The 72,089-nt window shown below is 43.3% G+C and overlaps 1 protein-coding gene across 14 annotated transcripts; it reads left to right on the top strand.

Annotated features, from left to right (window-relative positions):
* Positions 1-16,976: 16,976 nt before the first annotated feature.
* NACA (nascent polypeptide associated complex subunit alpha) lies at positions 16,977-66,925 on the top strand. Of its 14 annotated transcripts, XM_075591424.1 has the most exons (26): positions 16,977-17,077; positions 19,979-20,050; positions 21,341-21,457; positions 23,437-23,496; positions 24,438-24,509; positions 25,303-25,377; positions 26,360-26,434; positions 27,553-27,627; positions 29,316-29,375; positions 30,319-30,390; positions 31,160-31,231; positions 32,565-32,639; positions 34,713-34,772; positions 35,736-35,810; positions 36,648-36,722; positions 38,202-38,276; positions 40,719-40,778; positions 41,531-41,599; positions 44,593-44,667; positions 49,633-49,995; positions 51,745-51,827; positions 59,989-60,066; positions 60,499-60,645; positions 61,185-61,313; positions 62,195-62,317; positions 66,803-66,925. In XM_075591424.1, exons 2-26 carry the CDS (start codon positions 19,981-19,983, stop codon positions 66,815-66,817), a joined length of 2,250 nt encoding a protein of 749 aa, XP_075447539.1. In that variant the 5' UTR covers positions 16,977-17,077; positions 19,979-19,980; the 3' UTR covers positions 66,818-66,925. The 14 variants fall into 14 exon arrangements, with proteins under 14 accessions (XP_075447539.1, XP_075447540.1, XP_075447543.1 ...); XM_075591425.1 differs by lacking the exon at positions 41,531-41,599; XM_075591428.1 differs by lacking the exon at positions 49,633-49,995.
* Positions 66,926-72,089: the final 5,164 nt, after the last annotated feature.

The following is a 72,089-nucleotide window of genomic DNA, read 5'->3' as shown; positions in this document are numbered from 1 at the left end:
GATCTTGGCTGTTGACGAGAGAGGAGTAAGCTGCTAAAGTGATTCCTGAAAACAAGGTCTGAGTAGCAAAGTAGTGAAACTGTGAACTGTCTGTCCCCTGCATAGAAAAAGGGAAGCTGCATATATATATATATATATATATATATATATATATAAACTGTCTACTAAAGAGAAACTGTTTTGTTTGGTTTGCTGAAGGAAAAGCCATTTTCGTTTGTTGCTGAAAAAGAGCTATTTTTGTTTTGTGTGCTGTATATTTTTCAAGGCAAAATAAAACAGCCTTGTCAAGAAACCCACGTGTGTAGTTGCATGTACCCTGCAACATATGGTTGTCAAGAAGTGAGATTTGATTTTTTTTAAAAGGCTCCTGCAGTTAAAGGGCCACACACACACACACAAGAATGGAAGAAATGTTGAAAGCGTTTCTGTGTGAGCAGGCCCGGCTGCAAGCGGAGAGAGATTAAAGACTACAGACAGCAAAGGATGAGCAGATTGCCAAGCTGCTGACCCAATTCCAAGGGTCTGCCGGTGCAGAACTGGCCAGCAGACCCCCGATACTCCTGAGGAAAATGGCTCCGAACGAGGATCCAGACGCTTTTTTACTGACTTTTGAAAGAGTTGCCGAAGCTCAGGGCTGGGCTACAGATCTCTGGGCAACTGCTTTGGCCCCGCTCCTCATAGGAGAAGCCCAGGCCTCATATCAGGGTCTCCCAGCAGATCAGGCAATGGACTACCGACAAGTAAAAGCCGCCATACTGGATCGCTTAGGTCTGACCCCAGAGACCTACCGGCAGCAGTTCCGGAACATGAAGTACACCGCTAAGATGAGACCCCCGGGTCATCGCTCAGCGATTATTGGACTTATGTACGTGCTGGATACATCCCGAGGAATGCACTAAGGAGGCAATTCTTGAGCAGGTGGTTTTGGAACAATTTCTACAAATAATACCCCCTTCCGCACGCTCGTGGGTAAAAAGCCACGCTGCTGAAACCCTAGCTTTGGCGGTCCGACTCGTGGAGAACTTCCTTGGGGCTGAGCAGCAGGCGAGTGTCCTGGACCCGACTCCACCGGCACTTGCGGACGCCCAAAGAGGGAGGTCGGATCAATGGGGAATCTACGGCCCGTCACGGAACCGCCAAGTCCAACGGAAGGAGCAGTCGTTCCAGCAAGGACGGAGTCCAAATGCTGGTCCCCGCAGAGACCCTCATCTCCTTCCGGATGTCGGCTCGTCGCAAAGTGAGAGGAACTTCCGAGGACGTCGCCCACAAGATGCCTGGTCTCCAGTATCCGGTCCAGCGGAGCGCTATCCACAGCCCCCTCCTGCGAGGGAACCCTCTCCATGTTCCGCCTGCAGAGAACAAGGCCACCGGTATGTGGACTGTCCACTGATGGAGTGTTCATTCAGCAGAACCGTCGCCTCGGCTTTTACTGAGGAAAATTACAAGCCCTGGCTACTTCCAGCCCTGATTGGGGGAAAAAACGTCCAGGCCCTTGTAGATTCGGGCTCTGGGAAAACTCTAGTCCTCCAGGAACTGTTACCGCCCAACGTGTGTTCTTTTAACTCCCCATGGAGCATAGAATGTATACACGGCGATGTAAAACGCTATCCGACGGCCAAAATCCGGCTACAGGTAAAAGGCCAGGAGGCTTACCTCGAAGTAGGAGTCGCTCCTTGGCTACCTGCCCCCGTTGTGCTCGGTCGAGACTGGCCTTTCTTTTCGGGCCTAATGGCCCCAGTCTTTCACGAGGAGCCTCCTTCTAGGGCTCAGGAGAAGCCTGGCAAACTGTTCCCCTTCTCGGCAGACCTTTTTCCCAGTAGACACCGGGTTCAAAAGACTCGGAAGCAAAGACGCTTGGACAAACATGACTGGTTGCAGAAATCTGGGTCTCAAAGTGACCATTCTAGTAGTCAGAGGTCACAAGTGATGGCTGGGGATGGCCAAAGGGAGGGGGATATGGGCCCTGGAGATTTACCAGACCTGTACCTCCCTGACTTTCGCCAGAAGCAAAGGGAAGACGCAGTCCTTGCTAGACAGTATGACAAGGTGGTTAAAATTGATGAACAGATTTTAGATGCACAGGGGGTGATAGTATTCCCCCATTTTGAGCTCTCAAAGGATATCCTATATAGGGTGAATAGGCAGACACAAACAGGGGAGGTCACCAGACAGATATTGGTTCCCAAGGCGTTTGTTAAATCTGTGTTCACTCTAGCCCATACTGTCCCTTGGGGTGGTCACCTGGGCAGGGATAAAACATTGGACAGTATTTCATTCCGATTCTATTGGCCAGGGATGCATAGTGATATTGCTAAGCTATGTGCAGCATGTCCGGAGTGCCAGCTAACTAGTCCAAAAGGACAAAAACCAGCCCCTTTGGTTCCTCTACCCTTGGTGTCAGTTCCCTTTGAGAGGATTGGGGTAGACTTGGTAGGACCTCTAGAACCTTCTGCGAAAGGACACAGGTTTATCCTTGTTATAGTGGACTATGCAACAAGGTATCCTGAGGCGTTCCCCCTGAGAACAGCAACGGCGAAGCAAGTAGCCAACAAGTTGTTGGAACTGTTCTCACGGGTCAGACTTCCCCAGGTTATGTTGACAGACCAAGGTACAAATTTCATGGCTAAACTGATGCAGGATGTGTTAAAGTTACTAGAGGTCAAGTCTGTTTGGACATCGGTCTACCATCCACAGACTGACGGATTGGTGGAAAGATTTAACCGAACTCTAAAAGGGATGCTGAGGAAATTTGTAGATTCAGAGAAGAGAGCCTGGGATGAACTTCTCCCTTTTCTGCTGTTTGCAGTGCGGGAAGTTCCCCAGGCCTCCACGGGATTCACTCCATTTGAATTGCTCTATGGCCGCCAACCCCGGGGTATCCTAGACCTTCTAAAGGAGTCCTGGGAGGAACAGCGGTCCCCTTCTAAGAATACCCTGCAATATGTACTAGACCTTAGGAAGCGCCTAGATGTGGTCGGCCACTTTGCCAGAGAGAATCTTAGATCAGCCCAGGACATTCAGGAGAGACATTACAATCAAAATGCTCGCATGAGAGTGTTTCACCCAGGAGACCAGGTGATGTTATTGTTACCCAGTTGCGAGAGTAAACTCCTGGCCAAATGGCAGGGCCCATTCGAAGTACTCCGCCGTACGGGTGATGTGGATTACGAGATCGCTCAACCAGGGTCCAGGAAGGGTAAACAAATTTACCATGTGAACTTGCTGAAACCCTGGAAGATGCAGCGGTCTCTATTCATCCACCCGGTGGAGGAGGAAACGGACTTGGGTCCTCAGCCTCCACGGGAGAACATCGTGAGTGACGATAAAATCCCAATGGGTAAACAGTTGTCCTCTGAACAAAAAGGGGACTTGTTAGCAATAATTACACAATTCCAGGATGTTTTTTCTGACTTACCAGGACAAACTAACTTAATTTCCCATGCAATCGAGACAGCACCTGGGGTAAAAGTACGTACCCGTCCTTATAGGTTGCCTGAAAGTCGTAGGGCTCTGGTAGAGAAGGAGGTACAAGAAATGTTGCACTTAGGAGTGATTGAGGAATCATGCAGTGAGTGGTGTAGTCCACTAATTATGGTCCCTAAACCCGATGGGAAGGTAAGATTTTGTGTGGACCTCCGAAAAGGTCAATGCGGAATCCAAGTTTGACGCATATCCGATGCCAAGGGTGGACGAATTAATTGACGCCCTTGGTAACGCGGAATATATATCCACGTTGGACTTGACAAAAGGATACTGGCAAATACCCTTAGAGGAAAAGTCCAAATGCAAAACAGCCTTTGCCACTCCCATGGGTTTATACCAGTTTGTGACAATGCCATTTGGACTGCATGGAGCCCCAGCCACATTCCAGAGACTCATGGATAAGGTACTGAGGCCCCATAGGACTTATGCCGCAGCCTACCTAGATGACATTGTCATTTATAGTAAACACTGGCGGGCCCATCTAAATAGGCTGAAAGCGGTCTTCAAACCTCTAAGAGAGGCAGGGCTCACAGCCAACCCTAAGAAATGTGCCTTGGGTAAAGCGGAAACCAAATATTTAGGGTATGCAGTGGGAGGTGGAAAAGTAAGGCCACTAGCTGACAAGGTAGTTGCCCTGAAAGAAGTTCCGACCCCCCAAACAAAAACGCAGGTACGCTCTCTACTGGGCTTAGCAGGGTACTACCGGCGGTTCATCCACAACTATGCGGAAGTGGCAGCCCCTTTAACGGACCTCACAAAAAAGTGTGCCCCTACACAAGTGGTGTGGTCAAGGGATTGTCAGAGAGCCTTTGGGGACATAAAAGGTGTCTATCAGAGGGTCCCATCCTTAGAAGCCCAGACTTCAACAGCCCTTTTATAGTGCAAACAGATGCATCAGAGATAGGGCTAGGGGCAGTGTTGTCACAACAGTTTGAGGGAGTTGAACATCCTATCCTTTTCCTGAGTAGGAAATTGTTCCCAAGGGAAAAAAACTACTCAGTGATTGAGAAAGAGTGCCTCGCAGTAAAGTGGGCAATCGAGGCTTTGAGGCATTACCTGGCAGGAGTACATTTTACTTTGGTGACGGATCATGCTCCACTGAAGTGGTTAAATAGCATGAAGGATTCCAATGCTAGATTGACTAGGTGGTATATGGCCCTCCAACCCTTCTCATTTGAGATTCAGCATAGGCCGGGAAAAGAGAACGTAAATGCTGACTTCTTTTCTAGAGAAGGGGTGGATGGTCGGGCTTCAGACGTGTGTAGCCCCAGCCACACACTAACAGGGGAGGAATGTGACAGGGTAAATAAAAGCCACCAGTTATATGCCTGGAAAACCTATGTCTAGTCTGCAGTGCAGCACTGACTAGGTTAACTTCAGCTGGGAACCTCAGGACAATTAGTTGGATCCCAGCTGCCTAATCAAGGTGTGTTAAAACCCAGGCTATAGACACATGGATCTTGGCTGTTGATGAGAGAGGAGTAAGCTGCTAAAGTGATTCCTGAAAACAAGGTCTGAGTAGCAAAGTAGTGAAACTGTGAACTGTCTGTCCCCTGCATAGAAAAAGGGAAGCTGCATATATATATAAACTGTCTACTAAAGAGAAACTGTTTTGTTCGGTTTGCTGAAGGAAAAGCCATTTTCGTTTGTTGCTGAAAAAGAGCTATTTTTGTTTTGTGTGCTGTATATTTTTCAAGGCAAAATAAAACAGCCTTGTCAAGAAACCCACGTGTGTAGTTGCATGTACACTGGCGACACACTTTATTCGAGCTCGGCTAGTCCCACGAATTCGAGTATACCCGGGTGTATTGAGGTTTGTGACTGTTTTCTGCCCGAGTGCATTGAGGTATTTTCCAGGCAGGGATTGAAGCATTTTATTCCTGCTGGCTGCAATACTGCACAGTATATATATATATATACTGCATTACAATTCATGAATTTATGCCATCTGGTAGACACGCGAAGCATTGCAGCCTATTAAATCCTAATCATTATCATTTAACAGATCAGCCGCCCGTCAGCCAGGCATGAACCCAGGCTGGGAATGCAAACGCAACGGGGCTTGTCAGAGGTGAGGAGCGGCGCATTCCAGGTATCTGCCAGGTACATACTGGGTATTTGCTCGAATAAAGTGTGTCGGTGCAGTACCCTGCAACAGTGTGTGTGTGTGGTGTTGGTCAGAGGCGCACGCGGTCACGGTGTGAGGAGAGTGTGCGTGTGTGTCTCTTCTCCCTGCCTGGCTCCTCCCTGCCTGGCCCGCAGGCCAATGAGCTGTCCAGCAGACATACACACACAAACATTATTTGAGACTTATATATATATAGATTAAAACAAGGGTTACTTCACCGATTCTGGACAGAGTATGAGAACCAAGGCTCCCAGACAGTTTCCAATTTCCCCCATAGTGTCACGCAAGTACAGTACTCAAGTAAGCAATCAACCTTTCCACAGCTACAAACACAATAAAGTGTTCCAGCACTCACTGACGATTAGAAAATTGTCAAACCAGGATTATGCCAAAATGAAAATGTAATAATGAAAACATAAAATATATTTGAACTTGGAGCAATGTCACACAAGTGGTTAATACAAAAATAGACCCTAAATAAAGTGATGCGGGGGAAGCACGGGGGAAAGGAAAATAGACAAGGAACAACCACAATGGGAAATTAAGTGGGGGGTGGGGGGAAAACAATGGAGAGGAGGGTAAATAAGGGGGCAACGTTTCGAAGTGAAGACCCCTTCCTCAGGCCCGTTCCCTCAGGTCCAGATGGACCAAAGGTACTTCCCTAGATCCTGTACAAAAACCAAAACAAAGAAGATACAGAAATTAATGAAAAAAGCACCGGCTCGGTAAGTAATGTCCAGATCCAGCAAGAGGATATTTTATTTCAGCATCAGGGGGAATTAATAGTCTATACACAGTGGAAGGTATTATTTATTTATAAAATATTTTACCAGGAAGTAATACATTGAGAGTTACCTCTCATTTTCAAGTATGTCCTGGGCATAGGAGTTAAAATGATAAATAATACATGGTTACAAATACAGTTACATAAGTGAACAGGGTATATACATTATATACAAGACATTGCATGTATACTTAAAGATAATATATATTATGGGCATATGTAACAGTTACAGACCAGATTAAAATGTGAGACAGCTTGGGTTTTGAAAGAATTTAAACTGGTAGTGGATGTGAGAATCTCCGGTAGGTTGTTCCAGTTTTGGGGTGCACGGTAAGAGAAGGAGGAACGGCCGGGTACTTTGTTGAGCCTTGGGACCATGAACAGTCTTTTGGAATCAAATCTCAGATAAGTGCTGCATGTGGTAGGGGTGAGGAGCTTGTTCAGATAGATAGGTATACTGTTAACCAATTTGCAAACAGCACAATGACTCAAAAGGTGTAAGTTGCTTCAGTAGTCGCCCACAAAGAACAGTGTCGCAATTGGAGATATCTCCAAAACGCAGAGGTAGGTACATTCAATTTTTCTTTGAGGTTATCAAAAGGAATAATTGTGTGATGTTGTATGCGATCTCTCAGATGAAGTATCCCAGTAGACATGCACCTCTTAAAATCTTTATAATCAGGGCCACCGACAGGGTGGGACAGCTGGTACTGCTGTCCTGGGCCCTGCTGGCAACCCTATACTCTCTGCAAGCAAGCCCGACCCTCCCCGTTCTTGGCTGCCGGGACCTCCACTTTCTTGGCTGCCAGGCCCTCCCCTCTCCTGACTGCCGCTTCCCTGCTCCAGGACAGAAGTGCCCTCTCCTTTGCTCAGCCCCGCTCATCTGTCCCTCCCTTCTCGAGCTTCTCCTGGGCCTCTGCGGGCCTGCCTTGTGCTGGCCATGCTGCTCCAGCAGGCCCATCCAAGGGCCCCAGATAAGCCCTCATGCCCCAGGCCCCCCTTATACAACCCTGCCAGGCCCCTTACTCTCCCCAAGGATGAGTGGGCTTATTTGTGTGTGTGTGTGGGTTAGGGGCTTGTGTGTGTGTGTGTGTGTGTGTGTGTGTGTGTGTGTATGTGTGTGTGTGTGTGTGTGTGTGTGTGTGTGTGTCTGTGGAGGGGGGCTTGTGTGTGTGTATGTGTGGTTGTGTGTGGAGGGGGGTTATTTGTGTGTAAGTGTGTGTAGGGGGGGCTTATTTGTGTGTGTGTATGTGTGTGGAGGGGGGCTTATTTGTGTGTGTGTATGTGTGTGTGTGTAGGGGGTGTGTGTGTCCTGGGGCATGTATGTGTGTGTAGAGGGCTTATTTGTGTGTGTGTGTGTGTGTGTGTGTGTATGTGTGTGTATTTGTGTGTGGCAGGGGGCTAATTTGTGTGTGTGTGTGTGTGTGTGTGTGTTTGTGGAGGGGGCTTATTTGTGTGTGTGTGTGTGTGTGTGTGTGTGTGTGTGTGTGTGTGTGTGTGTGTGTGTGTGTGTGTATGTGTGTGTGTTAGCTCCTTGTGACCTTGGGCAAGTCACTTTATCTCCCTGTGCCTCAGGTACCAAAAACATAGATTGTAAGCTCCACGGGGCAGGGACCTGTGCCTGCAAAATGTCTCTGTAAAGCGCTACGTATAACTAGCAGCGCTATACAAAAACATGCTATTATTATTATTATATAGCGCCATTAATGTACATAGTGCTTCACAGTAGTAATACACGTGACATCTATATATATAAGTCTCAAATAATGTTTGTGTGTGTATGTCTGCTGGACAGCTCATTGGCCTGCGGGCCAGGCAGGGAGGAGCCAGGCAGGGAGAAGAGACACACATGCACACTCTCCTCACACCGTGACCACGTGCGCCTCTGACCAACACCACACACACACACACACACACCCTCCCCCTCCCGGTGCCCGTCACTCTCCCCCATCAGCCGGACCGCAGCTCACCTTCCACACACTCACACACCCTCCTGGTGGCCTCACTCTCCCCCCTCAGCCGGACCGCAGCTCACCTTCCCCCCTCCTGGTGGCCGTCACTCTCCCCCCTCAGACGGACAGGCCCCGCACCTTCCCTGCTGCAAGCTTCCCGGTGGCTCCGCAATAAAATTTTCCAACTCACCATGTTGCAACATCCCCAGCCGCACCACCACACTCACGTGCACCGCCCTGCACCGGCTCCCGGACGGAGGGGAAGCGCGGATCTCCTGCCTCAGCCGCAAATTCCAGGCTCCTCCCCCCTCGCTCCCAACGAGGAACGGAGGGGAAGCGCGGCGCGGGCCTCCTGCCCCAGCCTGACACTCTTGCCCCCCCGCCAACTTCCCGAACCCACCTCCTGCCCCAGCCAGATGCCACGGGGATATCAATGCCAGGAGGGGAACCGTCTGCCACCAGGAACCACCACCCGCTCAAGGTAAGTCACCCACTGTCTCCCACCCACTGTCACCCAGTCAAAGTCAACCACCCACACACCCACCCAGTCACCCACACACGCACCCAGTCACCCACCCAGTCACTCACTCACCCACCCAGTCACTCATTCACCCACCCAGTCACTCACTCACCCAGTCACTTACCACCCAGTCACTCACTCACCCACCCAGTCACTCACCAACCCAGTCACTCACTCACCCACCCAGTCACTCACCCACCCAGTCACTCACCCACCCAGTCACTCACCCAGCCAGTCACTCACCCACCGACTTTCACCCACCTTCACACACTCACTCAGTCACCCACTCACTCAGTCACCCACTCACTCAGTCACCACTCACTCAGTCACCACTCACTCAGTCAACCCACCCACTCAGTCAACCTACTCACCCACAGTCAGTCACCCAACCACCCAGTCACCCATCCACCCAGTCACCCACACACCCAGTCAGTCACCCACCCATTCAGTCACCCACTCACCCACCCATTCAGTCACCCACCCAGTCACTCACCCAAAACCACCCACCCATTCAGTCAGTCACCGACCCCACCCACCGACTTCACCCACCCACTCACCGACCCCACCCACCCACTCACCGACTGACCCACTCACTCACCCACCCAGTCACCGACCCAGAAAAAGTCACTGACCCAGTCACCGACCCAAAAAAGTCACCCAGTCACCGACCCAAAGTCACCCACCCAGTCACCGACCCACCCAGTCAAGTGTCACCCACCCACTCAGTCACCCATCCACCCACACACCCACTCAGTCACCCACCTAGCTGTCAAGGGGGTGGAAGCCCAACCCTGTCGCCCGCCCCCCCCAAAATTACATCCCGGGCAACACCAGGTATATCAGCTAGTAATCATATAAATAACAAATAATACAAATAACAGATTATGGGAATAAGTCCTTCAGACATAAAAGTAACATTTCAGAAGAGGAGTCCCTGCTACGAAGAGCTTACAATCTAATTGGTAGGTAGGAACAACATACAGAGACAGTAGGAGGGCATTCTGGTATGTGCGTCTGCAAGGGGCCAAACTTTATGTAGCCACTGAGCTACTCATATGTTTCGTTAAGCAGGTGTGCGTGGAAGGGGGCTTATTTATGTATGTGTGTGTGCGTGTGCGTGTGTGTGATGGGGGGTTTATTTGTGTGTGTGTGGAGGGGGCTTATTTGTGTGTGTGTGGAGAGGGACTTATTTGTGTGTGTGTGTGGTGGGGGGCTTATTTGTGTGTGTGTGGAGGGGGACTTATTTGTGTGTGTGTGTGTGGAGGGGGGCTTATTTGTCTGTTTGTGGAGGGGGGCTTATTTGTCTATGTGTGGAGGGGGGCTTATTGTCTGTGTGTGGAGGGGGGCTTATTTGTGTTTGTGGAGGGAGGGGGGCTTATTTGTGCATGTGTATTGGGGAGGGGGGTTGTGTGTGAGATGGGGGGGAGAAATACATGGGGAGGGACAGGTTGGGAGAGGTGGGAGTTTTAGAGGAGGGGGAAAGGGTGATGTGAGGGTATAAGTGCGGGGTTTGAGCGAGGAGGTATGTGAGAAAGGGGGGGGGGGTTCTCGCAAGGCCACCGACACATAAGTGGGGGGCCCCGGGGGCCCCTCAAAGAAAAATTTCAATGTAACTACCTCTGCGTTTTGGAGAAATCTCCAATTGCGACACTCTTCTTTGTGGGCCACCACTAAGCATCGTACACCTTTTGAGTAAGTGTGGTGTTCGCAAATTGGTTACCAGTATAACTTCCACTGTGTACAGACTATTAATTCCCCCTCGTGCTGAAATAAAATATAAATACATGGTACAGTCGGAGCAAGAGTTAGGAAAGGAATTAGAATAAGAGGATTGGGAGGACATATGGGAGGCTGCAGCACATTCCTCGATATGTGTCACTACAAAAGAGAATTCTTACAAGATATTGTATAGTCGATACCTTGACTGGCGGGACCCGGGACAGCAGTACCAGCTGTCTCCCCCTGTCGGCGGCCCTGGCATGAATTACAAAAATATCACAATAAAAATGGCACCCGTGGAATGCTATCAGATAATAGGCAGACAAATTACAACATAGCAGTGTGATAAAATGGATTACAAGAACCATGATCATGGACATCCCCTAGAGACCCCTGTACCTGAAAAAGATGATTTTGTTACACTAGCTGACAGCCAACAGATAAGATGCAGCCACAGAGAGGAGTAAGGCTTCGGGCATGGTGGATCAATTCGTTCTGACCCGCGCTGCTGCTTGCTACTGCTCGCTCAACCAGGAGCTTTTTGCTGGCCTGGCAGAGGAGACAGCAAGCGCGCTTGGGGGGAGAGAGAGAGAGAGAGAGAGAGAGAGAGAGTCACTCCGCCTCAGGCCAATGAGAGGTGCGGGGGCGGGCGGCCCAAGGGACCAATGAGATTTCCCCTAGGGACACAGGAGATGCAGACAGGCATACAGTGCTTTCACAAATAAATAATAAGATATATATACATATATACACACATGATTAACCAATATACAAAGAAATGTTTAAGGGTTAACAAAAACATGCACCAATAAAAATACCAGTTCTCCAAATCAATACATCACCTTGCATATGAAAAGTACAATATTATATAGCCACAGTAAAACAAAATCCTATTTCATAATAAAATAATTCTTATCTTCCAATCAATATAATCAAATGATAATTAAAACATTGAATTTACATTGTATACATGATGCATAAAATCTGTGCACCATGTACACTCTGCCAATCAATGTTAACAATAAAATATTCCAAAAAAAATACAATTAAATTCAAACAAGTGTACTATTTAAACCAAGCAAGTCAACAGAAATAAATGACCATAAATTAATCAAATCCCAAAACAATTAAAATACCATACAAATCAATTACACAATTAACTATTTTAATCGTTCACCAAAACCATTCACAAAAAAAGTTACCATCAGACAAAATATAAGTACCAAAAATAATCCACTATAAAAAAGCAAGCCTCACCCTGACCTAAAGTCCTGCAAACAACACCAAAATTTACATCTATCTACTTAAACATTACATTACACACACATTTAAGCATAGCAAAATACATTTTAATTAGTGTAAAACAAGCATTTCCAAAAATAATAATTTCTTACCCTGTATGTATATATCGATCGAGACATACATACATACATACAGTGGCAAGAAATGATATTGCCCCAAAAAATACAATCACATTAAAAAAATTAAAAAAAACCTGTAAAAGTTACAACAATAACATTTTTGGGTTTTCTTACCATTAGTTGACCCACTCCCCGACTCCCGTCGATCGCTTACTCTCGAACCAATCCACGCACAGGAACCCATAAAATAAAAAAACATAAAATAAAAAATCATAATATAATAAACCATTACAATCCAGGGGTCTGTGTCTTCTATTTGTAATCCATTTCGTCTGTGGGGTCTTCATCTGTATTCTTCTTCCGCTCTCTTCCGGGGTCTTCTTCTCTTCTTCGGCCACGCCCTGGCCTTTTTTCTTCTGTAGGAGGTCCTTCCTCCTCGGCATCTGCCTTCAAAATGAGACGACATAGGCTTTTATAGACCTCTGACGTCACATTTTGGTCAAATGGTTCCCACAGCCCTGATTGGGCCGTGAAAACCATGTGATTTGGCCGGAAAAAAAATGATGACGTCATTTAAAGGCAATGACGCCAGCCAATCAGAATGGCTGTGCTTCATTTGCCTTTCAGATGACGTCATGAAAAGAAACATGGCTGCCCTCACATGGTACGGTAGCCAATCAGAGCGTGGGAACACCATCCCAACTCTGATTGGCTCTAGTACCATGTGACAGGCTTTGAATGACGTTACATCCGTTCTCCCCAAACCCTCTGTCACATGGTCTACTAGAGCAGTTAAGATAAGACAGAGAGAGTGTGGGTGAGAGAGAGAGAGACTGAGAGAGAGACAGAGAGAGAGAGAGTAAGAGAAAGAGAGTGGGGGTGATGGGGTGGGTGACGGGTGGGTGACTGACTGACACTTGGGTGGGTGGGTGGGTGACTGACACTTGGGTGGGTGACTGACTGACTGACACTTGAGTGGGTGGGTGGGTGGGTGGGTGACTGACACTTGGGTGGATGGGTGAGTCACTGACATGGGTGGGTGAGTGGGTGACACTTGGGTGGGTGACTGACTGACACTTGAGTGGGTGACTGACTGACACTTGGGTGTCGCTAAAAAGGAAGAGAGTGAAGAGGTGTCCATTTGTCAAGGGGCCAACCTGACCCTGTGCTATGAGGCCAAGATGGCTGATGCCCGCAAATTTCTTGACCAAGAATTGTGTGTCTTATCTTCAATACATTTTTTGGATCATTTCTGAAGTGCTGCCTTTTGATTTCGTCTTCAAAAACGGTATCGTATTGCTATATATATATATAGTATATACAGTATATATGCAGTATATATACTGTGGGCTCTCCATTCATTTTTATTCACACTGATACACATACACACTCTTTCTTCACTTGCTTTCAGTTACCTTTTGACACCTCTAGCCATAAAACACATCCACACCGGGGGAAGGAACAGCACAGATAACATTCCAAGAGACACTGTTTTTAAGTATACCTTTTGCTTCATTCATTGTAACATCGCCGGAAGAAGAGATCAGTGTATCTCGAAAGCTCGCACAAATAAAAGCATTTTGTTAGCCACAGAACGGTATCATCTATTTATTTTTTGATTATTGAAGCTCGGCTAACACGGTACTGATACCTCTACATGTACATAACTTAACTCAGTATGGTAAACCCCATCCTTTAGCTTCTTTGCATAGCCAGTTAATCAACCCCACACTGATGAGACCCATTAAGGTCGAAACAGCTGTCTGTGGGTGGGTTTTCTGGCTATGCACCTTAACCCTGGCTGTGCTCAAAGCTGTGACCATGCAGCAAGCTTAAGCCTATAGGGAACCATGTTAAAAATGGTTTTTGAAGCAAAAAGTGGCACTGTGTGCTCATTTGCATGTCATTTCCCAGAATCCCTTGCTGCAGTGGAAGTGCTGTGTGCTGGGTGATAATGGTGAAAGGCAGGGTTGCAGACCTGCCTAAGACATGCAGATGAGCATATAGTTGTATGTACATTTATATATATATATATATATATATATATATATATATATGTGTGTAACGGTGTTTCTGGACCTTCCTGACCCACCCAATCTCACATTGGCCCCTGTGGTCTAACCGGTCCCCATTACATGGTCGTGTCTGGTGGTGCACCTGTTGGCAACAGGACTCCTGAGTCTCCCGCATGATGGTGTTATGGGGAATGTCAGTCCAGACAGGCAGCTGAGGTAGTGTGTGTGAGTCCTACCTACATACAGTGCAGCGCCTCCACCTCATCAGGATCTCTGCGTCCGCAAGGAGATGGTTCTGATGAGGAACTCCTCTGTGGTGCCTTCCTCTGTGGAGTAACTTCACACTCACACATGGGGGTTCTTGTGAACAAGGGCATCTTTATTGATGGTATAGGCAGACTGCCCCTCGCAGCAAACAGCTTAGCCGCTCATCTTCTACAGCACTCTCCTTTCAGAAGATCTGCCCTCCCAATGGAGTTGGATCACCTCTCCCCTCAGGGAGATCACCACCTGTGCCAGGTCCCTGGACACAGTGTAGGCCCTGCCAGCCTTACTGCTGCAGGTCTGACTACTTGCTGTAGAACCACTCTCTGGAACTCTTAGTTAACACACTTGACCTTCAACTTAAAAAGCCACTAACTTTGGGCAGTGTTGTGTCTTATATACCAAGGGAATAGCTCCACCTCCTGTGTCACTAACAATGAACACAAGGTCTGTTACCACTCCCCTCATGTACATATGACACCTCACCAGGGTGTGAGGGCAAACCTCCATGATTGATGCTGGCAATCCTGTATACTTACCAGGTTTACTGCCAGCATGAGAGAGAACTGTATACCATTTTTAAACATGGCTACATATATATATATATATATACATATATATATATATATATATATATATATATATATATATATATATATATATATATATTGTGACAAACGCCCCTCTTTTGTAGCGTTGACGTCTGTCTGGGTTCTTCCCGAAACAGTCTTCTAGGGTTAATTAAACAACAAACAGGAACATGCAAAGTATTACGTTGCTTAACTCAGGCTTCTGCCTGCTTTATTTTCATCCAAGTAAGGTACTGCAGCTTTAACATGTGTAGGTTAGAGGTACTCAGACATTTTCATTCAGCGGTTCACTTATATCAGTGTCATAGCATTTCACACAGTGTCACTTTTCAGAACCAAACCAAATCAAATAAACCAAATCCTATCCCATTCAGGGATCTAACTACACATCAGAATCAGCCTCTAACTGCTGCTGGGCCAACTAACCTGGTTCCCCAGTTTAAAAGAATGCCCTCTCATTTAGGGTCACTAGATAAAGCATAGTCTTTTAGATACAGCAATAAAGATTTGTTTGTCTTATCTGTTCGTGGTGGGAACTCGGTCCCAAGTGTCCAGGCAAATCCTCTGGTACTGTGATACTTGCAGGGGCCGTCCACCCCGAACTGGATTCAGGGGAGCAGCGACACCCCCAGGCCCCAGGCTCTAAGGAGAGAGACTGAAATGCAAAACCTCTCTGCTCTAAATACCTGTGCATGTGATTAGAAGAGCAGGTGAGGGAGAACTGGACCCATTGTACTGTGTGGTCTGGATTTTCCATCCAGCAGCCTGAGTTAATGTGAAGCTGTGGAATGGATCATTTTTAACTATTCCTGCACTTTCTGACCTAAAACGGGGCAGAAAGCTGCCTAACATCTTTGGACTATGTCACATATCCCCCTCCCCAGCTCACACCTACTGGGGTGAGCGGCCATGAACCTCACTGGGGACTCTCCCAGTAGAAGGCTCTTGGCCGAAACGCGTAGGAGCAGGTTTAGTAGGCAGGACCCCCAGGTTTGTCCCCCCTTTGGGACACATTATCATGCTCTGAGCGGCTGCTCCTTGTCTCCTGCATCATTTTGCAGTGTACCTGACATTAGGTGATGTATCACAACCTACATATGTGGGTTTAGGTGTGCTCCCTTTTTTTTGGCTTCATATTGTGTGTCACTTTCAAACTCCTTTCACACACTGTGTCACTTTAGACATACCCTAGAGACTTATGGGGATAAGAGTGTGTTGTTATCATGTGATTTGACCACTTAGCCATAGCCACCACAGTTTGGCCTTTTGTCTGTTTCATTCTGTCAACCTTGTCAGGTACTTTAGAGTGCAATCGTTGTCAATTTTGATATTGGTTTTGTTCCTATTGGGATTTAACTGCTGGAGGATTTGTCAAGTCTTGCTACGTACAGGGGATCCATGCCCAATTTTATATTTTCTGTGCCTTTTTTTTAACCTTTGTTCTGTGACAACCATCAAATAAAGATTATGTGAATTTATACTTTATAGACATACTAGAGTGCTTTTGTTTGGGGCCCTTTCCTTCTCTCACCGTATTTATTTGCTCTTATAGCACCACCGACTTATCACTGCATATTGATGAAACTTTAGAGTCGGTATTTAGTCACAATTATTTATCTTGTGGATGCGGGGTCTTCCTTTTCTCCCACAAAATATATATAAACTGGTTATATACATCCTCGTGTATGTAGTTATTGTATATGTGGGTCCTGTGTAGGTAACCTTCTACATTTCTAGAACCATGCACAGGTGGAGGCGCTGTAAATCAGATCGAGCTGACGGTCTCACCCCAGGTTCCCAACAAGCGGAGGCTCAGGCCTCTTGTGAACCTACAGGTATATGCACCACACCTGGTAACACATAGGTTCCCACCCACACACACTGTATCTGTGATTGGGATAGAGGGAATACCCGTTACATATATATTTTTTGAAGCCAACATTTTCCACAGTATTTATATGTGTGTATATATGTTTATGTGTGTCTGTGTGTATATATAAATATATTTATACATATATACCATTCATACTCCAGAAGTGCCTATATATTTTGTTTTCTACAAATAGAGTTGAATTCAAAGTGTTGCAGCTAACTCTAGAAATGTCCATATAAAGAGTCATTGACAGGCTGTGGCATGAATGGCAGGTGTGGAGTCCCAGCTGGTGATCCGGAAGTAGTACGCCCTGACGCTTTAACAACCCGGAAACAATCGGCGCCAGACTCTCTTTCTTTAGCCATCTTGGATCTGAGCTTCTCACACAGTAAGTGCCTCTTCCCCGTATCCGTCGCCATCCGGCGTGTTAACAGGGACACATCGCTCCCGGTGAGGCACCGGCGGGTGGGGGAGAACATAAAGAATCGGAGCATGGCGGTGTGGCCGGGATTTGAGAGGGACTTGGCAGGTTACAAGGAGATGGGAAGCGGCCTGGACCCTGTGGGGGGTGTCATGGAGAGGGAGGGGGGACATGTTTAGAGACCCGGATGGGTAGAGCAGTTAATAAGTTGTGGGGGTTGTTGGGTGCCCCGAGGCCGGTGAGAGCGAGGCCGGCACTAGTGGTCAGGCAGCTGGGATACAGTGTTCCCGAGGCCTTCCTACCAGTAGAGCACCATGCAGTACACTACAGACACACACACAGGCTGTGGGCCCCTCTCTGCTCCCGCCATGTGACAACTCCCCACTTGATTTTGTGCAACCGCAGCAATAGTTATCATGTCAGACCTGGTGTTGTTGGTGTAAGGACTCAGTGTATTGGTTGACTTGAGTGCCGGGGTGCTTGTTCCCCTTTCCTCTGCAGTTTTGTGTCAGAATAAACAATTTGTGTTTGTTATCCTTTAACATTTATAACTAGTGTTAGAGGACCCAGCACACTTATCTGGGGGTTAAATCTGGATCCGCCATGCAGCTTTTGACAGTCTGACACTGAAGCATGGACCTCTTTTCCGGGGGGGGGGGGGGGGGGGGGGTTATGGTTACCAATACTTGTAGTGTCTGGTTGTATTAACGTGTCTGTAACAGCTAGCATTGCTCTTGTTAGCTATGGGGTTGGGTTGTGACTCAAGTTGTGAGTTTTATCATTAAGTTTATTGTGTAATGTCTTAATATTTGGAAGAAAACGCCGCATTTATAATAACCAGAAGCACCGGTTTGGCAGCGCCCTGTGTTTAATACAGTGGGTGTGATCTGCACCTTGTAGCTGGGTTTCCATTCCCCACTTCTGCTTACCTATGTTGTATTATTGGAACATTTGGGCAGATTGCAGTAAATGTTGTATTTTGTTATAAGAAAGTAAATTATCGAATCTATTTTTTTTAAATCGTTGCACCTTTCATTTATCTAAACTGTTAGCAATACTGCAGACCTCTATTCAGTGTTGTAACTTTGCTTTTGTATGACATTAAAATATTTAACATTGAAGTTGGAAGAGGAGGTTTACTACAGAACCCAAACTTCTGTGAAGCAGCACATCATAATAATTTACTCTTTAAATATCTGTTAACAGTTTAAGCATCATACATTTTGACATATGTTTCTCTGGCGTATAAAAGCCTGGCGTTTCTGTATTTGGCAGATACTTTCCATACAATATTTAATTTGGGAAGGTCCATCAGTCCATTGGCCTGTACAGGAAAAAATTATAATAAATGTAGTGAGCATAGTGTCTCATTCATTGTTATAGTAGATTTTATATCCCTTTCCCAAACATTTGTGCATTCATATTTAAATTCCAATAAAATGTTTAAAAATGATTTGTGATGGTTTTTTTTTTTTTGTTCAGTGGACCAATTTCTATAAAGTTGTCAACGTGAGAAAAAAATCAGTTTTGGTTTACCTATTGGCTCTCCATTGCTGTACTAGTCTCCTGAAAATTCACACTCAAAGCCAAAACAAAAAATTTAATTTTCTTTTTATTTATAAAACGTTTTACCAGGAAGTAATACATTGCGTTACCTCTCGGTTTCAAGTATGTCCTGGACATAGAGTTAAGATGACAAATACATGGTTACAAATAATGACATAAGTGAACATGGTATAGATTATATACAAGACATTGCATGCACAGTTTGGGCATTAGTAGTGGGGGAGACAGCATTCCTCATTAAAATTGAACAGAATAATTTGATTGAAAATAGAACCACATAGTTATACAATGAATGAACCATTTGTGTTTTTTCAAGAGTGATTGCACCCTTCTATTCAGGGTAATTCTTGCTGACCATGCCTTTGATTTCCAGACACCTGTTACTTGTTCATCAGTAGACAAGTGAGGGATCATAACCCTTATTTTGCAGGTTCGTCTATAGTATGTTTAACCCAGTGAGCATTACTAAATCTCTTGAGCAAAAGTATGCAAGATCACAAATATATATATAAATAAAATGTAAAGCTCTTCGCTTTGCATATCAGGGTGGAAATGGTCTGCTGAATTAAAGTGTATAAATGATACTTCAAAAAAGAATAAAGGATTTTATTACATTGTTACAAGTTTATGTACTGAAATGGAGCAAAATACCTTTTAAAAATCAACTTTAGTAGTAAGCAACACCTGTTTGATGGTTAATGTGCCGCTCCATCACGGAGTGGAACTTCAATATCTTTTGGGACAAGGTCACAGATTAATGCTTTTTAAAAGGAAACTTGGTCTGAGATACACAGAAGGGTGCTACTCTTTAGTACGCCTTCACTCCCATTGACATGAATGGTGGTAAAGGCATGCTAAAGTTTAACACCCTTTTGTGGACCTGGGCCATAATGTATTAAGTTCTGCAAAGGAGTAAGTGTTTGCTTGAAGCAAGCTGAGCGTGCTCCCTTCCTGGAAGTATGTCTTTATTTATATAGCGCCATTTAATGTACATAGCGCTTCACAGTAGTAATACAAGTGCATTTCTTGGGGGTCTATCTTCCCATCCCTATTTTGTCATTGGTGGGTGGGGTGTGGTGGGGTGGGGGGCTGATAAATCTGGGTGGGGCATGTAGCCTGCAGGGTGGACTTCTCTAGTTTATAACAGCTGCCTACCATACTACAACTGTATTAACAGGTGTTCTGTCTGCTCATTTAAGCTGCAAGTTACTTTAGGTTACTTGCTATATTATCTGATTTGTTTTTGAAATTTATTTTCAAAGCTGAAACACTGTTTAAAGTTGTTTTTTCTCCTTTGTGCAGAAATGCCTGGTGAAGCCACAGAAACCGTCCCAGCTGCAGAGCAGGAACTCCACCAACCTCAGGCTGAGACAGGTGAGCGATCTGCGGTGGTCCTCTCCCCCCACAGTTCCTGAGACTCATTCATCCTACCATCTACTCCCACAGCTAAAATAGAGATCTAACATACCATCTGGGTAATCCTTTTTGTAGGAGAACCCCTGTAAAGGAATTGATTACCTGGGTTGCCTGTTTTTTTTTGTTTTTTTTTATCCAAAAAGCTTTACATTTGTATTGGAGCATGGTGAAGTGGATAAGAGCAATGAGGACAACATCAATGATCTTCTGTGGGGTCCGGGGACACCAAGGAACTGTTGACTGTTGTACTTTTGGGCACTGCAGGTTTTTTTTTTTTAAACATGGTTTGGCACGTGTTCTTGTCTACAAATGGGTTTTAATTGGTTGGTGCTTACTTACACTATCCATTGGCTTTGATTTGGCTCTTGGTTAAAGGGGAAACGCAGGAAATTGTCTGTTTTTGTAGATTGATGGTATGAATGGCACTATATTGTGATGGACATTTGAGAAAAAAAGTTTTGTTAAAGTGCATTTTAAAACCGTTACGGAAAAGTGGTTTAGTTTGGTGTTCAGGCCATTCTACGCTGTTGGGGATTGCGAAACATTTGCATGCAGACCTTTGGGGGGGGGGGGGGGGGGAGAATGGTTGCAAGTTCCTGCAGTCCTGGTTTGCTAAGAACAAATCTCTTGTAATTTATGTACTGTTATATAGATAGACAGGTATAGAAAAAACACTTTTTTGTGTTTTGTGAGGATGCATGCTCTGCTTGCAAATACGTAATGGGGCCACCATTGTTTAAAATAGGAGCATCTGAATAGCTACTTCTGAGCATGTGTAAGTGGTATAACTTGCTTCCCCCCATCCATTTCAACCAAATATTTGGAGAATTCTATTCTCTTTATCCCAGTTTTTTAGAATCCTAATATTTAGTTCTCTTTTTTTTGTGTGTGTTTTTTCCATTTAGTCTTCTTATAAATAATGCTGCTTGAGGGCTCTTTGACATCTGCCTATGTGTATCTTAAAAGTAATATGTAACTGTTCCTTTAGCAAGGGATGGGAGTGCATTTCAGTAGTTCATCTAGCCATTAAGTTGGAAACCTGCTTTTTTAAGTTCATTGTTTAATCTCTTGAAATGTGAATGGTTTATCACTTGGTTGTCTAGGGATAGCTAACACTTGTCACTGTTTGTGTTTCTGGTGTCCACCTCCTACTGTATGGACTCTTTTTTTGTGTTTATACAAGCATGTGGTTGTGGGAATAATGCACGGTGTTTCAAGTCACATATTCACCTGCTGCTGCTATTACAGTAACACCTCCCACAGTTCCTGAGATGGAGGTAGCTGCACCCGCAGAAGTGGTTGTGGCAGCTGAGGAGAAAAAGGCTGTCACCCAGAACCCAGAGGTGGCTGCTCAGGAGCTGTCAGGTAGGTCTCTCAAAACTTGAGTGACAAGTAACAGCTCATCCAGCAGCACACCTATGGCCGATCAGATTCCGGAGGGAATGTTTTGCTCACTTTAGATGTCTCTACAAACACCATGAAATGCCTGGCAATTAATAGGACTTTTTTTTGAAGCGTGCGCTGTTTCTTTTAACTCCTGTTCATAAGGAATTCTTAATGTGTGGTGGTTTATATTTTATATTTTCTGGGTTCCATAGAGCAGCAAACATTGACGCATTTAGTCATGGCTCAATGTCATATTAACTCAATCATTAGCTATATATAAAAAAAAAGTTTCCGGCCTTATTACTTGACCTTTTTATTTCACTGAAGTGTCTATAATTTATTGCTACATAATAAAAATGAGGCTGACACCAGCAAAAAATGATCTAATTATTTTCATGCTTTCACAACGTTTGCCACTGCTTGGTTAATGCCATGTATGTTCCTCCTTGCATACAAACCGCAACTGGGCCAGTAATGCAAAAGTGTGGTTATTTATGGTAGTGTTGGAAATCATTGTGGCAGCTATGGTTTCTTTCTCCGTTTTTATCTGTTTTTAAAAGTGGAGTATCTAAGCTGCCGCAATGACGATATACTGCAATGCAGGCAGTATATTGTATACGCTTCGACATATGGTGAGAAATACTGTCTTTAATTGAACCTGGGCGGGAAGAACGTGCAATTCTCCAGTGGTCCACCCGGCTCTTCTAACAGTCAAAGGGTTAATCTAGGAGGCAACCGTATTTAATTGTCTGTTATGAAAGAGAAATTACTACTTCCATTCCCTAGCCTGTATTATCAAAACTTCCCATAACATTAATTTAGGTTCTTGATGCTAATTTTAATGAATATTATACCACACTCCAGCCGGTTGCTTTGGCTTGTTGCCCAAATTAAACCTGGTGGCTTTGTCAACTGTTTGCTACCTTTAGATATTCAACACATAGCCCTCCTGTCTCCATCCTTAATTTATTTTCATTTGTTCCCCTATTAATATTAAGGCATAGTTCGATTGCACTGAATGTGTATACATGATTGCACTGGCCTTTGAAGTTACCACTTCTACCTGCTAGTAAAAAGGCATCTTCTGTTTATTTTGTAATACCATATTGTCAAACACTTGAATATCATGGTTTTTAGGACACAGGTATCGAGCTAATGCTCATCTGAAGACGTCTACAAAACTTCAATGGGTTAAGAGGAAAATCTAGGGTGATGAGGGAAAGATTAGACTCCACCCTTGGGCTCTGCTAATCTACTGTGGGGAAAAATGCTGAGCTGGAACAATAATTGTGCAGCTGAAGTATCTCCCTCAATGGCACAGCCTACTGACCTGTACAAATTCCCCTTTTGTGGCTGGTAGTGCCCCTTTTATCTGTATTTCTCTAAAGCAAACATATCAGTCGGGAGAGCAGTCCATAGCTGCGCAATGACCTCACAATTTAAATAACAATAACGCTACTCAGAGACCCAGACACGTGAGCCATTTGTATTTTATTTTTGAGACAGTGATAAGTTGAAAATGTTTTTATGTCCATTTTGAAGGTTTATTGGTGTACTTTCTCCAGGGTCCTCCACCAGAGCAGTTATATTACATTCCCATGTTCAATAAAACGTTTCTTTCCAGGACCTTAATATCTTGATTCACTCAGTTTTAAATAAATCTTCATGAATAGATGTAATCCATTCTCCATTTGGTCTTGGGTTACGCACTGATCAATATCATCCAAATGCCTTCCAGTTAAAAAAGGTGTTTGGAGTTATCTGTTCCCACTATTACGTCGCCTTACCACCAAAGAACTTGTAACTCATTGACACCAGATGTGTTGGGAAGGCCTTAGATGAGATTTGAGGTCTTGTACCTTTTTAGCCTCTTCAGTGATGGAAAAGCATACTGTAAGCTCACATATCTACAGGTAAAGACAACCATGTATAATGTATCCTATTGTCACTGTGTTCAGCTCCAGATGCTAGCTCCCCTCCCTCCGCTGCCCCTGCACTGCCCGATTCTCAAGTTCCAGGTATGACCGCTGCACATTTCCTGCATCCCTAACTAACCGTGTGCTGTGTAAAGTCACTTACATCTATCCTAATGTAGTGCACAGTGGGACTTTGTTTCTAATAACTAAAGCTGGATGTGGGGATCCTTTTTCTTGTAGGTATGGTTACATGACTTTTTACTTTCTTTTCTGCCTTCTTACTCCCACCCCCCTTAAAGGTATTAAAGCTCCATAGCCTTTTCCCCTCATTGTGCCCCCCCCCCCCGTACCTGTCACTATTCTCCCGGGCACCATTTACTCACTGATCTATCCCTCTCTGGTGTTTTATGTACAGTTCCTCAAAGAACCAAAACTTATATTCAGGTCCCAGGGAAACCCAGGTGCTTACGTTTATTTGGGGATGTGGGGGTGTATCCTGTTCTTAGAACATGCTAATTAAATAATATTGGTTATGGGACAAACTACCTAGACTTTGTTCTACGTACTAAGAAAATGGATCTGTACCATTCTTTTAGGTAGAGCATGTAATAGAGCTTATTGCAGCACATTATAACAGTATTGTGAAGTAAATGATTGCCTTAACCTGCACAGTTTTCAATGCTGCAGTACTGAGCACAAAGGCATGTTTTACCTCTGTTGTGTTGAGCATGCGGACGGCTCTTATGCAGTGTGACCAGGTGAAGCAATCTTCACACATCCTTAGTCACGAACTGTCTAAAAGTTTCTCTCTTGGATAACTATTGATGTAAACTAAATTCTGGGACACTTATGGTGATCTTACATTGGGAAGAACTGTTTACGGATCATTACTAATTGGGAATGTATTCGGCTTTCCTTTGCCAAGAACAAATGCAGTATATGCCACACATGCACACTGTGGTGTTATGTTGCCATCTGTAACCGCACCTTCTAGAGCTCTCCTCCCTCCTGAATGATTTAATGTTCTGTAAATCTTCCTTCAGCTCCAGACACTAGTTCTCCTCCCAGTGTCCCTGCAGTGCCAGATGTCCCTGTTGCAGATTCTAATGCTCCAGGTATCCTGACTGCATTAAATACTCACTGGTCCCGGTTTCCTTAATGAATACTGACTCCTAGTACCTATACTGAGAATGATTTCCCTGTGCTGGGGAAGTGTTTAGCTTCATTCTAATGAAGGGAACTAAAATTTCCTGCACAGGAAAAACTAAACATATTGCATAGAGGCCTTAGCAGTGTAATTAAATGGGAGTTTAAGGGCAATACAGTGTCGTTCACTTGTCTGGTTCTGTCTTGCTATGTATTAATTACTACTTTATTTTTAATATGCTCAATAAAAAGCCAATTGTATTGCACCATTCAACCCAATGGATTACTGATTTATACCGAATTTAAAGAATCTAAATATAGACACTTGTAGAAGCACAAACAGAATAAATCTCAGTACTGTACCTCTGGGGTAGGCCCTGTAGAAAAGCTGAGATGTTTCTCATTATATACAGATGGTATTTTCAAACTTCTTGTATAACTTTCCCTTCCCCCCAGTCTTTCTAGGTAAAATAAGTAATTTTTTTTTTTTGATACAGCATGTAAATTCTCATCTCAAAAGTATTTCTGTACTAGCGGCTTTAATATACCACCTCTAATAAAAATGTAATTCTGGGATCATTACTACTTTAAAATGTCTTGTAGCATTCCTTCCTTTAAGAACAAAGGCCGTATGTGCTCATTTAAAAAAAAACAAAACAACCAACAAAATTTAGGTTTTTTTTTTTTTATTAACTGTGACCGCACCTTCTAGAGCCTCTATATCGTCCTGAATAATGTAATGTTGTGCACATTTTCCTTTAGCTCCAGACACTAGTTCTCCTCCCACCAGTGTCCCTGCAGTGCCAGAGGTCCCTGTTGCAGATTCTGAGCCTCCAGGTATCCTCACTGCATTAAATACTCACTGGTCCAATTATCTTTATTGAACAATTTTACCCCTATTAAATATTCTGTGAAGATGGGGGGAAAAAAAATATACAGAAAATTAATATTGACAATTTGTGGGATTGCTGCTTTAATACCCTGCCTTTATGGAAATGAGCCCATTTTCTGCACTGCATGGTTTGTTTAGCTTACCCTTCCATAGCGATGGGGCCATAAAGCAGGCAATCTAGTGACTCTTTATTGCCATGGAGTACAGTATTGGGCACCATTCCTTAGAAAATACATTATGGACTAGTATAGTGCAGCAAAGAGCCACCAAACTAATAAAGGGGATAGATAATCAGATGTGAGGAGATGCTTGCTAAATTAGATTTGTTAACATTAGGAAAGAGGCGTGTAAGTGGGGATATGGTAACTGTACAAATATAATCTGGTACAATACCAGGAGCTTTCAAAAGAGCGATTCCTCCCAAGGGCAGTACAAAGGATCATCCCTTAAGATTGGTGCAAAGGAGGTTTCACCAGCAACACAGGAAAGGGTTCTTTAGAGTAAGGGCAGTTAACATGTGGAATTCATTACCCATGGAGACTGTGATGGCAGATGCAATAGATTTGTTCAAAAAAGGTTGGACATCTTTTTAGAAAGGAAAGGTATACAGGGATATACCAAATACGTATACATATAATGTTGATCCAGGGAGTGATCCGATTGCCAATAGTTGGAGTCGGGAAGGAATTTATTTTTCCCCTTAGAGATTAGATATTTCACTCTGGTCTCTTTGTTTACCTTCCTCTGGATCAATATATTTTAAGTACAGATATGGGATACAGTATCTGTTGTCTAAATTTAGCATATGTTGAACTTGGTAGACATTTGTGTCTTTTCAACCTCATCTACTATGTAACTATGGCACTGTGTACGTGAAGGGGACAGTTTTGGTATTTGCCTCTAATCCAATCTGCCATTTTTCTTCAGCTTCAAAGACCAGCTCCCCTCCCACTGATTCCCCTGCAGTGCCAGATGTACCCATTGCTGATTGTAAGGCTCCAGGTATTCTGTCTGCATGGAGCCCTCACTGATGTCCTTCAACAAGAACTAACACTTTGGGGTGCCAGTGTGCAGTGTGTGACTTACTCTCCACTTTAACTTTTTGTTCATATTTATGACTAAACTAATCTGGTGGAAAGATCCTGGTCTTGTGGCATCAGGTTTTGATTTAATATAGCTAGATAAAGAACAGACCTGGATTTGCCTATGTATGTAGCTCTTAATTAAAAAGCACAGTGCCAGTAATGGTATTGCTAAAAGATATTCCTTCATATTTGACTATCTTTTCCACGAGATTGTACTTCAGCAACCTGTTGTATAACTTGTAATGTCTTCAATCTGATTTTCATGTGTAACCATGGCAGGACTAGATGGGAGCTGCTGTGAAAATAGATTCATAGACTGGAGTGAGGGTTAACCAAACAGAACACATTCTGTAGTTTTAAAATGGCACTTTTTTTTTCTGTCACTTGCTTTCACTTAAATCCTCTCCCATCCCACCTGAGCCAGTACGTACATTCCTGGTGGTGTCTTATTTTCAGGCTTCTTTACATTTTGCAACTGCCTGCCAACCTAGAATCCCCCTTTCTAGATGTAAATATTTGAGCTCTGACACTTAACTTTATTTTGCATATATGGACCGTTCATGAAATTGTTCCAATTTCAATCGTAAAATGTTTAACCCTCATTACAGATGAGACTCTACTTGTTTTAGCAGGGTGGCAGATTGCTAGTGCCTGACCTCTGTACTGATCTAGTTCCAGGGACTTCCTGAGCACGTCCTACTGGTGGTTGGTGTGGTTTGTTGTGATTAATACCATTACTTGTTTGTCCTGTTACCAGCAAGATGGCGGACACCCCCTTTCCTTTGGGATTTTTTTTCTAAAATGCACGTTTTTGGACTTTAAGATGGGCAAGGTTCTTGAGTAGTAACCAAACATTGTTGCATGCACTTATGGTATCTGAGGGATCTATTCAATGTCTTCTGCCTCATGACAATGTAAAAAATGTTGTTATCATCCTGGATTGCATACAACTATTACCTGGCTAATTTTAAGTTTCTATGAAGAAGCCAATGAAATAAGTTGTATTCTGCGTAACAATTGTCGCTCTCTTCCCAGCTCCGGATTCTATTCCTCCACCTGCTGCTGCTCTTGTAGCCCCTCAGGCCCCTGTTACTGATGTGCAGACTTCAGGTATCCCGCAACTGCACGGTGCACTCTGCTTCCATTTGTGTGTCACTAATAAAGCACATTATGTAAAAGCCTGCTTCTATTTAGTGTAGAAATGTTCCCGCTCTTGGGTGTCACCTCTCCCCATGCACGTAATACCGGAGACTCGTGCAGCGTAATTATCCCCCTGTCTGTAACAGACCTGGGCGTCCCTGAGCTTTTCGTGCATGGCTCTTCAACTGGCAGGTCAAATGCGTCCCGCAAAGGACCTTGATGTGGCCCTTGGGCTCTCAGTTGCACAAGTGACTAGTCTTGAATTAGTAGTAAAGTGCACATTTTCACACTAAAACTCACTGTTGAGGTAATGTAAATCTATATAGTACAGACCTGGGCGTCACTGAGCTTTTAGTATGTTGCACGTGATAGATGTGACACGGGAATACTACAGATCTTTGCTCATCAATTGTGTTCTTACAACACCGCATCTCTGAGCGCTTTGTTTGAGGCTCAGGGCTGACTGCCATTTCCTTTTGCAATTTAGATGTTGGTCACAACTCTGTTCTCAGGAGGTCTAAAGGGGGTGTAGTCTGCATTTTCAAGTTTACACTATCCCTTTCGAGTGCTGGAGGGGCCACATCATGTCATGATCATGTGACCACCCCATGGGAGCCCCTGAAGTCCCAGACCCCATTAACATAGGGGATTATTAAAGGGTTAAACAGAGAAGTCTAAGTGTGCTTTTATATGAATATTTTAAAGCACTTGTGAACCAGCCTCCTTTGGTTTGTGTGTGTTTTTGCAATGGAAGCATCACACTGGCTAAACTGTACTAGTGTCATCACTGATTTGGATGATGGCGGATTGAACAATCCAAACTTAACTTCACCTGATCTATTAACCTGTTGGCGACAATGGCAGTTTTGCGCTTTTTCAGAGGAATTAAACAAATCGGCCTCGTCAATGTTCTTCAGCCTATTTGACCTTTCCACCGCTACCAATCGCTTCACTAATTAAATATTGTTACATTAAAAGAGAAAAAAAAGATGTTGGGCTTGTTTTAGAAACTGGTACAGTGTAGGTTTACAAATACAGCGTACAAAATAAATTTATGGGTATACCTTTCCTGGCCGGAAGGTAAATCTGTTGTGGCCTTTATTTCAACTCACAACTGATATATTGTCGTGGGGATTCCCACAGTCGGGCTACAACATTTTAGAATAAATGTTTTAACAGTTTTGGTCTCTAGAAATGTTTAACATGTATAACCGTGCTTAAGCTTTAGTCTGGGTGTAATTGGCATATGAACAATGCTAGTAGTGGCAACAGGTAGCTTTTAGTCTTAGGATTGTGCTGGCCCTGCTAATATTGTCTGGTTCAGAACCCTTTTCCCCAGTTTTGAATGTTTCTTTCCAGGACCATAATGTCTTGATTTACTTAGAGAAAAGCTGGAATAAAAAAAAGATGTAATGTCTTCTCCATAGCGATCATTGTGCTATGTGATACCCACTGACAAATACTATCCAGGTGCCTTCCACGCCAAAGTGATTTATAAAGAAAGAAACTCAGACACCAGATGTGTTGGGAAGGCCTTAGATGAGATCAGGGGCCTTGTACCCTTTAGGTTCTTCATTGACGGATAAGCATACTGTAAGCTCATCTAGATGCAGGAAAAGACAACCATGTATAATGTATCCTATTGTCACTGTGTTCAGCTCCAGGTGCTAGCTCCCCTCCCTCCGCTGCCCCTGCACTGCCCGATTCTCAAGTTCCAGGTATGACCGCTGCACATTTTCTGCATCCCTAACTAACCGTGTGCTGTGTAAAGTCACTTACATCTATCCTAATGTAGTGCACAGTGGGACTTTGTTTCTGGATGTGGGGATCCTTTTTCTTGTATTATGGTTGCTTTTCTTATAACTTTCCTTCCCCCCCCCCCCCTTAAAGGTATTAAAGCTCCAGAGCCTATTCCTACTTCCACCTTTGCCCCCCCCCCCCAGTACCCATCACTGATTCCCAGGTGCCAGGTATTCTCGGTGCACCCTTTACTCATCCCATCCCTCACTCTTTTTGTGGTGTTTTGTATGCAGTGCCTCAAACAACCACAACTTCTGTTCAGGTCCCAGGGAAACCCAGGTGCTTACGTTTATTTGGGGATGTGGGGGTGTATCCTGTTCTTAGAACATGCTAATTAACTAATATTGGTTATGGGACAAACTACCTAGACTTTGTTCTACGTACTAAGAAAATGGATCTGTACCATTCTTTTAGGTAGAGCATGTAATAGAGCTTATTGCAGCACATTATAACAGTATTGTGAAGTAAATGATTGCCTTAACCTGCACAGTTTTCAATGCTGCAGTGCTGAGCACAAAGGCATGTTTTACCTCTGTTGTGTTGAGCATGCGGACGGCTCTTATGCAGTGTGACCAGGTGAAGCAATCTTCACACAACCTTAGTCACGAACTGTCTAAAGGTTTCTCTCTTGGATAACTATTGATGTAAACTAAATTCTGGGAAACTTACGGTGATCTTACATTGGGAAGAACTGTTTACGGATCATTACTAATTGGGAATGTATTCGGCTTTCCTTTACTAAGAGCAAATGCAGTATATGCCACACATGCACACTATGGTGTTATGTTGCTATCTGTAACCGCACCTTCTAGAGCTCTCCTCCCTCCTGAATGATTTAATGTTCTGTAAATCTTCCTTCAGCTCCAGACACTAGTTCTTCTCCCAGTGTCCCTGCAGTGCCAGATGTCCCTGTTGCAGATTCTAAGGCTCCAGGTATCCTGACTGCATTAAATACTCACTGGTCTGTTTTCCTTAACGAATACTGACTCCTAGTACCTATACTGAGACTGATTTCCCTGTGCTGGGGAGGAGTTCAGCTTCATTTTAATGAATGGAACAAAAATATCCTACATAGTGAAAACGCAACATATTGCATAGAGCCTGTGGCAGTGTTTATAAATGGGAGTTTTGAGTCAATACAGTCGTTCACTTGTCTGATTCTCTTACTACGTATTTCACTATATTTACTGATACCTTTACTTTAATGTGACCAAAAAATTGGTAATACTACTACTCTGTTCAACCCAATAGATTATTAATTTATACCTAATTTAAAGACTAATATAAATATAGACTAACTCGTAGAAACACAGAATAAATCTCAGTACTGTACCTCAAGTCGTCACCATAGAACAGCTGCAATGTTTCTCATTGTATACAGATGGTATTTTCAAACTTGCTGTACAGCTTTCACTTATTTCAAATATGTAATGTTATTTCTAGGTACAGCAAGTGATTTTACAGTAGAAAGATGTTTACTGTGGTACCTCATCTCAAAAAATAGTTTAATACACCACCCCCTAATAAAACAAATCTTATTCTGGCGTTATTACTACATTAATGTCTTGTAGCATTCCTTCGGTTAAGAACAAATGCCGTATGTGCTATATTTTCTGATTTTTGTTTATATACACGGGTTTGAGACCGCACCTTCTAGAACCTCTATTCCATCCTGTGTAATGTTCTGCACATCTTCCTTCAGCTCCAGACACTAGTTCTCCTCCCAGTGTCCCTGCAGTGCCAGATGTGCCTGTTGCAGATTCTGAGACTCCAGGTATCCTGACTGCATTAAATACTCACTGCTCCATTATCTTTATTGAACACACACACTGACTGTGGTGGAGGGATCCTGTTCGTGACATCAGGTTGGATTAAAGTAGATTGCTAAACCCAGAACAGAACTGGATTTGCATGTGACTAAGTGATCTTCCTGACTATCCTTTCCAATGAGACTACTGAAGTACTTATCCCTGTTTTAGAATTTTTTAATGTCTTGAATCTGATTATCATGTTTAACGATGGCAGGGGAGGCCTGCTATGAAAATAGATTTTTTTTTTTTAAGATTGAAGTGAGGGTTAAACAGATGACATTCTGTAATTTTAATATGGCACTTTTCTTCCCCTCAGAAATTTGCTTTTCCTTAAACCCTCTCCCATCCCACCTGTGCCAGTACATGCTTCGTGTTTATTCTCAGGCTTCTTTACATTTTGAAACTGCCTAGAATCCCCCTTTCTAGATTTAAAAACGGTTCACTATTCAGATGTCTCTACATTGAACCCTCCTGTACGATTCGGTTAAATAGGTAACTATTGTTATTTAATGTAGACGCAAAAATAATTACACATTCGGAGTGGGGCACTTTTATGTTCCCTGATGAAGGTGCATGTTGCACTGTATCATTGAGGTGCTACTCACTGAGTAATAACGTTTTTGCTACTTTAGTACTATTTTTGTGGTGTGCGGGGCTTTCTACTACTACTTTGATATGTTGCATTCACATTGGACAGGGTGATTTGGCCCCTCTATCTACACTTTGTCATTTTATATTTGCTTACAAGACGTTTGACCGTTCCCATTAGTATTTGAGCTCTGACACCAACTTTTTTTATTTTGCGTACAGTACATGGACAGTTCATGAAATCGTTCCTTTTTCAATCGTAAACGTTTAACCCTCATTACAAATGATACTCGAGTTTTTAGCAGGGTGGCAGATTGCTAGTGCCTGACCTGTACTGATCTAGTTCCAGGGACTTCCTGAGCACGTCCTACTGGTGTTTGGTGTGTGGTTTGTGGTGATTAATACCTGTACTTGTTTGTCCTGTTACCAGCAAGATGGCGGACACCCCCTTTCCTTTGGGATTTTTTTTCTAAAATGCACGTTTTTGGACTTTAGCTGGGCAAGGTTCTTGAGTAGTAACCAAACATTGTTGCATGCACTTCTGGTATCTGAGCGATCTATTCAATGTCTTCTCTCATAATGACAATGTAAAAAATGTTGCTATCATCCTGGATTGCATACAACTATTACCTGGCTAATTTTAAGTTTCTATGAAGATGCCAATGAAATAAGTTGTATTCTGCGTAACAATTGTCGCTCTCTTCCCAGCTCCGGATTCTATTGCTCCACCAGCTGCTGCTCTTGTAGCCCCTCAGGCCCCTGTTACTGATGTGCAGACTTCAGGTATCCTGCAACTGCACGGTGCACTCTGCTTCCATTTGTGTGTCACTAATAAAGCACATTATGTGAAAGGCTGCTCCGGTTTAGTGTAGAAATGTTCCCGCTCTTGGGTGTCACCTCTCCCCATGCACTTAATACCGGAGACTTGTGCAACATAATTATCCCACTGCCTGTAACAGACCTGGGCTTCCCTGAGCTTTTTGTGCATGGCTCTTCAACTGGCAGGTCAAATGCGTCCCGCAAAGGACCTTGATGTGGCCCTTGGGCTCTCGGTTGCACAAGCAACTAGTCTTAAATTAGGAGAAAAGTGCACATTTTCACACTAAAACGAACTAGTAAGTTAATGTAAATATATGCTACAGATGTTTGGCTTGCTTGCAAAATTGACATATGTTTTTAAATGTGTCTAAATGATATTATAAGCCCTGTGGCCCTTATACTCAATCTTTTCCAATCTGGCACCTGTGGAGAACTGGTTGAAGAGCCCTGTTTTACTGTATTGAGTGTAGTAGTTGTGACAATAGTATACTACAGAACTTTGGTTGCAGTCGGGGTAAAGGCTTTAGATCTTACCACACTCCGTTTAGATAATTACAATGGGTTGTAGTTTTTTTTTCTCGTACGGTGCAGGGGCTGGGATCACACTTCTGGAACGTAGTTACACTTGGCGCTGGATATCTTTGGTTGCCTCAAGTCTAAAAGTCTTGCACAAGACACCTTAACATCAAAAACTGTATTATTTGAAGGTTTCCAATGCACAACTTTGCTTACCATCAATTGAGTTCTTGCAATACAGGATCTGAGCTCTTTGTTTGAGGCTGTAGGGCTGTCTGACTTTCCCTTTTGCAATTTAAATGCTGGTCACCTCTCTGTTATTGGTTTGATCAAAAGCAAGCTACGCAATTTAAAAAAAAAAAAGGTTTAACGTAGCCCTTCAGTAGGGGCCTCGTTACATCGTATTTGTGATTGCGGTGTCCCAGATTACGCCAATGAGGCGTCCGCCTTATATTGCCCTGTGTTCTGGATCGTGGTCTGCGCTCAAGTGATATCCACTAGATAGTGAGCAATTTAACATGCCAATACACCCTGGGTTGCCAGACCCCTTATACATAGTGACTACATAATGGGCACGCTTCGTTGGATTGAAATAGTTGAAAAACATTGGTGTTCTTTTATATGCATATTTCAAAGCCCTTTTAAACCACCCACCTTTTGGTTTGTGTATTGGCAATGGAAGCATCACACTGGCTAAAATGTACTGTCATCACTAATTTGGGTGATTTGCTGCTTGAATAATCCAAACTTTCCTTCACCGGATGTGTTAACCTGTCGGCAACAAGGGAAGCTTTGCACTTTTCCAGACATGGCTTTCATTTTGTACATCTGATTTAATGTCTTGGGTGCAGGAGGGTGGAGGTTCCCACAGTGTCCAAGTCTACAGAATATTAGAATAAATGTTTAACTGTTTCGTTCTCTAGAGATGTTTGGCATGTATAACCGTGCTTAAGCTTTAGTCTGGGTGTAATTTGCATACAAACAATGCTAGTAGTGGCAACAGGTAGCTTTTAGTCTCAACTTAGGAGTGTGCTGGCCCTGCTAATATTGTGTTTCAGAACCTGTTTAACCAGTTTTCCCCAGAATGTGCAATTTTACTTTTAGTATGTTTTATTTTTTTCATGCTATATAGACTTTGCAGGAGTTGGACAATATTTAAATTCCTCACGTGTCCTTCACCAGAGCAGTTACACTGCACCTTCCCATTTGCACTTCCAGGACCTTAAAGTCTTGATTTACTCAGAGTAAAGATGGAATGTCTTCTCCATAGCTCCCATTATGCTATGTGATACCCACTGACAAATACTATAGAGATGCTTTCCAGGCCAAAGTGATTTTATAAAAAGTGTGGTGTGGGTTTGTGTCCAAAAGAAACTTGTAACTCATTGACACCAGATGTGTCGGGAAGGCTTTAGATGAGATTAGAGGCCTGGTTCCATTGATGGAAAAGCATACTGTAAGCTCATCTAGATACAGGTAAAGACAACCATGTATAATGTATCCTATTGTCACTGTGTTCAGCTCCAGATGCTAGCTCCCCTCCCTCCGCTGCCCCTGCACTGCCCGATTCTCAAGTTCCAGGTATGACCGCTGCACATTTCCTGCATCCCTAACTAACCTTGTGCTGTGTAAAGTCACTTACATCTATCCTAATGTAGTGCACAGTGGGACTTTGTTTCTGGATGTGGGGATCCTTTTTTCTTGTATGACTGTTACTGTACTTTTAACTTTACATTCTCGCTTCCTACACCCCCCCCCCCTTAAAGATATTAAAGCTTTCAGAGCCTATTCCTACTCCCATCATTAAGCCCCTTCCTCTAGTACCTGTCGCTGATTCCCAGGCGCCAGCTACTCTCCCGGCTCCCATTTACTCACTGATACCATCCCTCACTCTTTGGTGTTTATATGCAGTTCCTCAAACAACCACAACTTCTGTTTAGGTCCCGGAGAAACCCATGTGCTTACATTTATTTGGTGGATGTGGGTGTATCCTGTTCTTAGAACATGCTACTTAAATAATATTGGTTAAAGGACAAACCTATTTTTCCCCGTGTTCTAAGTACTAAGAAAATGGATCTGTACCATTCTTTTAGGTAGAGCATGTAATAGAGCTTATTGCAACACATTATAACAGTATTGTGAAGTAAATGATTGTCTTAACCTGCACAGTTTTCAATGCTGCAGTGCTGAGCACAAAGGCATGTTTTACCTCTGCTGTGTTGAGCATGCGGACGGCTCTTATGCAGTGTGACCAGGTGAAGCAATCTTCACACAACCTTAGTCACGAACAAGCTAAAGGTTTCTCTCTTGGATAACCATTGATGTAAACTAAATTCTGGGACACTTGCGGTGATCTTACATTGGGATGTATTGTTTACGGATCATTACTAATTGGGAATGGATTTGGACTTCCTTCCTTTACCAAGAACAAATGCAGTATATGCCACACATGCACACTATGGTGTTATGTTGCCATCTGTAACCGCACCTTCTAGAGCTCTCCTCCCTCCTGAATGATTTAATGTTCTGTAAATCTTCCTTCAGCTCCAGACACTAGTTCTCCTCCTCCCAGTGTCCCTGCAGTGCCAGATGTCCCTGTTGCAGATTCTAAGGCTCCAGGTATCCTGACTGCATTAAATACTCACTGGTCCCGGTTTCCTTAATGAATACTGACTCCTAGTACCTATACTGAGACTGATTTCCCTGTGCTGGGGAGGAGTTCAGCTTCATTCTAATGAATGGAAGTAAACATTCATATATCTAAGAAAGGTCTGCATATTGAATAAAGGCCCTAGCAGAGTTTTGAATGGGAGTTTTAGATCAATACCTATTGGGTCACTTGCCTGGTTCTGTCTTGCTATGCAATTCATTTTATTTACTGATTTCTTTACTTTAATGTGCAGAATAAACAAGTAATAGTACTATGAAGTTCAGCCCAATGGATTACTGACTTATACCTAACTTAAAGAACATATTTAATATAGACTAACTCATAGTAACGCAGACTGAATAAATCTCATACTGTGCCTCCAGGGTAGTCTCTGTAGAACAGCGGAGATGTTTCTAAATTATATACAGATGGTATTCTCAAATGTGTTGTACAACTTTCCTGTATTTAAAATTCTTACTGGGTAAAATAAATTCTTCTCACCACAGTAGGTAAAGATGTAAATACATAATGTGGAACCTTGTCTCAAAAGCCTTTCTGCATTAGCAGCTTAAAACACCAACCTGAATTAAAATGTGATGTTGGGATCATTGCTTTGAAATATCTTGGAGCATGCCTTCCTTTGTTGAAAAATAGGCTGTTTTTGCTATTTTCTTTGATTTTGTGAACTGGGTTTTTGTTTTTTGTTTTTTTATTGCAAGTTGTATCAGTTACTAACTGACACGGCACCTTCCAGAGCCTCTACTCCACCCTGTATAATTTAATGTACTGCAAAAATGTTCCTTCAGCTCCAGACACTAGTGCGCCGCCTCCCAGTGTCCCTGCAGTGCCAGAGGTCCCTGTTGCAGATTCTAAGGCTCCAGGTATTCTGTCTGCATGGAGTCCTCACCGATGTCCCTCAACAAGAGCTAACACTTTGGGGTGCCAGTGTGAAGTGTCTGACTTACTCCCCACTTTAATTTGTAGTTCATATTTATGACTAAACTTTGGTGGAGGGATCAGGTTTGACTAATGTAGCTAAAGAAACACAGAACAGACCTGGATTTGCTTTTGTATGTAGCTCTTAATTAAAATCACAGTACTAGTAATGGTGTCACTAAATTACCTTCCTTCAAATTCCTGGCTCCTTTCAATGAGATTGCTGAAGTACAACCTGTTGTATAACTTGTAATGTCTTCAATCTGATTTTCATGTTTAACCATGGCAGGACTAGATGGGACCTGCTGTGAAAATAGATTCATAGACTGGAGAGAGTTAAAAAAAAAAAAACCAGAACACATTCTGCTGTTGAATATGGCACCACTTTTTTTTTTTTTTTCCCCCTTCTCCTCCTGACATTTGCTTTCCCTTAAACCTTCTCCCATGCCACATGTGCCAGTACAGTCCTAGTGTTGTCTATTATCTGGGTTTTTTTTTTTTTTTTTTTAAACATTTGTGTAACTGCCTAGAATCCCCCTTTCTAGTTAAATAAAAAAAACTGTTTACTCTTGTATATAGACATATGGGTGTGAACTATTCAGATGTCTCTACATTAAACCCACCTGAACCATTCCCTTAAATAGGGAACTATTGATATTTTAATGTATACAAAATAAAGTACACGCAGAGATGGGCACATATGGCCCCTGATGAAGGTACATGTTGCACTGTATCATTGCTGTGCAACTTGCTGAGTAATTATGTTTTAGCTACTTCAGTACTATTTTCTTGGTGTGCTGGGCTTTCTACTGTCATCTGTTGTATTCACATTGGCCAGGGTGATTTGGCCCCTCAGTTATATTTGCGTACAAGTAGTTTTTTGACCATACCCATTTAGTATTTAAGCTCCGACACAATTTTTCTTTTTTGCATATATGGACAGTTCATGAAATTGTTCCACTTTGGTTACGATTCAAACGTTTAATAACCCTCATTACAAATGATACTTTAATTTTTAGCAGGGTGGCAGATTGCTAGTGCCTGACCTCTGTACTGATCTAGTTCCAGGGACTTCCTGAGCACGTCCTGGTGGTTGTTGTGGTTTGTGGTGATTAATACCTGTACTTGTTCGTCCTGTTACCAGCAAGATGGCGGACACCCCCTTTCCTTTGGGATTTTTTTTCTGAAAAGCATGTTTTTGGACTTTAGGTGGGCATGGTTCTTGAGTAGTAACCAAACATTGTTGCATGCCCTTCAGGTATCTGAGCGATCTATTCAATGTCTTTCGTCTCAGAACGTCAATGTATATTTTTTGCTACCATCCTGAATTGCATACAATTTATTACCTGGCTAATTTTAAGTTTCTATGAAGATGCCAATGGAATAAGTTGTATTCTGCGTAACAGTTGTTGCTTTTTCCCCAGCTCCGGATTCTATTGCTCCACCTGCTGCTGCTCTTGTAGCCCCTCAGGCCCCTGTTACTGATGTGCAGACTTCAGGTATCACGCAACTGCACGGTGCACTCTGCTTCCATTTGTGTCACTAATAAAGCACAACATGTAAAAGCCTGCTTCTATTTAGTGTAGAAATGTTCCCGCTCTTGGGTGTCACCTCTCCCCATGCACGTAATACCGGAGACTCGTGCAGCGTAATTATCCCCCTGTCTGTAACAGACCTGGGCGTCCCTGAGCTTTTCGTGCATGGCTCTTCAACTGGCAGGTCAAATGCGTCCCGCAAAGGACCTTGATGTGGCCCTTGGGCTCTCAGTTGCACAAGTGACTAGTCTTGAATTAGGAGTAAAGTGCACATTTTCACACTAAAACTCACTGTTGAGGTAATGTAAATCTATATGGTACAGACCTGGGCGTCACTGAGCTTTTATTTTAGTATGTTGCACGTGATAGATGTGACACGGGAATACTACAGATCTTTGCTCATCAATTGTGTTCTTACAACACAGAATCTCCGAGTGCTTTTTGTGGCTCAGGGCTGGCTGCCTTTTTTCCTTTTGTAATTTAAATGCTGGTCACCCCCCCTGTTCTTTTTTTGATCAAAAAGCAGGCTACACCATTTAATTTAAAAAAAAAAAAACACACACGTTTACCTTGGCTCTTGAATGCCGGAGGGGCTGTGTCATATTGATCATGTGATAACTCGGAGCAATCGGGTGATCACGGTATCACAGATAATGGCATTGGATGCGGTGTCCTATTCCTGTGTGCCATATTGCTCTCTGTTCATGCGATCTCCACCAAAAAGTGAGCTGGGGTGGCGGCCGGGGAAGACACATGTAGCCACTATATCATGGGGGCGCCTCAAGTGCTAAACTCCATTAATGTAGGGTATATTCAATGAGTTGAACAGAGAAGTCTACGTGTATTTTTATATGGCGCCCTTGTGAACCAGACTCCTTTTGGTTTGGGTGTGTTGGCAATGGAAGCATCACACTGGCTGAAATATACGGAGTTTCATCACTTATTTGGGTGATGGCGGTTTGAACAATCCAAACTTGCCTTCACCTGGTGTACTAACCTGTTAGCGACAAGGGCAACTTTGAACTTTTCCAGAGGAATTAAACAAATCGGCCATGTCAATGTTCTTCAGCCTATTTGACCTTTCAACTGCTACCAATCGCTTCACTAATTAAATATTGTTACATTGAAAGAGATTATTTCTGGCTTGTTTTCGAAACACTACATTTTACAAATACAGCGTACAAAGTACGTTTTAGGGGTATACATTTCCTTCAAGGAGGGGAAATCTTTATGACTTTTCTCATCAGATTTTAATGTCAAGGGCGCAGAGGGGTGCAGATTCCCACAGTGTCTAAGTCTACAGAATATTAGACTAAATGTTTAACTGTTTCGTTCTCTAGAAATGTTTAGCATGTATAACCGTGCTTAAGCTTTTATCTGGGTGTAATTGGCATACAAACAATGCTAGTAGTGGCAACAGGTAGCTTTTAGTCTCAACTTAGGAGTGTGCTGGCCCTGCTAATTGTGTTTCAGAACCTATTTAACCAGTTTTCCCTTTCCCCAGAATGTGCAGTTTTACTTTTAGTACGTTTTAATTTTCATGCTATACAGTCTGATGGACTTTGCAGGAGTTGGACAATATTTAAATTCCTCCATTAGTCCATCACCAGAACAGTTACACTGCACCTTCCCATGTTCAGTAGAACGTTTTGTTCCAGGACCTTTTATAGGAGCAGTCCAAGCAACATCACTTTTTATTGTATTTATTTTTTAACGGATTTGGAGCAGGGGGTCTCAGGCGCTGAACCACATTTATTTCAGCTCTGGGGATCCCCTGCTTCCTGAGATACTTTCCTCCATAGGTGTATCTCTGCTTTCTACATGTCCCAGTCACGCTGGCCAATGGGAAGCTGCAAGGGATAACGTCACAGCTTCCTTGTGGCCCGAAGGACATGAGAAATTTAAGTCGCCATTTTGATAACCCCAACTAGCCCAGCTTGAGCTGCTAAAGGTACCCCCTATGGTAGGCATGTATCAAGAAGTAGGGCGTCCCTGGAGCTGAAATCAATGCGGTTCTGTTCCGGAGACCCCTGCTTTAAAATCTATTGTAAAAAATATCGCTTGATTTTTCTCTAGTCTTGATTTGTACTCAGAGTACAGCTGGAATAAAAAAGATGTGTTATCTTCTCCATAGTGCCCATATTGCTGTGTGAGAGACCCACTGACCATATTTATCCAGAGGCTTTCAAGGCCAAAGTGATTTAATCTAAAAAAAAAAAAAAAATTCACTCCCACGGTTACACATTTCCTTTGGGGGTAAGGTGATGTAACTCATTGACACCAGGTTTGTTGGGAAGGCCTTAGATGAGATTAAAAGTGCCTTTTTGCCCCTTCTGCCCTCTATGCTCATTTTATATACAGGAAAAGACAACCATGTATAATGTATCCTATTGTCACTGTGTTCAGCTCCAGATGCTAGCTCCCCTCCCTCTGCTGCCCCTGCAGTGCCTGATTCTCAAGTTCCAGGTATGACCGCTGCACATTTCCTGCATCCCTAACTAACCGTGTGCTGTGTAAAGTCACTTACATCTATCCTAATGTAGTGCACAGTGGGACTTTGTTTCTGGGTGTGGGGATCCTTTTTCTTGTATTATGGTTGCTTTTCTTATAACTTTCCTTCCCCTGCCCCCCTTAAAGGTATTAACGCTCCAGGGCCTAATCCTACTCCCCACCATTTACACCCTTCCCTGCCCCCCAGTACCAGTCACTGATTCTCTGGCACCAGGTATTCTCACTGATTCCTCACTGATCCCATCCCTCACTCTTTGTGGTGTTAATATGCAGTCCCTCAAACAACCACGATTTCTGTTCAGGTCCCAGGAAAACCCAGGTGCTTACATTTATTTGGTGGATGTGGGTGTATCCTGTTCTTAGAACATGCTAAATAAATAATATTGGTTATGGGACAAACTACCTGTTTCTTTCCCTCCAGGTTCTAAGTACTAAGATAATGGATCTGTACCTTTCTTTTAGGTAGAGCATGTAATAGAGCTCTGTGCCCAAATGGCTTATTGTGGCACACTATAACAGTATTGGGAAATTAACACAAGGGAAGAATGGTTTGCATGACCCACTCTTGTTTTCTGTAGCAATCCTTCCTTGGTTATGAATAATTACCGTATGTGCTGTATATATTATCCATGTTGCTATCTGGCACAGCACCTCGTAGAGCTCTCCTCCTTCCTGAATAATTTAATATTCTGTAAATCTTCCTTCAGCTCCAGACATTAGTCCTCCTCCTACCAGTGTCCCTGCAGTGCCAGATGTCCCTGTTACTAAGGCTCCAGGTATCCTGACTGCATGAATTACTCACTGGCCCATTATCCTTAACGAACACTGGCCCCTATTCCATATGCTGTGAAGATGATTTCCATGTGCTGGAGAAGAGATCAGCTTCATTCAAATAAATGGGACTAAAACTTCCTACAGAGGAAAGACAACTCAACATTCCATAGAGGCGTTATTGTTTTTTAAATGGGAATTTTGGGTCAACCCCGAATAGTTTACTTTTCTGGCTGTATGTCTGTCTTGCTATGTGTTTAATGTTTACTGTTTTTGAGTGCATCAAAAGCCCAAGGCACGAAGTAAGCCGGTAGTGTTACGATCAGCTAAGGCCAATAGATTAGATGTGTACTCATTTAAACAATAAATAAGTATTGATACGCCTAGTAGAGCACAGAACATAAATCTCAGTAGTGTAGTCACTGCACCAGCTCCGATGTTTCTCATTGTCTACAGATGGTATGCTAAAATAAAATTGTTTTTTTTTTTCTCTCTCCAAATTGGGATTTATGGAAATAGGGACAGATAGAGCCTATTAGACCAGTCTGACCTGTTCTCCGTCCCCCCTTAGAGTAACCACTTAGAGTGTGCAGCAGATAACAATGTAGATAATAATTCCCAGATAGGTGAAACAACCTTGATATTGGTTAGCACTTACAGTATATGAGAATTCTTGACTCCTATTGGCGTGCTTCCAGCAGTGAAAATAGCAATTGGTGTAAATCCCAGGATAGGGTCGGCAGTGCCCAGCATTCGGAACAGGAAAAATGGAGCTCAGCACATCAAGCAAATTAAAAACATTTTATTATTACAGGTGATATCAGGGATTGGTGGGCAACAGATAACTGACGTGTTTTATGCTTAGCAAGCACTTTGTCAAAGAGAAGACAGCGCTGGCTAAGTGTGAAATGCGTCGGTTATCTGTTGCCCACCCATCTTGATGTCACCTGTAATTAAATGTTTTTAATTTGCTTTATGTGCTGAGCTCCATTTTTCCTGTTCCGATTGCTGTGCACTGCTGACTCTATCCTGGGATTTACACCAACTAACATTGAAATATAATTTGAAACTTCGCCTCACGTTAGATTCTGCTTTTGCTGTTAATACACCATCCCTAATAATAAAAATGTAATGCAAATGAGCCTGGCCGGGTCAGTACTACTTTTAAATGTCTGCATACCGTCCTTGGTTAAGAACAAGTGCAGTATTTACTCTTTTCTGTGATTTGTCATGTTTGAGGTACTATGTGCATTTAGTAATTTAAAAAATATATATATATATTATGGCAAGGTAAATGTTGCTAACTGACACCTAGAAACTCTCCCCCTCCTATATAATGTAATGTTCTGCGAATCTTCCTTCAGCCCCAGACACTAGTTCTTCTCCCAGTGTCCCTGCAGTGCCAGATGTCCCTGTTGTAGAGTCTAAGGTTCCAGGAATCCTGACTGCATTAAATACTCACTGGTCCCATTATCCCTAAGCTTTTTGGCCACTATATCATATTCTGTGGAGATGACCTCCCCTTATTAGAGATTCAGCATTCTTTAAATAAATGGGACTACAAATGTTCTCCTGTATAGGGAAGGTACTAGTCATATAGCATAGTGACCTTTGCTTTGTCCATTTGCGTTGTTTTAGAGGAGATTTAGGTCATTACATAGTTGTTCACTTGTATGGCTAAAATGTGGTAGGTGTCGGTCTTGCTATGTTTTTTTTGTTCACTACTTTAAGCGTCTTTAAAGTAAAAGGCACAAAGTAAGCTGTACTACACGGTTCCGCTAACTAGATTATTCACTTGTATTTACTTTTACAAAGAAATCAAATGGACACGTAAACTGAACTCGGCGTACCAACCATGCAGTCAATATAGAAAGGCTGAGATGTTTCTCATTGTCTACAGATTGTATTCTCATACTTGTTCTACAACTTCTCAAATGTGTTGAACTGTCACTTACCTCAAATTTCAAGTTACTTAGTATAGTTATTTTTAACTAGGTCTAAATATATACTGTACATTGGAACTGTACCCCCAAATATGTGATTCTGCAGTGCTAGAATTAAAGTGGCAGTCTGCACTAATGGATATTTAAGTTTTTAAATGGTGCTCACCCCTGAACCTAGTACAGTATCAAGGATACCACTAGAACCTCAATCTAGAGACAACAATTCTTGATATTAACAGTAAAAACAAAGCATCTCAGGGGGCAAGATACTATTGAGTCAAACACCCACATTAGGCTTCTTAAAACCGCAATCTTGAATGGGCGTTTGCAGACCTGTCCGTAAATGTGCTCAAGTGGTGGCTCCTCTCTCCCTCAAACCCGCTTCCATCCCACCTGTGCCAGTACATTCCTGGTGTTGATTCCCAGGCTTCTTTACACTTTTTTTTGTGTCTTTAACGATCAGCCCACCTAGAATTCTCTTTCTCAAACCCCCGACCCCCCCAATAAATGTAACGAAAAAAACGAGCCATTTATATATAGAAATATAAGGGTTTGAACCTTTTCAGATGTTACTATAGCACGTGCACAATTTAGTCAAATTGGTATTTTTAAGCAGACCAATAAAGTTACAAAATAAGACATTTCATGAACTAACATTTAACTTGTTGCAAAGCCTACACAGACTAGTTTTTAGCAACGTGGCAGATTGCTAGTGTTTGACCTCTGTACTGTACAAATATAATGCCTAAGAAAGTCATACTAGTACTAGGGTCTTGTTTGTCTAAGTTAGCCGCAAGATGGCGGACAATAAGCTTTCTGTTGGTAACCCACATTAGATTTTAGGTGGGCATGGTTCTTCAGTAGTAACCCAGCATTGTTACATGCCCCTCAGGTATATTGGCTATCTATTCGGTGTCTTCTGCCTCAACGACAATGTTAATTTATTGTTGCCATCCTGAATCACATACAACTAATATCTGGAAAATGTTCCAGTTCCATGAAGATGCCAATGAAATAAGTTGTATTTTGCGTAACAATTGTCGCTCTTTTCCCAGCTCCGGTTTCTATTCCTCCACCAGCTGCTGCTCTTGTAGCCCCTCAGGCCCCTGTTACTGATGTGCAGACTTCAGGTATCCCGCGACTGCACGGTGCACTCTGCTTCCATTTGTGTGTCACTAATAAAGCACATTATGTAAAAGGCTGCTTCTATTTAGTGTAGAAATGTTCCCTTTCTTGGGTGTCACGTCACCTCTTCCACCATGCACGTAATACCGGAGACTCGTGCAGCATAATTATCCCACTGTCTGTAACAGACCTGGGCTTCCCTGAGCTTTCACTGTGTTGCATGCGACAGTAGGACACTACAGGACTTCAGTTACCATCAATTGTATTCTTACAACAAGACTTCTTGTCTCTTTATTTTTGGAGGCTGCAAGAGTGGCTGATTAAAGGTTTATTTTGAAAACAAAGTATGGGTATGCTTTTATAGAAGTACTTCAACATTTATTTACCAGCCACTTTGTTTTGTAATGTCTTCGTACGATGGAAACATCACACTGGTTAAAATTCAGTCGTCATTCATTTGGGTGGAACAAGCCAAACTTGTCTTCTCCGCCTGATGTACAGTGTTACGTGTTGGCAACGAGTGCAGCGTTGCACTTTTCCAGAGGAATCGAACAAAAATATGCATTGTCAATGTTGTTTAGCATATTTGACACTTCTACTTGTAACATTCACTTCTCCAAAGATTGTTACCTTGAAGACATATCTTGGCCTTGGTTTTATTGTTCTTACAGTCTACATTTGATATAGTATATAAATGTATATGGGTATACATTGCATTTACAGAGGGTAAATCTTGAAGTTCTGGTTTCTTGATGCCATGGGAGGGTGGTTGATTTTTGATGGTGACAGTTCCTACAGTGCCCAAGTCTACAAACTGTTAGCTGACATGTTAGGTCAAAACAGTTTATCTAGAAAAGTTTGGAGTGTAACTGTGCATAACCTTTCCTCTGAGTGTGATTCGTATACTAACAATGCAGTAGTGGCTGCATGTAGCTTTAGTCTTGACTTAGGAGTTTGCTGGCCCTACTAATGTTTTTAAGTTTTCCCCTTCCCCAATATTGGTCAATTTTACAATTGTAAATGCTACATACAATACATACGTTTGTCCTGAGATGCCAGATATCTTTTAAGTGTTGGCTTATATTTAAATGCAAAATATCAGTAAGGAGGATCTAAGTTAAATTTCCACCAAACGTCAGGCCACATATGGAAACCAAGCTTTCATACCAATCGTGGGGGAATAAATATATCAGAAGAAAATATGGTCAATCCAACTGGATCATACGTTGGGAATTCATTTAATTGACCTGCAGTAGGTGCGCATAGACTACAGTTTTCGGTGCAGTGCTAATGTCTATTCTATCTTGAGAACTGAACTGGGCATCTCCTAATTTTTGTGCTAAAAATATATATATATATTTATTAATATACTTAGATTAGATTTATTAATATTAATAAAATTTTCTCTAATGGCAGGAAACACCAGGACTAAATGAGTGTTATGAAAACAACATCTTACACATGGTTTAAAGGAGAGGAAAAAAATGTGCATTGTGGTTAATGGGCGAGCCTGAGGGGCTTCAGTTCTGAATAAGGAGTTCCCTCAGTAGGGCATAGTTGACTAGCTGTTAAAGTGCTGCACAGGACATCTAAGAGACTGCAGTTAAACATGATGCAAAACTGTTTCACCGTACCGTCACAAAAAAGGAAATTGCTAATGTTTGTTCGTAATGAATTGAAAATTTCCTCCCCACTTTTCCCCCCCTCTTCTTTGTGGATTTATTTGACTTCTGTCCTTCCTGTAGCTTGCCCGTCTGCTTCTTCAGCTTTAAAAGCTGGCGCTGTAACTTGTAGTACTGTTGGCCAATCTGAGGTGGAAGTTCCCCCTTCACTGCTTGCTTCTAACATGCCCCCCCCTTCCCACGAAGCTTCCATACCATCTACCTTTTCCTGTCACTCCCTTTATCCAGAATCTGACACCCAACGAACCCTTGAGCCCTCTGTCTTGATGGCAGATGTAGTGGATGTCACACTTATTAGTAACCCTGGGAAGAGTAGGGGTATCCTTACAGATGGTATTTCTGAAGAAGCCACAGAGTCTGTATGTTTTAGAGAGGAAACGGAGAACGCTATGCAGGCAGTTGTGTCTGGTGCAGAAGGTAATCATGAAAAGATCATAGGACTCAAGTTTGCAGAGGTTTCTTCCATTAAGGACCTGGTCACTGAAATCAATCTCCTGAATGCTGCTGAAACAGGCATAGCTTTCTTAAAGGCTGAGATTGTGAAATCAACTTCATCTAAAGCTACACAAACTGACATTATGGCGCTTCTTCTAAGCGAATCTGATGTTAGGGATGCCCTTTCCATTGGGGCCACCTTACCTAACACTACAAAAATGGACATTACCAAGTCTTCCCACTGTGCTTTAGTCATAGAGGCTCATCAGTCTATAGAAGCCACAGCTTCCACTGAAGCCCCTTCTGAGAGTAAAGTAGATGTTGTTGTTCTTGCAGTTGACATGATTGCACACGCTCCGAACCATGCTCAAGAAGCCATTGAAGCTAATGTTATGGAGGCTGATGTCATGAATTCACAAGATCCCAAGAAAAAAGAAGCTAAAATAGATAAAGCAGATAGCGTCCCTATAGAGATCACTGAAATACCTCTTGAGGGTGAAACTGAAGCGGAGAAGGTCTCTTCAGAGGCCACTGAAGCACATTCTGCTGAGGTAGCCGCTGTAGTAGAGGGTGTCCCTCAAGCAGAAGTCTCTGTTGCTGAATTTATGGAGGTTGATGTAACCAATGCATTAGGTTCCAAGGAAAACATGGTATCTGAAACTGATTGGATCCTGGTAGAGGTCTCTGAGGAGCATTCTGAGGCACCACTAGCTGCTGAAGCTGAGAAGCTTCACTTAGAGGTTGCACCTGCTGAAACCTATGACCTTGAGCCTACTTCAGTGATGGCACCTGCTCAGGAGAACCTTAAAGGAGAGGCTCTTTCTTCAGTGGCCAAACCCTCCATGGTGGGCCCTGAAGCCACAGAGTTTTGTGCGTTGGTGACCCCTGCTTTAGCTGCCATGGTGGCCCCTAGATCCCACGAGCCTTCTGCTGTGGTGGCCCCAGAGCCTTCTGCCAAGGGGGAACCAAAGCCTTCTGCCGTGGGGGCCCCAGAAGATGAGGAGCCTTCTGCTGTTGTGGCCCCTGAAGCACAGGAACCTTCTGCCAATGGGGATGCAGAGCCTTCTGCTGAAGTGGCCATGGAAGCCCATGAGCCTTCTGCCATGGTGGCCGTGAAAGCCCATGAGCCTTCTGTGGTAGCCCCGGAGCCTTCTGCCGTGGTGGCCCTGGAAGCACAAAAGCTCTCTGTCGCGTGGGCCCCAGAAGACCAGGAGCCTTCTGCTGTTGTGGCCCTTGAAGCCCCTTCTGCCATGGTGGCCCTGCCAGCACAAAAGCATTCTGCTGTGGTGGCCGCAGAAGCACAGGAGTCTTCTGGCATGGTGGCCATGGAAGCCCATGAATCTTCTGCCGAGGGGGACCCAGAGCTTTCTCCCATGGTGGCCCCGAAAGCCCATGAACCTTCTACTGTGGTGGCCCCTGAAGCACAGGAGCTTTCTGCTGATGGGGACACAGAACCTTATGCCGTGGTGGCAATGGAAGCCCATGAGCCTTCTGCCGTGGTGGCCATGGAAGCCCATGAGCCTTCTGAGGGGGACCCAGAGCCTTGTGCTGTGATGGCTTTTGAACCACAGGAGCCTTCTGCCGTTGTGTCCATGGAAGCCCATGAGCCTTCTGCTAATGGGGACCAAGAGCTTTCTGCCATGGTGGCCTTGGGTGCCCATGTTACTTCTGTGGCTCCTGAAGCAGAGGAGCCTTCTGCCGAGGGGGACCCAGAGCCTTATGCCGTGGTGGTCTCTGAAGCCTGTGAGCCTTTTGCCATGGTGGCCCAGGAACCTTCTGCAGTGGGGGCCCCAGAAGCCCATGAGCCTTCTTCCGAGGGGGACTCAGAGCCTTCTGACGTGCTTGCCTCAGAAACCCAGGAGCCTTCTGTTGTGGTGGCCGACAGATTGCTAATAGAATCTTTAGAGGTGACACCTGATGAGGGGTTCCTTTCAGAATCCACTGAAGATCAAGGGGACTTTGCAGGGTCTCTTAAGGCCCCTCTTTCTGAGAGAGGCTTAGAAATAGAGGTTGCAGAGAAACTTCCTGCTGACTGCACTCTTTCAGAGGCGACTGAGACATCTCTTGCAAAAGGAAGTACTCTAGCAGAGGTATCGATGGCTCTCCCTGCCATGTATACTGCTGAAGCAGACGGGGCACATTCAGAGATTGCAGAGTCTCTTGGTGGCATCTTGGCATCTAAGGCCATGGAGAGTGCCATAGAATTGGTGAAAATGTCTGCAGAGGTTCTAGAGGCCACTCTGGCGAAGAGTAATGTGGAAGCTGTGGCCCCTAATGAAAGTACAACAATTTTCGAGGAGACAAACGCAGAGGCTTCTAAGAAAAGCCAGGATACAGACATTCTTACTTTCTCAATCACGGAGGTTGCTGGATTAACATCGGAGATCTTGGAAAATGTCTGTCTTGCTACCCATGCCCTCACGTTTCCGCATGCTTCTCATATCACCCAGCTGAATTTTGTTGATTCCTCTAATCTGCCTGTAAAGGCTGCTCCCATTTCCCCTGCCCCTGAGCACTTTGAATCCCCTGTTTCTCATGAAACCATTGACCAAGAGCTACAGGCTCTTTCAGTTGGCCCCTCTGTTCTTGAGCCAGATGACTATGAACATGATGCATCTACCCCCGTTAACCCCATTGACACTTTTGCTTCAGAGCATGCTGACATTGTGCCTCTTGACTCTTCTAACCTTGATAAGGAAGAAGCTGCCCAGCCAGAGTCTGTATTGATGGTGTGTGTCACATCACTTCTCTTGCCTGCATTTGCTGCACCAGTCACTGGCAGCGACTTGATCCTATCTCCAGATCTGTCGTTCTCTACTGCTCCTAACCTGTCTTCTTCTTCTCCCCTTCTAGCTAATACAGCTGACCAAGTCTCTCCTCGGCTTACTACCTCTCAGCCTCTGCCCACTCCAGAACTAGGTTCCCCAAGCCCTGCAAAAGAGCTAACCCCTCCCTCTGCTTCGCCATGCCTGGACCCTGTTCCTCCGCTGCAGCCTGCTCCTCTTTCCCTGCACCTTGCCTCCGAAGCATCCCTCTCCCCTAAGCACCCCACTCCTGCACCTCTGCCTGTCGCTGCTGAAGAGGATGAGCTGCCGCCTCTAATTCCTCCTGAGGTGCCTGCTGAAGAGACGCCCTTCCAGCCTGTCCTGGTGGATCTCGTTTCTCCCAAACTGGCACCGGCTTCTGTCAAGGAGCCCGTGCTGAAGAACGATAAGGGTATTTTGCCTGGTGTGTTGTGCATGGTGTTGACGCTGAGGGGGGCCACCTTGATACCATTCAGAACTAACCCCTTAATATATTTGTATTTATTTCTCCTAAATAGACGTGTGGGTAGTTTTCTTTCCACTTCACCTACCAGCCCCCAACCTTCCAGCATGACCTGTGGTTATATTCAGGGTTGGATGGGTGTGTCCGGTGACACGGGTTTAAAGTATAATTCATTATGAAACCAGATTGTAAACCTTTTATATGGGAAAGAGTTCTATATATTTGAAAACCTTCCTTTAAGCAGTGTATGGATATAAAAGCAGCTTTCCTTTTGCTCCATGCATGATTCCCTTTTCATATTTTCCTTATAACTAAACATACAGGTGCTTCCCACAGTATCTGAGTATAGTTGATGTTTCTCAGCTGTTGGATTGCACTTTACGGGTTCAAGGCTCCGTCTCAAGGGTGAGACATTCTGCCTTCAGCATCTCAAGGTTGTGCTGGAAGGAAAACAACCCAGCTTTTAGCATGTTTTGGTATTGCTAACAAGTTTGTAGCTGCTGTTGTAGACACAATTAAGCATGTGGCAGCTCTCCATTAGTATTAATGTATTCAAACAGTTTCTGTTGGATTGGTGGGGACGGTCTTCATTTTTCTCGTGTTGGTCCATCTGTCAGCACAGGAAATAGCTTGTGCGTTTTTTGTTTTCGTCTTTTTGTGAACGGATTCTGTATGTTTAATACCTGCGATTTGTGTTAGAAAATGGCAAAAGTTTGTGTTTTCTAAGTGTTAATAATTGTATTTCTAACCTCCGTATTTTGGTTACTCTCAGGTGATCATATAAAAGTGTGGCTAGTGCACTTGGGTGTGGGTTTTTGTCTTCTGTATAAATGTGTGTAAAGTATATTGAATGAATTCCTTTGTTTTTGTCTTAATGGTGTCTACTTTTTGAGTCTAGTGTGGTAGTACAGTGGCTGGAATGATTTCTTTCACTTTTTTTTTTAACACTACACGTGCAACATATTTTCCCTAAACTGGGTTTTAGCATGCTACATTTGCAGTTGACAGATCCACCAAAAGAACTGGTGAAAACTACTGGATTTGGCAGTGAGGAAGGCTCTTGGCTACTACAGCCCAGATGGGCATGATTTATCACTGTCAAGCTTTTGGGTCCTATGTAGTTTTTTGCTGCTGAATTGGTTGCACACAGGTCCATGTATACATCCATCTGTACACGGGTGATTCTGATGTATTCAATTGACCAATTTTACATATGACATCATGGAATAGGTTAAAAAATATATATTTAATTGCAATAATCCGTATTTTCCTCCCTGGCAGCAGTGCTAATGCACAGTTTTTTTTTTAATTAATGTGTAGATCAAACCTCTAATTTGCAACAGGTGCTTCCTGCAACATTTGCCATCTTTAAACACAATTTTGCTGCCCAGGACTAACTTGCATTGCCCAAGTGCAGTGTACAAACAAACACACACACACACACACCCCATATTTGGTTGGGGGAGGATTATAAATGTTATTACATGTCATGGAAAAAGTCAGATCTGGGTTTGTGTTAAATATCATGGCAGCACTCTATTTGTTTTAGATGCTTTCATCAATATAGTTGATATTTCGCAAACTGCTTTCACCTTCTTGCCACGCAGATTTACTGACCATTACCACGGATCAGCATCCCACACAGAGGAGCACTGGCGATATGACCACAAAATGCTAACATTTTGATTTATTTGGCAGGATCCGGAACAGAGTCTGACAGCGATGACTCTCCACCAGAGCTGGAACAAGACTCCACACAGAGCACCACACAGCAGGCTCAGGTATGAATGAATTAAAGGTTGTGTGTATATTCATGCACACACACATTTTATATACACAGATTATATAAGCACACTATACCTCTGACACAGCCCTATGTACTTCCTTTGCTTGACTCAATGGGCATTGACTTGGAAACACTGCACACCATAGCCATTGTGTTTCAGTTTTTGAAGTGAAACTTCTGTGCTGGTACCTACCATAAACCAAAACCTCATTGGAGTAAATGTGCTTCATGGAGACGAAACTGTGTTACTGCCAGGCATGTGCATAATCTACACTCCTGCTGCCTATAACTTGTGCAGGGGGGAGGGTGATGTGCGGTGCAGGGGGGAGGGTGATGTGCGGTGCAGGGGGGGAGGGGTATGTGCGGGGGAGGGGGATGTGTGGGAGAGATGGGGAGTATCGCAAAGGTTGATAGTGAGGGGTGCTGAGGGAGATATATGAGGATGATTTTACCCGTGCGGCCCAATTTTTTTTTTTTTCATTGGAGCAGTTCGTCCCTTCTCGCTTTACGAGTTGTGCAGGCCTGATCTAGGGCAATTCAGAACATTTAACACCATGCATGATGGCAACAAGTGAACTGATGTTCTGATCGACGTGCAGTTACTCCTTATTTACTTTATGTTGCAATGAAAAATTATGCGCTTAGGACTCTGGACTCTTACCGTTGCATTCAAATACATAAGTAAAGATAGTAAGCTCTCCCACGGACACGTTCAATCAAAACAATACAACTGCATTGTACATTAGAAAAGAGGCGTCTAAGAGGGGATATGATAACTATATACAAATCTATTCTGGGACCATACAAGGAGCTTTCAAGTGAACTATTCATCCCAATGGCAGTACAAAGGACTCTGGGGCATCCCTTTAGGTTGGAGGAAAGGATTTCACCAGCAACAAAGGAAAGGGTTTTTTACAGTAAGGGCAGTTAAAATGTGTAATTCATTGCCCATGGAGACTGATGGCAGATACAATAAATGTGTTCAAAAAAAGGTTGGACATCTTTTTAGAAAGGAAAGTTATACAGGGATATACCAAATAAGTAAACATGGGAAGAATATTGATCCAGGGATTAATCTGATTGACAATTCTTGGAGTCGGGAAGGAATTTATTTTTCCCCTTAATGGGGGGTTTGTTTGTTTTTTGCCTTCCTCTGGATCAATAAGTAAGTATAGATATAGGATAAAAGTATCTGTTGTCTAAATTTTGCATATGTTGAACTTGATGGGCGTATGTCTTTTTTCAACCTCATTTACTATGTAACTTTGCATTGAAAACAACTTGGCCTTTCCACGCACTATTCCAAACTCTACATACTACTGGGCACAACGGAAGCGGGATCTGTTCGCTATGATTAGACAACTTGGTAAACCAACTATGTTCCTGACTGTAAGCGCTAATGAAGTTGGTTGGCCTCGCTTACTTCAAACACTTTACAAATTCCCGAACAATGGTACAGAAATTTGTGATCATGCCGCAGCAAACTTAGATTTCATGCACAAGACTTCATTAGTTAATGAAGATGCAGTCACTTGTGCTATACTTCCATAAACTTGATGTCATGATGAACATTCTAAAGTCCAAAAAATACCGCCCTTTGGGAAATTTCTTTGTACTCCACTTCTTTACGCAAATTGAATTTCAACATCGGCAGTCCACCCGCTCACATTTTACTTTGGCTAAATAACGCCCCTTCAGACCCTCTCAGTGACAACAAAGCAGACGCCATTGCCATGATAGACCAACTCATTTCTGTATCCGCTAGCAATGCATTGGGACATATTAAACTTCAAACTCAAACATACAATCACGTGCTACAAGAAAATGGCCACGGACAAACATCAGATGTGTCGGTTTGAAGTTCCATTCATGCCCGCCATTCTACAACGGTATTAGTGCCTATGCCAAAGACAGACAAACGCAAAACAAAATATGCAGCTCACTACAAGACAATGTGGCACAATTTAGAAAACAACAATTATGCCAACATATACACTTTTCTTTTCTTTGCAGCAAATAATGTTCATTCATATGAGTATTACTTAGATGTACTGAGACCTGCCATTAAACGCCCCAGGTGTTTCTCAAGAAACAACAAAGTGAAAATTGGCACAATCCTTTCAATACATTCATCTTTAACATTCTAAAATCAAACACTCACATCCAATTTATAACAGGAATACTCTTGTGTTGTCGTTGAGTATGTTAACAAGACAGAGGCATTAGTAACTTGCACCAGATCATAACTATCATGAACCAACATCCAACATCATTGAAAGCACAAGAAAACGAAGCATTGACATGCTCAACACAGTATCACTAGCCAAGAAGCCGCCTGTCTCGGCAACTACGGCAATCCATGTCTCAGAGCTCAGTGGTCGTGTACATTCCCACCGTCTGGCCCATTGACCATCAAAGATTGCGGAAATCTAACCAAGAGATGAACGAGGAGAATCTCTTGGATGATTCCAATGACATATGGAAAGAGAACTGGTTTGATATGTATGAGTTAAAGCTGCAGTTCAGTCAATATCCTGCATGTGTGTTTTTTTTAATAAATCAGTTCTGTAGTAAGAAAAAATATTTTTAGCATTTTCTGTTTTAAAAAAAACAACTTTGAAAGACCAATTTTCTTGTATTCTATTTTAACAGCCATTTGCTAAGGCACTGCCCCTTCATGTCCTGTCATAAGCTCTGGCACACCCCTCTGTCAGCCCTGCCCTCCCTCTAGCACTTGTCAGTGCAGGAATGCTCATGAATATTCATGAGCTTCCACTGCCAGTCAAGCAGATTATAAACAAATCCCAGCTTTTAATATGTCACCAAATTTCGACCTATCAATACATGGAAAACGAATTGACCTGCAGCTATGCAGTTCTTTAGCTAATTAGAGATTGCCCACATGAAACTATTGAAGTAAAAAAATAAATTAAAAAAAAAAAAAAAAGACTGAACTGCAGCTTTAAGGCCACAAAACTTAAACGATATAACTCTAGCTTGTTTTGTTGCCCATTACACATGTACCGCCAAAGAACTATATAAGCAACGCCAGCATCCACCTATAATACTCTACCGTAATTATGACATGGCCCAAGAGCTCAACGAATACAAGCGTGAAATGGTCTCTCTACACATGCCATTTTGTAACGAAGAGACGGACAGTCTATTACAAATTAAATTTGTTACATTGTACAATGATACTAAAGAGCACATTTAGGGCAACGCAAACTGTGCGTGCCGGGAGGAGGGCACTGCCGCTCCTGACGAGGCTATTGGCACTGACTTACAGAACTGACAAGACCCACATGCCCTTAAAGCTGCAGTTCAGTCAATATCCTGCATGTGTGTTTTTTTTAATAAATCAGTTCTGTAGTAAGAATACTTTTAGCATTTTCTGTTTTGAAAAACAACAACTTTGAAAGACCAATTTTCTTGTATTCTATTTTAACAAGCATTTGCTAAGGCACTGCCCCTTCATGTCCTGTTACAAGCTCTGGCACACCCCTTTGTCAGCCCTGCCCTCCCTCTTGCACATGTCAGTGCGGGAGTGCTCATGAATATTCATGAGCTTCCACTGACTGACAGAAGCAGATGAAAAAAAAGCTGTGTGTGCTGAGCACGCGCATAGTAAGTGAAACTTCTTTGTTTTTTGTCACATAAATTTTATGTGATGGTGATGTTTTTAATTAAAAATCACAAAACAATTTGACTTCCAAAACACAAAAGTTTGACCACATGTTTTAGCTATTTGCACATCTATATTTATAGTAACTGAATTATTTGTGTCTGCGTGTGTCAGTCAGTGTGTGTGTGTCTGCCTGTGTCAGTCAGTGTGTGTGTCTGTGGTGTGTATGTCTCTCTCTGCGACCTACACCCACCACGACGTAGCTGCGGACAAGGAGAACTCTGTCTGAGTCTCCTCCCCCGGCGGAGCTGTGGGCTGTGTTTCCTGCTGCAGCCAGCCCCCCAGCGGAGGTACGGAACATGGGAGGTGCTCGGCAGCTCACAGGGTGGGGGTGGGGGGGGGGGGGGGGGGAGTAGGCACATCACTTGGGGGGGGAGTAGGCACATCACTTGTGGGCGCTGTTCGGCGCATCACTGGGGTGTGTGTGTGTCAGTCTGTATGTATCAGTCAGTGTATGTCAGTCAGTGTAGGTGTGTGTCAGTGAGTGAGTGTGTATGTGTGTCAGTCCGTGAGTGAGTGTGTATGTGTGTCAGTCCGTGAGTGAGTGAGTGTGTATGTGTGTCAGTCAGTGAGTGAGTATGTGTGTCAGTCAGTGAGTGTGTGTGTGTCAGTCAGTGTATGTGTGTCAGTCAGTGAGTGAGTGTGTAGGTGTGTGAGTGTGTATGTGTGTCAGTCCATGAGTGAGTGTGTATGTATGTCAGTCAGTGAGTGAGTGTGTATGTGTGTCAGTCAGTGAGTGTGTGTGTGTCAGTCAGTGTATGTGTGTCAGTCAGTGAGTGTGTGTCAGTCAGTGAGTGTGTATGTGTGTCAGTCAGTGAGAGAGTGTGTAGGTGTGTGTGTTAGTCAGTGTGTGTGTCAGTCAGTGAGTGTGTGTGTGTGTGTGTGTTAGTCAGTGTGTGTGTCAGTCAGTGAGTGTGTATGTGTGTCAGTCAGTGAGTGTGTATGTGTGTCAGTCAGTGAGTGTGTATGTGTGTCAGTCAGTGAGTGTGTATGTGTGTCAGTCAGTGAGTGTGTGTGTGTGTGTGTCAGTCAGTTTGTGTGTCAGTCAGTGAGTGTGTATGTGTGTATGTGTGTTAGTGTGTGTGTCTGTGTCTGTGTGTGTGTGTGTGTGTGTGTGTGTGTGTGTGTATGTTTCCTGCGGTTTCTCGCCTGAGGATAGCTGGCCAGCTCCCCCGCAATGATCCTTCTCAGGTGCCCCACCGAGAAGCACTCCTCTCTCACCCCGATACCCTCAATCAGGTGGTTAAGTCCTGAAACCAGGCTCCGGATGTGAAGCTGTAGCTCGGGGGGGCAAGGAGGGCAGCTCCATGTCCCCCAGCCCCGGGATCCTCTTCTTGTCCGGTCAGCTGCAGTTGAGAGCCTGCAGGTCTCCGCCAGGTAGCAGCGGGAAGAGAGAGGAGAAGGCCGGGGCCAGGAATAGGTGCGGGGAGATCGGGACCAGCAGCAGCAGCGCCCACATCACCTCAGCCATGAAGTTCACCCCATCCACTCACCCCCCGCAGCTCACCATGAACAGAGCCTTCGACTGGTTGGCAGCGCCGGCCTCGAAGGTGGAGAACTCCTTAACTTGGAGGGCCCCCGCGGAGAGCAGCAGCAGTTCGGCGCAGCCGCACCAGTGCAGGATCTCGGCACTCGTTAGCTGTGACGGCGGTGAGTATGTTGAGCGGGGGGGGGGGGGAGCAGGAGGGGGGAAAGCCGTCCTCCTCATTCACCCAGCAGCGCAAGGAGGTCTCCGAGCCGCCCGTGAGCGACGCCATGGCTACCGCGCATGTCAGCGGGCAGCAGCGGCAGTTAGGAATGGTGGCGGCGGACGTGTGGGAGGAATGGCATGCGCAGGGGGGCTCTGTCTGAGTCTCCAGCCCGGCAGAGCGCGCGGCTGGGACAGAGAGCGGTCAGCGGGTTGTAGCAGGAGAGCCGGTCCCCGCTGCCCCGGATGCCGCCCGTGCTCATCTCCACCTGGGGGAAATTGCGGCCGTTAGGAGCGGCGCCGGTGGCTATCGCCGCCGCCGCCTCATGTCATCGACCATGTGGGGGGAGCAGCAGCCGTTAGGAGCGGCGCCGGCGGCTATCGCCGCCGCCGCCGCATCTGATTTGTGGAGCGGGTGTGATGTCAGTGTTGGGGTTGGGCTGAGCCAGAACACAGCCCGGCCTCAACTGCCAGCACTGACGTCACATCCGTTTCATTTCTGTCTCCACCATCCATTTTTGCCCCAGTTCGAATGAGGTGCCACTAAGGAAGTTTCACTTCAAAAACATATGCCATATCTAAAGATGTCGCCAAATTTCACCGATCAATACATGGAGAACGAATTGACTGGCAGCTATACAGTTCTTTAGGTAATTAGAGATTGCCCACATGAAACGATTGAATTAAAAAAAAAAAATTTAAAAAAAAGACTGAACTGCAGCTTTAAAGAATTTTATGATAATCCTGACCGTGAAATGAATGCCCATCTTAAACTCGCCACACAACAAACTTGGTGCAATTGCTATAAAAAAAAGTGATCATGTTATGGCTAACGAATAATTCTGCAACCTAATGCGAATGGCAACGGCAAACAAAGGACCATTAATGCACGCTATTTGGAGCCTGCTTTCTACAAATCACGACCCACTTCAAATATTCCTTACAGGACCCACAGGCTGTGTTTTAAAACTTTTGTTATATGCCTTTTGATGGACATTTACAATTGCTTCACTAACAGACGGATACTGTAATGCTTATATTGCTTGTGCGTCCACTGGTGAAGCTGCCGTGGCAATCGATATCCATTTCTAGAAATTTGCCACTGTCAATTAAAGTTGCTCAACAATATAAAACACTATTCAAATACGTTGACGTGCTCATCAATTAAGTCAGTATGATAAGTGCTGAATTATTATCTCAAATAGATGAACAGACCAGAAATCTGTTGCGCAAATACATCCAAGTGATATAAAAAAGAAGAAAATATATATAGTGCACACTGTGTATAAAACAATACAGGCAGTCCTTGTTTTACAACGCTTCGCTTTACAACGAATAGCTTATCCAACGCTATGCAATGCATACCTATATTCATTTTTACAACGCCAAAATGGCTTATCCAATGCTCTTACGACGCTTTGCAACGTTGTGTATGTGTGTGTATATATATATATATATACACATTCACATAAACAACGTTGCAAAGCGTTGTAAGAGCGTATATATATAATATTATACTATATAATATATTATACTATATAATATATTTGTTATATTATATATATATATATATATATATATATATATATATAGGACAGTATATAATTTGTGTGTGCTGCAAATCTTATTGTCTGCATAAAATATTTGGTGTATTTTAGTGTTAAAAATGCCTTCAGGAACGGAACCTTTCATTCAAACAGTGTTCCTATGGGAAAACGTGTTTCGCTTTACAACGCCATTTTGAGTAACGCATTGTGTCGGATAACCGAGGACTGCCTGTATAAGTGTTATTGTGTAGGTGATCCACTCACAATGGTGCAAAGAAACAACGGCAGTTTGGTTGTTCCAAGTGACCAACTCTGGGTAGAAATCTTCAAATGAGATCTTGGCAGTATCCATCAGAGGCAGGAGGGAGATTCAGCATATAGAGAATAGAAAAGGCACATATAGCGAGGTATGTCAATTTAATCAGACAAAGATATTGCACTTATAGAAATACTGTAGATAGGAATTTGGACCACCCTAGGTCAGAGGTGATGAAGGGCTGCAACAGTCCTGCCTGGTATAGATGTCTGCGGTGGGCACCCACAGTCGGTGATATCCAGATCCAGGTAAAGGCAGCTGGAACATATGGTGTGTGTCCAGAAATCCAAAAACCTCAGCAAAGTCCACCAAAAACAAATTACCAATCTCGGGGTACTTCTGTAATGTCCCCAAAAACAGATTACCTGTCTGGGTGCTTCTAAATGTCACCTAACGCGTTTCACTCATAAAGGGCTTCAGTGATTAATAACTTAATGTTAATGGCTTATTTTGGGGACATTACAGAAATCTATAAATAAAATGAAAAAATTGTTGTGGCATATTTCACATTTTTAAATGTTGCGGTATATAACTGTGCAGATTTATGGCCACATGCCGAAATGTGAAAAGTACAAATCATACGATGTAATACATGCGTTCGATGTTTGTTTTATACCTGAGGAAAAACTGCTGCAGTAAATGCAGTGGATAAAAGTAGCTTTAAAAAAAGAGGCAGAAATAACATTTTAAAAGAAATTGAACATTATTTGTACCCCATAATAGTCGGTGGCATATGTACATCCGACTGAAAAGGGGAAGCATTGTGGTCTTCCAAAAGGTGGAACTGTGGTGCAAGATTAAGATGCATTTATTGGTCCTCAATGTCGCATGGAAACGGGAGTGGGATTCAATTTATGGCTCAGAACCAAGGTAGAATATATTTTCTGGTGTACTGAATTAACTTTTTTCTCCCTTGAACAGCTAGCAGCAGCAGCAGAAATAGATGAAGAACCAGTCAGCAAAGCCAAACAGAGCAGGAGTGAAAAGAAAGCAAGAAAGGTAGTTGCCCTATTTTTTGGGGATCTATGAAAGCTAATCTTGCGGTTTTGGCTTTTAATGAAAGGGGGGTTTGAAGAAACAGAACTGTGGTAGTTTCTTTCTGTAATTTTTCATAATGTTAAATTAGCCGCGTAAAATATTTATTTCAAACTGGAATAGTTGATTCATCTCCCTTTTGAGCAACATGTTTTTTGATATTACAATGTACATATTGTGATTAGGTACAAGTTGTTGTACAAAAAGAACATCCCCGCAACTACATACAGGATGTATTTGGTGGTAGATTAGATAGGCGATATATATGCTTGTTAGTTTAATAATACCCAGAGTCTATAATACTTGGACACCAGCTTCTGTAAAATAACAAAAATGTGCTGTAAATAAACTTTGCAAAATACTAATACTTCTGTATTAATTTTTCTTTGTTTTCAGGCTATGTCAAAGTTGGGGCTTCGCCAGGTCACCGGAGTCACAAGAGTCACTATCCGAAAATCCAAAAACATTCTCTTCGTTATCACAAAACCAGACGTGTACAAGAGCCCTGCGTCTGACACTTACATAGTCTTTGGGGAGGCCAAGGTGTGTAAGAGCAGCCTGTGCACATGCCAGACTCCCGGGAGTCTTCTCTCCTCCACCGCAGGAGAAGGAAGCTCTGAGTGCACAAGGCACAAAACAGAATGCTCAAGACATGTTGGATGTTTACTGTACAACCTAAATCCATTAATGCAGCAAAGGGATGAACCTTACCGATATTGAAGCGTTGCATCCCCAGTCGAGCCAAAATGCTATACCTAAAAGTAATAGAGCTATAGAACCGTAAAAAGTTACTTGACCAGTTCAGTACAAAAGAAAATGAATATTTCAGCCTGGCAGGGCACATGTTGAGCACCACTTTTGTTTATTTCTTTATTTTTTTGAGTAGAATATAAAGTGCAAAGTATAGAGGCACTGGTATCCGGCTACCACCGGCCCTTTACTTTGTCACGCCTTACACTAAAAAAAAAAAAAAAATTCAACTTGCTGAAAAGTAAACATGCTTTTATTTGTAAAAATTTTTTTTTTTTTTTTTTTTCTATTACCGCCTTTCTGCAATATGCAAATTTTTTTTCCCCCGGCAGATAGAGGATCTCTCTCAGCAAGCCCAGCTTGCAGCTGCCGAGAAATTCAAGGTACAAGGAGAAACCGTATCAAATATCCAGGAAAACACCCAGACTCCCACTGTACAGGAGGAAAGCGAAGAGGAAGAGGTGAGACTGCTCTTGGGTTTGTGTGCTGATGGATAGTCTGCAAGGAGTATGTATGGCCATGTAGCCCAGTCATTTGGAAAGCACCAACCATTTAATAAACAATGGCTTAATTATATTTGCTGGTGGTCCGCAGGTGTTACTATGCAAGCAGGTTTTTGAAATTTCACAACTATTTTATAAATAAGCCTTTGAAGATCTTAAAGACCATATACTTCTAATCTGTCTTTCACTACATCCCTAGACCTTAAACATGTTTTCCTCACAAACTTTTTCCCTTTTGGGCAAGATGAAAAAATAAAGTGCTAATTATACACCAATTTTTATTATTATTATTTTTAAATGAAAGACTTGATCCTTCTTGCTTGTATGAGAAAAAAAGTGCAAGACCTGTTTAAAAGTGGTCAAATGCCTATACATTTAATGTTACCTTAAAAACGATGCACGGTTTAACTCTGTTGTATAGATTATTTGGTCACATGGTCTTTAAACTTATGCGAGTGGAGATATCGCAGAACTATGAAGGGTATGGGCACAGCCATAAGAGTAAGTGGTTACCCATCACCTGAACTCTTATCAAAGTCAGTACAAATGTACATGGTTGTGATATTAAGACCTCTTAAACCACCTTTTGAAATTCACTACCTTTCTCTCATCAGACAGATGTAACATTGAATAGTCCATATAAAAAAGTGCCCAGGCACTAGTTACTACATTTATATTTCTTTTGAGACATTTTGAAAATGCATCCCTTAAACAGTATTGCTCTTTTGGGAATCTGACCTAGTTGCAGTAATGTACTTTAGTGCTAATTTTGTAGAGCTTCCTTGCCTTTGAAACAGTGTTTATCTGCTAGTGTCTAATATTCTTACTTTGTGTTGTAGGTTGATGAGACCGGTGTTGAAGTGAAGGACATTGAACTTGTCATGTCGCAGGCAAATGTGTCCCGGGCGAAGGCTGTACGTTCTCTTAAGAATAACAGTAACGACATAGTAAATGCTATCATGGTGAGTACGGTGCAGTCTGTCTGTGACATTAGAAGAGTTAGCCATTTTCTCATATGCTGCAGAGATGCAAGGCTAATTGGCAAAATAAATGCTGTGTGGCTACTGAAGAGTTGGCTGTAAGAACTGTTCCCTATCATTAACTCATCTCTGTCTGGGACTTATTGGATTATTCATAGGATCCATACCTATGCTGTTTGTCATTGGAGCACCCACTTGGGATTCATTTCCCTCACTTCTGCAGTGTGGCTTAAGACTAAGTTTTAAATCTTTCATCGTATTGTGTATTTCTGTAGCAAACTGTTCCAGCAATAATGTCCACTTACCCACAACTATAGACTCCCATGCCTCACTGGACAGTGGTAGACACTAAGATTATTTATTTATGACTTTAAAAAAATGATGTTTCATAAAGTGTGTAGTCCTCCTATGGCCGCTTATGTGGAAAGATACTTGCACTCCTATTAAATGTGTAGCCTGGCACCCATTAGGAGAGAAGAGGATACCTGACCTCATACCATTCCCAACAGTAGTCCTTCTGCTCCTTATGGGATCCCTTTTCCTTTTAAAATATATAAATGGCTACGGTCACATCACTGGGTACCTCACTACCAGATATCTCCGACACAGGTCACTATTCGCTGCCACCGGAGCCTGTAAAATAGCCTCAACCCATCGCTACACCCCCAGTCTTTCCCCTAGAGGAGGCTGCTCCGGAACACAGGTTTCCATTAGCCCGACACAGAGAATACATTTTTGAGGATTTATTATGATGACTGCAATAAACTACCCCAATACAGGATTATATGTACTGGCAAATACTAGCTAGTCACTTTCCTCCAGGATGCTGCCAAAGCTTGGTGATCTGTGTAGGATGGCTCCAGTGAGCCCAAAGTAGAGTTCAGAACACAAGTCCTTGGTCACTTTCCACCCTTCCAGGGAACCATGGTTAGTAGCCTCCTGGCTACCTATCCCTGTGTGGTGGACACCGCAACCTGCTTAAACTGGGTGCCCCAAACAGATTAACAAAACCCCAAGAAAGTCCCCTTGGAGGCAGCTGAATCTTGGCTCGCCAGGTAGCCCACTCCTCTGGCAAGGGATGAAGTCGACAGGAAAATATCTGTGTATGGTCTCATCCTGAGACTGGCCCGCATAGGTCTGCATGTAACGATGCACTCCAGCAGGGTCTACACACAGACAGCAGGCTCTCCGCCTTGATGTAGTCTAGAGGTCTCTGACTTGCCCCAGACAGCTCCTGTGCTGAGTGCCCCTATCCCCTCCAAGCTCTCTACTGTCAGTACTGTACAAACTTTTCCAACTACTGTATTAAATTAGCAATAAACTTTTGTGCCAGATAATCCAATCCAGGTAGGCATCAATGTGGTTAGTGGCTGAAAATGTGGACGGCAGATTTGTCTAAAAAATTTCTACATCTTCAATCTCGATTTGCTGTAGGAAAGGCAGAAGAAATTGAGCATTAGTGTTTGTCTTCCGAGACCGATGTTGATACTGGCCAATATGTATGCATGTATTGACCCGGACAGGGGGGGAATATCTTTTTAGCAGTTACTCAGAACTAGTTGGGACTCTGGAGAAACTGGGTCTTTTGGAACCTAGCATCACACAAAAAATCAAAGTTAATGCCTTATTGCTAAATATCAGAAGTCTGCCACAAAATGGGAATCCAGACTCTCACATCTCTGGGCGTGTTTTGTTTTTTTCCCCCCATCTTTTGGGGTGCAAAAGCAATGGATTGCCTGTAGTCAACGTAAAGTTCAATGTATAGACTCATGGCACTTAAAGATGGAGACCCTCAGACATGTCACAATGTCCATTAAACTAGGCAAATGTTGTTGTTTTTTTTTGTTTTGTTTTTTGTGTATCTCCAATGTCTACTTTCACATTCCTACTTGAAAGGTGCACCACAGGCCTCTGAGGCAGGTTCTTCCAGTTCAAGGACTACCCTTTTGCCTCCATGGTTTTAAAGGACCTTCAGAAAGGTCTTGGATAAACAAGCATAGCTATCCATCCACTTGTTGTAACATAGTAAGAGAAGCGCACTAATCCATATAAACAAGTTTCTCCGACCATTTCATAAAGTGTGTGTGTGGTGTTGAGTGGGCTTCTCTCTTGGATAAAGATAAAGAAATTGTGACGGCTTGTGGCAAATCCCATCATGAAGTTATTCAGCACCACCAAATATACTTACATTTTTCTTCAAAATACTATGTGGTAACTGGCAGGGCAAGTACTTTTTCTTTTTGGATAAAAATTGGGCAATGCTACTTAGAACCATTGTTATCCGGGTTTTGTTTTTTTAATTACTGATCCTTATATTTGATTTGTCAACTGGAAGGGAGTGTTCCTCCTAGAAAGCAGGCTAGTCTTGCTCAGTAGTGTAGTTTCATCCTGATTTGCATGTCCTTGTTAGGCCAAATAACAAACGTTGAATAGTTCCATAGGCCCGATTGCATTCAACACTGCTTCAAAATTTATTTTTGAGATGGTGCAATCAGATACTGGAAAGATCCGGTTAAATTCCCAAACCAGGAATTTCCTGACTTGGATAAATTTGAGGTTTCCTCCTAACAAAGGGAGTATCTCCATAAGATTACTCATGAATAATGTCGACAGCGGGTAGCAGATTCAAACATGCAATAGACCTAGTCTTCACTAGACGTGCACTCCAAAAAAGTTTTGTTCATTTTTAGTTAAAGTTGGTCTATGTATAATCCCAACGGTGCTTAAATAAATTATCAATAATATACTGAAAAAAAAGTGCATATCAAATAAATAAGACCAATCTATTCATTATACTTGGTGTGAGTCCCAAAACGTGTCCCCGTGCGGCTTCTGATTGGGGCTCAGTTGGAACACAGAGCGAGAGATTTATTAGAAGCTTAAAAAGCGCAACTTCATAATGTAGTTATTTTTTTTTTTTAATAAAAGTGAAGAAATGTGTATATACACTTGTAAGGGATTGCACTCACGAACAGTATAAAAAAGTTAGCTTATCACGTGTCGTAGGCTCGCTGCCAGCAGCATTCAGGGTACTCTTGAGTTCTTTGTGGTCACATCTCTCCAATTGTTCCATGTTGTATATAGATGTAATGCAAGTTACAGTGCCCATTCCAACAGCCTGTCGCGAGCCTGCACAGCGTTTCACCAGACCTCACCTCGACACTTCGGTTAAGAACATTCAGTAAATACAACACTCCACTAGTATGTCTCAAGCAACCTACGTATTTCAGAAGTGGTTACTTCATCTGTGACGTGTACCATACTTTCTAACACTTCCTTTGGAGAGGGATTGGTAACTTTTAGCAACCAATAGGTCTACACTCTGTTTTAACCCAGAATAATAAAATCCCATAAGAAATATTTAAGTGAGGAAAGGATCATTCTAAACTCATGACCTGTATAAATTCAAAACGTGGAGTTATAGAATATTACAATCAATACCTTTTTAAAGTGCATGGGATAAACACATTGAATAATACATTGCAATCAATACAAATAATATTGCATTGAAGTTTCTCTGAATGATCCCAAATCTTGCAAATCCCTTGGAGGAAAGGGTATCCATTTTGAAAATGCAAAAGGATTTATATTTGCAAAGTTAAACCTACTCATTTAATATTTGGTTTAAAGGTCTCCAATCTGAACAAATGTAAACCTGATAAATTGCAGGATGGATCAGAATGATTACAAGATAGTGTTTCAGCCTGAATATGCATGCCCTTATTGGGCAACATGACCAAAATGGGACCGATACTCAAAATCGCTTAAACATTTTTTTAAGATCAAGGAGCCAAATACTTTTAAGATCCAGTTAAAATCCCAAATTGGTACCTTTCTGACTTGATTGGGAGGAAACTTCAAATTTACGAGTATTAAACACCCTACAATAGTGTTGGGATTGTCCATGTCCCTGTGCAGTTGTTCAATGTCCATACTTCCGTAAATATAACACAAAGCGGTAAAAAAACATGTCTGACAATGCTGATGTCGTGGCATGCAGTATGTAAGCAAGCAAGAACGGTCCATAGGTAAGGTTTTGGTAGAATAGACAACAATACCTATTGCCAATCAGCCAATATTCAAACGGATTCCCTGAGCCATTGACAAATCCATTCAGTAGATTAGGAACACCATCTGCAAGTTTTTGCCAAGTTCTGTTTTTGTTTGGAGTACCAGTGATGGCTTTCATGGTAACATACTGCAACGCCAAGGTTTTTGGGCTAGAGCATCAGTAAAATGTGTGTTTGTGTGATCCATTCAGTGTTGGATCTTTTCAAAGCAGTTCTCTGGGGAGCTAATGCACAGAATCTGTTTCATTAGGGTGGAGGGTTTGGCTTGTCATAATGTCTTCAAGTTAAACTCTTAATCCACAAACTTCAGTTTTGCAGGACAGTGCTGTCATTTGCCACCTTTCTAACTTTTTTTTTTTTCCACATTTTATTTCTCCCTCTGTTTACCAAATTATAGGAGTTGACGATGTGAATGTCTGCAGGGAGATCTCCTTTCGTCTTGCTGATGGGTCGGTGCAGCTGAAATTGAGATTTATACTATTTCTATTGATTTAATAAAGTCGTGGCTTATTGTTGGTGACATTCGACTTTTTTAATCCCATAGACTGCTTCATACACCACACAAAGCATTCATTTTGGCTCTGAAGTGTCTTCTCTTACTGTGACTGACTCTCTTACAGTCGAGTTGAGGTTAAGATGATGGTGGGTAAATGTGATCTTAATCCTGAGTGGTCCATGAGGACTGTAAAACATTACTGTAAGTAATACATTTCACTGCTTGCATCAAGGTCCTGTATCTGTTAGAGTTAAATAGTGACGGCCCATAAATACAATAGGGTTTAAAGCAGAACAGGTTCTTAACTAATTTAATTTATGTACTAAAGCACGATTATATTTAAATTCTTGCAATAAGTGGGTTTTTTTTGTACATTTTTAATTGAGATCAATATAACAAATACCTTGTATTTTTGTGTCACTTTTAAAGTATCTATCCTGCTCCAGAGGTTGTCAATTAGCTCTCCCCTAGTAGCACGTTGCTTTGATCTATATTCTGGCCTGCAGAAGAAAAAGGGTGAAAACAGACAATATTATTATTCGGTAACAATATTCTGAGGCACCGAGAACTGTGAGATTAAGCATACAACCTTTGTGTACTAAAATACCTTAATCCAGGGGTTCTCAACATTTCTTGTATAGCCCCCCTTTTCATCCATGACATTTCTCGGGCCCCCCATGCCTGATGTAATCAAAATCTCATGACGTCAGCACACGTGAGCTGGTTCAGCCAATGAGGGCGAACCAGCTTTGTGACACCACACCCCCACCACGTGTCTACAATCTCCTGCAGCCAAATTCACAAATCACTTGGGCTGCAGGCAGTATACTAGTATTGGATCACTGTTTATTTTATTGTTTGCTGGCATCTGGTAATGTTTTTTTTTTTTTCTGGTGCACAAAGGCAATCCATTAGCGGGGGCATTCATCCACCTCTTTGCTGGCGCCCTTCCCTCCTCCTCTTCACCCCCCCCCCCCTTTTTTTTATTTTATTTATTTCCTTCCCCTCCCTTTTTTCCTTCTCCCATTTTGCTTTCCCCAGTGTCATCCACTCCTACCTACCAGTATTTATTTATTCCTGTTTTAAATTTTGCCCAGGGATCCCCATAACCAAACTCAAGGGTGGTTCTGTGGATCTCCCCTGCTGATCAATACTCCCAAGTGAACCCCCCTGACCCAAAGAATAACCCTTAGCCCCCCAAAACTCATCCTCCCAAGCCCCTCAATTCTGCCTGACCTTCATCCCTCCATTTAGCTCTCTCCCTCCCCCCCAGTGTCTCTCTCCCTTTCCCTTCCCCCCCCTCCCCCCCACCAGTCTCTCTCCCTTTTCCCCCACCCCCACCAGTCTCTTTCCCTTCCCCCCCCACCAGTCTCCCTCCCCCCCACCAGTCTCTCCATTTCCCTTCCCCCCCACCAGTCTCTCTCCCCTCCCCCCCACCAGTCTCTCTCCCCTCCCCCCCACCAGTCTCTCTCCCTTCCCCCTCCCCCCCCACCAGTCTCTCTCCCTTCCCCCTCCCCCCCACCAGTCTCTCTCCCTTCCCCCTCCCCCCCCCCCCACCAGTCTCTCTCTCCCTTCCCCCCCTCCCCCCACCAGTCTCTCTCCCTTCCCCCCCTCCCCCCACCAGTCTCTCTCCCTTCCCCCCCCTCCCCCCACCAGTCTCTCTCCCTTCCCCCTCCCCCCCACCACTGTGTCTCACCCCCATGTCGCACTTTCACCTCCCTCACACACTCGTTAAATCTCACACCTTATCACTCTGTATTACGCAAGGCAAAGGAGGTGCTGTATGAGCGGTGCAGCACAGCGCCACCTAATGGCTGAAGCAAAATTGGAGCTACTGACTGCTTTTTTTTTTTTTTTTTTTCCCCTCTCTGTTTCTGGTAAAATTGCCACCTGTGTGTCTGTATGCCCACCTGTGCACTGCATGTTTTGGCATCTGCTGGCCTGCAGACACCGGGTTCTGCCGACTGTGCCCCCCATAACAATCTTGTGCCCCCCAGTTTACGCACCGCTGGGCTAATGGCCTTTCAAATAGAAAGGTGGGGTTTTCATGCTGGTGAAACTCTGTAATTGATGCACCTTAATCATCTAAAGTTTGATTTTGCTTTCAGCTCCGTGGGGGTGTTGAACAACCCGTACAACTGCTAAGGCACGTGCAAATCTGTGTGGGGTACTTTTTCATAGAAATAGGCACTTTCATACCATTATTCCAGCATTTAAAAATACATGTACATTGTGTGTGAAATGTAGTTTTCCTCTTCAACGAGGTTCAACAGGATGAACTATTTCCAAAAAGTTACATGTATTCTAATTTATAGTACAGAGGGAACCCAAAAGAGATGAGTTCAAAGCACCCCACTATTTGCACTCATTACCATAGTACACAAAAAGATTCTCCTTTATGCCAAAAAGCCAGATCCCTTTCAGGGAAATTGTGAGCGACCAAAAAAAAAAGTTTTATTACATATAATTACACATTCAATAGTTAAAATGATAAAATTCCCCACGGAGGAGTAGTGGAGAAAAAAGGGGGGAGTATTATTGCTGATACTACAATAGGACCAGTAGTCAGAAAAATCCCTTTCTTCCCCTGCGGTTAGTGAGTCATGCGGTGCCCACTATCTGTTGTCAGTGGGGGTGTTAATACACTTAATTACAGATAGCCTATCTACCATTATCTATTTGTATATAACACACTAGTATTAAAGGCTATTTGTATATAACACACTAGTATTAAATGTCAAAATATAGCCTTTGCTAAACCATGGGTTTCCCCTGTTGGAGTAAGTATATTTCCCAGGGTTAACCAAGAAATCCTTGCTGTATAGATTGTGCCTCATAAAATACAAATTAGCAGTTTATGCTGATCAAAAACTGCTCCATAGTATGGCTATATATCGGAGTACAACAGCAAACAGAGTATACACCTCCCGGCAGAGAAATATAACTGTCAAAGTGGGTTCTTAAATCTGTCCTTGACATGTGATCTTAATAGAGGATAAACCAGCCACATACTAACAAATTATTCCTGCCACAGAGTATCCTCTCAGTTCCAAAATACATATACACAGCCCGTTCACTTTAACCAAGATTGCTATAACCAGTGATTGTGAGGATATACACAGGGCAACACAAGGTTACAGCGAACGCAAAAAGTAGGGAAATAGGATACAAGCTGTGTACTGCTGATCTGCAACAACCGCATGAACCGCCACTCCTGCGTGACGTCACTCTTGCGACGTTCTATTCAGCCCAACATATGTTTTGCGCGTTCTACACGCTTGAGGGGGAGGAGTCTACTCATCAGACCCTGTCGTAAGTATTTATGGGAAGGTCTGTATTCTGATTGGCTGGTCAGGAGTAATTCATCTTTGAATAATTATTATTTAACCCTGTCGGACCGGGTCCAGTCAAATGACTCATTGTCACGGACAAAAGTATTTTCAATGTTGAGATCCCTATCCTCGTGCCTTTTTCCAAAAGATATGTGTTCTATGTTCGTTTAGATGTCGCTATGAACTGAGTTAATGCCTCAATATTAAGCCTGTGGATCATTCCTTGTATATTCATGGTATAGGAGTGTATGGTCAATTTATATGATCCGCCTCAAGGGTCAATACGGATCTTGTCTGCATTTAACACTGTATACCCGGATCCCCAGAGATCTTAAACAAATAATCCAGAGATAGAAATTAGATAATTCGGTGTACACATGTCATAGCCATTATAGTTATAATCCCTATCCTGATCTGTAGTAGGGACATACCCTGAGTAAAAGGCACTGCTCAGATATTGTTTCAAGGTTACAGATAGGTCACATTAAATGCCTCTATTCCCTTAGGGATATTACCTAATATTCCATGACTGTATTTGGTAGTTATTACAGGTATGCGGAATACATAAACCCTTCATTTAGTCCAAGGGGTGACTGGGTCTGCAATAGAAATATCCAGCGACACTCCCGCTGGAGCAGTATTTTGTCCCAATCACCTCCTCGTGGACTGCGTTGTACATGTTCAATTGCTGTAAAGCGCATAACCTGATTCCCTTGATGATATTCAATGATGTGTCTAGCTAAAGGTGTGTCAACAGAGTTTCTTACGTTTCCTATGTGTTCTAGTACACGTGTCTTGAAAGGTCTGGGTGTCTTTCCTACATACCTTTTACCGCATTCACAAGTCATTAGGTAAATGTTACGATTGTGCTCGCCATAAACCAGGACCGGACCGCGGGGCTGAGGTGGGGTTATATAATTACCGACCTTAGTCCGCGCAGATTGATCCGGAGTGCGCAGTTCGTAATCGTACATAGCAGGGTCAGGATTGGAGAAGGCAGGATCGTCGTTATTCAAGCAGGAGTTCGGCAACAGGTAATCAGGAGTTCCCCGCTTCAGCTTAGGAGCGTGAGCGGCCCATGACGCCGGTCTCAGCAGGGGGAGACAGCAGGCTGACCGAAGCACACCGCGGGGCAGCGTCGGGAAAACCAACGCTTCAGCACAGAAGTTCTAAGCAGGCCTCTGCATGGAGATTAGCAGCAGGCCCCAGGAAACAGGGTAACCACTGCTGGGGGAGAATGCAGCAGGAACCAGTGCTGGCTAAACCGCTTCAGCACAGGAGTCAGGAACAGGCCTCCGGAAACAACGCTTCAGCACAGGAGTCAGGAACGGGCCTCTGCATGGAACTAGCAGCAGGCCTTAGGAACTAGGGATAAGAACTAGAGAGGTTAGTACACCAGGATACAAGCCAGGGCGGCTTGTGGCAGAGACAGTAACGTCCAGGAAAGGAATTATACTCGGCAGGGAAGCATTGTGGGAAGGCAGTATTTAAAGGTCAGTGAACCAATAGCAGAAGGGGCGTGTGACAGTATTGCTTTAATGAGTGAATCCAGGCTGCAGTAAATATCGGGAAGTGTTCCAGGTCTGTAAGGCAAGGCAAACAGTAAATTAAGGTGCAGATCCGTTACAGTAAATAACTCCACATGTCTAGCAATTAACTCTTTTATTTGAAAAGTAGATGTTTGTGTGAAATTAGAAAAGGACTTAGTGGTTCTCATGAATGGGCACGCCTTACATCTCATGCACTTAAAATAACCTTTTGGTTTTTCTCCCAACCAGGTGTTAGTTGGCTGTGACTGCAAGTGGCTGCGTACCAGTCTGTCGTTGACGTTACCACTTCGTCTACAGCACATGTTT

This window comes from Ascaphus truei, chromosome 3 (genome assembly GCF_040206685.1).
Source record: "Ascaphus truei isolate aAscTru1 chromosome 3, aAscTru1.hap1, whole genome shotgun sequence".
Lineage (NCBI taxonomy): Eukaryota > Metazoa > Chordata > Amphibia > Anura > Ascaphidae > Ascaphus > Ascaphus truei.
The sequence above is the reverse complement of the archived record's forward strand: the minus strand, read 5'-3'. Positions and strand labels throughout refer to the sequence as shown.

Bases quoted from the DNA above. Each gene is read 5' to 3' on its own strand.
- NACA (XM_075591424.1), top strand. From the start codon at position 19,981: ATGCCTGGTGAAGCCACAGAAACCGTCCCAGCTGCAGAGCAGGAACTC. The intron at 21,458-23,436 runs GTAGGTCTCTCA...CACTGTGTTCAG, and splicing joins GGCTGCTCAGGAGCTGTCAG to CTCCAGATGCTAGCTCCCCT. The intron at 40,779-41,530 runs GTATGACCGCTG...ATCTTCCTTCAG, and splicing joins GCCTGATTCTCAAGTTCCAG to CTCCAGACATTAGTCCTCCT.